Here is a 72,089-nt window from a genome sequence, read left to right as displayed (position 1 = left end):
AGGCATTGTTCCTTCAAAACACAAGAATACCGTTGATTAGTATTCTTAATAATACTAACCATGATATGGAATAAGGATAGAGAGAAATTTTCCTTGACTCGCCTTAAATTCTTTATGTCATAATGTCGGAATGTTCATATGAGTCACCGTAATATAATCCCGGAAATTATATTACCCTAATTCATATGTGCATTCGACACTAATTCATATAGTCAAGGTGGTGCGTCAATTGAATCAAGTAACGTGAGATTAAGATTGAATAAGAATTAGATATGATAGACGAGTTCGAGTATAATGCACAAGTAGTCAAATAATTCCTACTTCAAGTCTATATGCCGGTTGTAGTCTAGACTCACTAATGTACCCTATGACTCGGGGTTGACACCAATGAACTCTAAATCCCTACAACCAACGCTCTGATACCATCTGTAGCGACCCGACCAAATCATGTTTGACGGCGCCGACTACTTAGGTCCCGTTACGTGGTCATAAGTATTTAACATGACGTTTGACCAAAATATGTCGCATTCATTTCATAAGTAAAAGGATGTTTCAAGTTTACAAATGTAGTTCAAAAGACTAGTTACATTACAAAGTTTAACGTACGAATGAAACCTATGCGACACAATTTAAAGTAGTCAAAAGACGCTCCAACTATGCATGTATACTCGAAATCCAAGCAAGTATCAAAAAGAGTGCGGAAGCATGTATCAAGTAGCTTTCAAGGACCTGAGAAAACATATAGAAAACTGTCAACGAAAAATGTTGGTGAAATCATAGTTGTTTTAGTAAACGTTGCATTTGAACCACAAGATTTAATATAATACGATTATCTAAATCATTTACATTCCAAAGTTGTTATTTGTTTCGCGGGCACCCAATTATCAAACTTAACTGTTTTGCACCCTTTGCGTAGTGTTAGAACATACACTAGACCCGAAAATATATTTCATCCGCTAACGGTAGCGAACCGTCCGAATGAGGCTCGTCAAGCCCATGTGATCACATAATATAAGTTCACGTTTACACCCTGCAAGTGTAACTAATGATAATTGAATTGAGGATTTTCGTTCAAACCCGTACGTGGAATGTTCGTTTTCGTACTTGTGTTCAAAGTATAAAAGTATGATACGTATATGTTTCTCATCCCATAGTTTAAAGCATGAAAGTTGTTTGAAAGATGGGACTATGATCTCACCTTGAGTGCACGTATGAAAAGTACTTCACAAAGTAACGTGTGCGAAGGATAATACTAGTCTTGACCTAAACAAATAGGTCGTATCAATAACGGTAAACACGATAGGTCAAAGATGTTCAATTATTCCTATGGCTCGTTACGACTCGATTATGTAGCATGTGAATCAAATTGTCAAGTTTCATGCAAGATACAAGTATAGAAACAAGTTAGGAAGGTTGCATAATCATTTGGTTAAGTTTGAACAAAAGTCAAACTTTGGTCGGTCAAAGTCAACGAAAAAGTCAACACGTTCGGGTCGGGTCCCGAACTATTTTTCTGAGGTTTTTATTCATATATAAACATGTTAGAACAAGTCTCATGTGAATCGGAGGTCCATAGGGTGCCAAACATTTTTCATATAATTGACATGTAGGTCAGAACCTGAACATGGCTTAGGCCGCGCCGCGACCCAGGATTGCCGCGCCGCGACAATACACGGGAGCTGGTACCTGGTCAGTCTCAAATGTCCAAGTCTCAATTCAAAACACTTTCAAGCTTAACTCGCAAACAGCTAATACTTAGAACTCGTATCTTATATCGTTAGAAAAGTAATTTGACAAAGAACACAACTAAATACATTTCACCAACCAAAAATGTTATTTGTAACGATCGGCTTTCCAAAGTAAATGATCAATTAATGCACACATTTAATACTCAAATTTGATAAGTGCACATTTATGATTCGGGCATTTAATGCATACATACAACATGCCGTTTTGTAGGTAATCAAGCATACAATACAACTAACTACTTACTAACAATAAATCATGGCATTCAATGCATCAAATATTCATTTCAAGCTTATCAAACCCCAATCCCAAATTCACCAAAATCACTAATCAAGTTTATGGAGTTTTCTCAAGCAACCTACACATGAAATTGAAGCTAGTGATGTTAGGAACACATTTAATACATGCATTTATGGCATTTAACATCATTCAATCAACCAAATCACCAAATCAAACACACCAAAGTTTATGTTCATGCTAGTTACTTCAAATAACAAAATCGAACATATAAATCATATATTCATGTTAGACTTGAGGCATAGACACTAATTAACAACTTTATAAGTTAAAAACATCAAGAACACAAAATCTAGTGATTTTAGAAGGTTACCCAAATGTAATGAAATCGGTATGGAATCGAAGAGGAAGTTGCAAGGATTCCAAATATGTAATTTGTTTTGGTTGAAGCTTGATCGATTTGTTTTAGATGATGAATTCTTGTTTGAAGATTTGAGAGAAACTTTGAAAGTAATTAGAGAAAATGGAAAAGAAATGGAAAAGAAATGGGGAGGTGGGTTTGACTAGTCAAAAGCTAGTCACCTCTTTGGCATTTTGGCGAAACTAGTCCCTCGAGTTCGGTTGCGGGTGCGTGAATTACCTAAACGAGATATTTTTAAAACGCGTATTAACGAGGGATGTCATAATCATATAACGGAATTTAAATAGTTAAACGAAAAAGTAAACGTAAAAAGGCGGGATGTTACATTAAAGATTGAGAATTACAAACTCATGGAATTCGATGATATCTATACTCGAACTTGACCGAGAAAATGTTTTGAAAAAAAAATAAACCGATTTGTTTTCAAAGAACTTATTTTCAGTACGTTCATTACTGTTGAACGTAAAATCCTAGGATATTAGGTCACCTGAACCAAATCGGGTGTCAACCGTGAGAACGGTGGTTGCATAGCATGGTCAGAGACAGGACCTTGTGCCAGACCGTAAACTTCTAGGGTGATCTTTACTATTTATCCTACCAAGGATAGTAATTGCATCTGACACGATATTGACCATGATTTTATACAATGTCTTAAAAGACATCGCCTTAACAGTTTCTTATTCATCGCTCTCCTTTACAACCGGACGGTAGTTTGCCGTAAGGTAATATACGGAACAAGTAAACTGGATGTGTGCTTTCCAAACACAGGGATAGCAAGTGGGTACACAAAACCGAAAGTTTTTAGCTTAAAATCAAAAGAGAATACGAAACCCACAACCCACAAAAATGTTTATGAAAACTTACACCGGTGATGGGTTAATCCGGAAAACGTGTCTAGTGTAAAAACTAGCATGCATTTTCAAAACACAAAACGTTTTCATCAGGTTCCTACTTTCTCTAAGGATCCAAATATTTCTAAGTCACGTAAGACTTTAACTACGACCCTTAAGTTTCATTAACTTGGAACTTGCTCATTGTTATGAATTGAATTGACGGAATTTGTATCGTGACGTGAAAAAGAAATCATCATCATTGTATATAGTGTGAAATAGAGTGAAAAATAAAAGAATAAATTGTGTGAAGTGTGATTTCTATTACTTCGGAGTATTTCTAGTTCTGTATTGCTTGAGGGCAAGCAATGTTCAAGTGTGGGGATTTTGATATTGCTCAAAATGAACATATTATTAGTCGCAATATCAGTCCTCAATGTTATGATTTTATGTGTATTTGAGTAGTTTCGGGTTGTAATTGGATAAAATATCTAAAGCGTCGAATTAAATGTTATTATGGATTATCAATGAAGTAATGCTCAAAATGAAGACAAAATGAAGATTTCCGATGAGCAACAAAAGACCAAAACATTGCGCCTCAAAACCACAAGTTAAAAAGATCGAAATCACCAATTCTACGCGCCTGCACGAGAAAAATCATAACTAAATCATCCGGACTCGAAAAAAGGTGAATCCAAAGCCCAGACGTTCTTAACTCAGAGCACTACAACTTTGATTTAAATGTTTACCCCAAATTATCCATAAAAGTGGACGTAATCCAGCTCATACCCACGAGATGCAATGAAATTAAATATATCACAAGTTAGGTACAATGGAAGTTGAGTCACACTACATTGAATTAAAATACTATATTAAGTTTGGTCACTTTTATGCCTACATAAATCATTTCCAAGACCAACCTAATGTAGGGGAGTTCAAAACTTACAATAAAAATATAGTGCTCCGTAGTAGTTAATATTAGTAGTTGGAGATTCAGTTTACTTTTATCTTCCGTAGTAAAAAGTGTGTTATTATTTGGTATTGTACGGGTGTTGAATTTGAAGTTTTCTACCGCGTTGAATTAATGGAAGCTAAGAACTTTTGTTTAAGTGTTATTTATTTTTCTACCATGTTTAGTAGCTAATTTGTTATTATACTTATTTAACCCAAGTAGTTATGATGTTTGACTAAAAATAGGAAATGAGTTAATTTAATTTGTACAACGGTTAATATTTAGATAAAGAATGACCTTAAGGGAGATTGGGGTTTTAACTATTAATGGGTATGGTAAAATAATTAAGTGACAACTTGTTAAATTACCACTACTTATAATTTACTATATGCATAAATAATCACATACGTTGACCGGACACGGAAGACAGGTTATTTATATATATGGTAAATTATTCATTGAAACGGACACGTGAATGGATTAACAGTTAAAAGGCTAGTTAAAATTAAGGTGGGTTACATTCAGTGACAACTGGTGTAATTATTGACATACGTGACAACCGCGTCAAACCATCTAAATAGTAATTAGTTAGAATATTTAACTGTGGTTACAACTCCTGGTGGACATATTAAATATTCTACGGGTACAAAGAAAAATTAACTCAGGGTAAAAAAGTAAAAAAGTAAAAGTCAAACATCGTAACTACGGAAGTTAAATAAGCATAATACTCTTTTATTGTATTTTTATCTTGTTTAGTTAATTTGTATTTACTTTTACCGTTGTAACTTTTATTTACCTTTTTATTGTTTTCTAGTTTAAGATTGCCTTAGTTGTTAACTTAATAAGTAGAAACATAAAAAGACAAACCGGTCGTTAAACGGTAAATCTCCCCCAAAGTTACCTATAATTACTATATATTACTAAATCTAACTTAGTTACTTAATTTACCTAGATAACCTAGTAAAGCACCTAATAAAAGTGTCCATGGACCGACCTCCCGGACTTTACCTTAGCTATATTACCATACGATAGGTATACTTGCCTAGTGTGTTTTAGCTTAATTTTAGGTAATTTCCTGTAGTAAATAATATAAAACTGATAACCGTTTCGCCACCCCTAAAATAGACATCCAACTTAGTTACCTATAATTACTATATATTACTAAATCTAACTTAGTTACTTAATTTTACGAAATAGACACAAGTAATCGAAACTACATTATATGATTGAATGATCGAAGCCGAATATGCCTGATGTTAAAGCAGAGGGGTACGAAATAGTATTATTTTTATTACAAAATACGATACAATTTACACAAGTTATTTATTTATTTATAGAGTGGATATACCTAAACCTTGCTACAACACTATAGGCAGTGTACCTAATCGTAGAGTAGTGTAGTTTTTAGTAAGTCCGGTTCGTTCCACAGGGAGCTGGCTAAGTTTAACGCTATATTTTAAAAACTATATTTGTATAAAATATATATAATTATATATAGTAATATTATTATAAAAGGAGGTTTTTACCGTTTAATGACCGGTTTGTCGATTTTAAATAAAGCGTAAAGATAAATGACGATAATATAAATGACAGAATTTAAATTGCGATAAAGTAAATTACAGTACTTAAAATGACAGTAAATAAAGTTACGATGAAATATGAAATAAAAGTATTATGCTTATTTAAACTTCCGTAATCATGATGTTTGACATTTTGATTAATTGTTACCCGGGTTAATTGTCCTTTGTCCTGGTTTATTTGATACCTATCTGGTTTTTGTCCATAATAGTCCATCGGTCATAATTATAAAATGCTCGTCAAATTAACCTTATTCCCGAAGTCAAATATTCCAACTAATTAGGGATTCGAACTGTAACAAGGTTTTAATACTTTGTTTAATGATTACACCAGGTTATCGACTGCGTATAATCCAAGGTTTTATTACTTTGTTAACAATTACATCAATTATCCTTGTATGTAATTCACCCTTTTTTTTAATGAGATATGAATATTAATTTACCCACTTGATCAGAATGAATAATCAATTACCCAACCCGAATAATTAATTAAATGGTCGTAAAAGATGTCGTATAAACGTCACTAAATAGAACATACATAATCATTTTAATAATTATTAGATTAACTAATTTGAAGATAGGTTCGACAGATTCTAATGAGTTATCTCTCAATTAGACAATACCCCTTATCTATTAATAGTCATAGTCCAATGTCCACAAGTGTCGGTCTTTTGTCCAAACCTTAATTATGGTACAAAATCTAATAACCCCGTCTTAATATTTAGTCTAACATCACGATTACTTTGGCTCAAATAAGCATAATAATAACTTAGTTACGAGACATTAATTTAAAAAGGAAGAACATAGCTTACAGTGATTATTTATCGCGTAGTGTTACACAGACAGAATTTCAACTTACAAACTTACAACATTCACTAACATAACCTTATTATTATTAAACTTTAATATTAAAATTATAATATAAATATATATATTGAGAGTAAGAGATAGAAAAAGATGTGTTAAATTCGTCCGAAAAATGCTGAATTTATAGAATGTGGTCTGCTACAGTAACTCATGCGGTCGCATGAGATTTGTGCCTTCTGGCCATGCGATCGCATGGTCATCATTTCCTGGTCACATACTTTTTGGCTCCTAGCTTGTCGACATATTTATTTAATATATATAATATATATATAATTTTATATAATTATATATATATTATATTATATTCATGTGCATAGTTGATTTATAATTTTGCTCCGTTGCGTCGCGCGTTGATAGTTGGCTCAGGTCCCGGTTCCGGATTTTCGAACGTCCTTTCGTATGATTTAATATCTTGTACTTTGCGTTTTGCGTCTTGTACTCTTGTAACTTTTGAGACGTTTCTTATCAATAATTTGAACCACTTGGATTGTACTTTGTACTTTTGAGCTTTTTGGTCGTTTGCGTCTTCAAATCGTCGTTTTCTTTTTTTGTCTTCGCTCTTATTTATTTAAACGATTATTACATAAAAATAGAACAATAGTAACTAAAAGCTTTTCATATTGGAAGGATATTGTGCCTAAATATATGTTCATTTGGAGCACTATCAATGCCCCTTTTGCTTGGTAGCCTAAGAATTAGGGAACATCACTAATTTTGAGAATTAGTGCACGCCTAATTGACGCGAATCCTAAAGATAGATCTATTGGGCCTAACGAACCCCATCCAAAGTACCGGATGTTTTAGTACTTCGATGTTGTTTTATATCATGTCCGAAGGATTTCCCGAAATGATAGGGGATATTCTTATATGCATCTTGTTAATGTCGGTTGTCAGGTGTTCAATCCATATGAATGATTTTTGTCTCTATGCATGGGACGTATATTTGTGAGAACTGGAAATGAAATTCTTGTGGTCTATTATAATGATGGAAATGAATGTTTATGATAAACTAATGAACTCACCAACCTTTTGGTTGACACTTGAAAGCATGTTTATTCTCAGGTTTGAAAGAAATCTTCTGCTGTGCATTTGCTCATCTTAGAGAAATTACTTGGAGTCAAGCATGACATATTTCAAAAGACGTTGCATCCGAGTCATTGAGTTCATCAAGAATATTAGCAAGTCATTTATATTTTAGATATATTATGAAATGGTATGCATGCCTGTCAATTTTCGATGTAAAGAAAGTTTGTCTTTTAAAAACGAATGCAATGTTTGTAAAATGTATCATATAGAGGTTAAGTACCTCGCGATGTAACCAAATGTAATGTATTCGTCCAAATGGATTCGGACGGGTCCTTTCAACAACAGGGTTTGATATTGATAATCCCGAATCATTCTCTCAAACCGTGTATAGTTAATAGTTCAACCCTGTGTCAAGAATTACACTTTGTATCTAAGCAAACAGACTTCACAAAGCAGAGAGTCATGAAAACAATCTATCATTCTGTCATAAAAAAATTGAATATCGGCTCATGAAGTTTGGAATTGAAATGGTGCAACCTTCAATATCGCGGAAAACCGTTTCGGTATTTTGGCAGTAAATTCGGTTGGATGTAACCTTTCAGTATTTTGACCCATCACAATTAGCTACAACGACCAACATGTATAGTTTTTAACGACTCGCCAAACACATCTTATTAAGCTCAACCTCTATCTGACTATCATCAAAGGTATCCCTGAGTTGGTGCAACTTGTGTCAAAGTCCACACAACGCCAACGAACCTTTACAAGGAAAACGGTAACTTGTTATATAATCTATAGCACGTCACATTGATTGTAATTGGGCAAAATTGTCCAAAAAGGTAACATAAAAGCCATTTTTTCCCAATAGAGGGTATATCCGTTTTTTTTTTTTGCCCATAAAGGAGTTTGATTTCAATTTAGTATGTAAAAAGGTATCGTGATTTCAAAATCGTTGCAATTGGGGTAACGATGGACAAGTGGCATTTTTGTTTTATTTTTTTTGATGAGTTGTATATTACAAGTGTCAAACCTCCATTGCGACATCATTAATTTCATTTTTATCTAATTTTACTTTTTTCCAGTAAAATAAAATAAAATAAAATAATAATAATAATAATAATAATAATAATAATAATAATAATAATAATAATAATAAATCCTCATCTTAAATAGTTCCATCGTCATCATCATCAATAATCAATGGGTTTCTCCAGGGCTGTTAGCGAGCCCAATTCAGCTCCCGTTGTAGTGAATTTACCGGACGTCTTTAATGAGCCTGTTTTGGGCCTGGACTGGTCTCGGGTCGTGTTGGTACTATTCCAGATTGTGTAGAAGTTAATGAAGACAATATTACTTTTGCGGAAAGATTGGATAGCTTGAAGAAAAAAAAAATTTTGAAGGCGAGCCGAGAAGATGTTTTAAATGAAGATAGGCCCCAACCAATTTTGATTGGGCGTAGTGGAAAGAGTTATTGTGATTGCGAGGACCTCTCGTGTAATGGTTATTGCAAGTCGTGGTTTGTTTTAAATAAAGATGTTCCTAGGGATCAATTCGAAGAAGTGAATTTGCGATCAAGAAGGAACGTTGCTTCTACCTCGGGTTCTTTAAAACTCGTTGATCATGTCGAAGATTTGGACTACGGTGACTCCATTCATAGTTTGTTCATGGCGGGCAAGGTAGATAACAAAAATGGCATTAGGGGCCCAAAAATTCCTTTTATGTCCTATGTGGCTTTTGCGGCTTTTGATAACATGATGACTCGTATGGCCGAAAGTGAACCGGTAACGGTTAACCCTATTAATTCTAGTGAATTCCCGTGTCATCCGGTTAAGAACAAGAAACCCCAAAAGTGAAAAGTTAGAGAGGTTCAAGGTCATGAAATGATAAAATTCGGCATCTTCATTAAGGACATTTGAGTCCTTTTGTTTGGTCAATGCTACTTATTGTTGTAACTTTTTTGATTTTGTAGTTTGTTATATTCGTATGCTTATAGTTTTGGTTAGTAATGGTTAGGTAGGTGAGCCTCGGTATAGATAGTTCGTTGGTAGTTGCTTTCTACGTACGAGTCTCACCAAGGCCCTTTTTGTTCTTCTTGTTGAATTCGTTTTCTTTTTGGAAACGTGTTCCATTTTTAGAAAGTTATCGTCTTTTCGCCGAAAAAAAAATATCAAATCAAAATAATAATAATTCTATCAAATATAATAATAAATCTAATCTTAACTTTTTTTTGGGTTCAATCGTGATCACCATCATTTTAATTCATCATCATTATCTCAAAGCATCATCATCGTCATCTTAAATCAATCACCACCATCCTCATCTTAGATCATCATCATCTTCAAACTTCGCCAGACCTTCAACATCTCCGCTGGTAGGTTTTATTTTCTGCTCAGTAACCAGAATGGGTGTTAGATCTGGTGAGTTTCGTTTACAGATCTGGTGGGTGTTAGAGTTCGACTCATAAATTGCTTATTTCGTTTAGAGTAAAATTATATTTATTAAAATTTGAATGACGATGGCGGTGGTTGAATTCATGTGTGGCTAAAATTAAATAAATTGAGTGTTAGAGTTCAACTCATATCTGCTACCAAATCCACATGTGTGGTTGAATTATATATATTAAAAATTAATGACGGTAGTTGTGGTTGAATTCAAGAAATCATCGATGAAAGTTCACTAGTGGTTGGATTTAGCAAAAATGTTTGAAAATAATACAAATCTACAATTACTGAATATTACAACAAGTATAAATTTATATTTTTTTAAATAAAATATGACATGGAGATACAAAAATAAAATAAAAATGACATGGAAATATATATTACAATAAAATATAAAATAAAAATGCCACATGTCCATTTTTACCCCAATTGCAACCATTTTGAAATTAAGATACCCTTTACGCACTAAATTGAAATCAAAATTCTTTATGGGCAACAAAAAAAAAGTATATATCCTCTTGGTAAAAAGTGGCTTTTATGTATCCTTTTTGGACAATTTGCCCATTGTAATTTATTTATTTTTTGGTTTTATTTTTCATTTCAAATTTTAGAAGGAAAAATGGTAGCTTGTGTTGATCATTGATGTTGGCTATAAATAACTGTAAATTGTAAAAAAATACAATTTGCTTTTGTGGTTCATTGGTTGTTATAATTTACAAATTGTAAATGGTGAAATGTTCTTGTTTATTACTTGCTTATTGATTTTGTAATTAGAAGAGCTGATAATGTATATACATAATGTATATACAGTGTATATGTTAGAGATAACTTGGTCCAAATTAAGAGTTACAAAGACATGATGTTAGGAACCCAAAGTATATAGTGTTAATATGAAATAAGCTTAATAGAAGGTTCTATAGAAGAGGGCTGTATATAGAACTTAAGTAGTCCTAACTAAATAGCCATGGAATTTCAATTTCTTACCGAATCTGTAACTATTCATCCGAATCTCATTCTTTCTCTTGATTCTTCGATATTCAATCATGATCTGACCTATCATTTGGTAGGAAGTGATTCTCTATCACTAGATCGATCCAGATATTGAATATTTCAAGTATTGATCACATTCGGCTATAGTGAATCAGATTCGGCTATGTCAAATTTGATATTCTGACGTTCAGATTTGTGTGAAAAGCTTAGCAAAGGTTCACCATACTTGATAGAAATGAATTCGATCATCAAAGCAGCTAAACAACATCAATTATGGAGATTCAAGCATTTTATTAGAGTTCGTGGCTAAAACTTTCACATTCGGTATTTACAAGCTTAATTCTGTGTTCTATTGAAGATCAGTGGATTCAGTGTTGCTCGTGAAGTGATTACACATCTTTTTGACTGTTTAATTTCATCAATTAATCATAAGTTTAAATGTTTTTAACATGCGAATGAAACGGGAAACTTGATGACGACTCGTTCATTACACTCATACGTCTGTGATAAAGATGGAATTATTATAACTTGATAAAGATGGAATTATTATAACACCCTTTGGAAGGTTTTTTAGTAAAACGTGTGTGTTTAAAACATAACTGAATCTAAGAAATTGTGGTAATTGCGACTAGGAATCGGGTTGCGATTGGTTAGCCACACCAATCACAATATGCCGTATTGACTAGATTATTTGATTTAAACTTAACTTTGATATTCACAGGTATGACGATCGGTCTATAATCGTCATAGGTTTAAAATTGGTATATTAAATTCAGACATCTAAAAATATAAATTCTGAATCTCAAACCGAATGAATCTAAGCAAACACTATCTTTATTATTATTATTGCTATTTTTTCATTATCGTTATCAACCAAAAACCTCCCAAATCAATTTAATCTTTATATATAAAATTGAATACTTTTCGCGAAGTAATTAACCAAAAATATCTGATATACTACACCAAACTGATATTGCGATCCTTATTCGTGCTGTAGTGATTTGATATAAAGAAATTTATAAATTAAAAAATTTAAAAACAAGATCTGCACGCACACGCACGTCACATGTCTTCTTTCAATGCATGTTTGCTAGCAAAGTTTGGTTTAAGGTGTTTTCTTGGTTAAACATTACCCTGATTGCCTTTATGTTAAACAATTGAAACCGCATAAGTGTAACTTTATTATAATGCGATATGTATAGAGTACATAAACCTTAAAAGCTACACAAAAACCCTAACAGGCCCAAACCCACAATCGAAATTGGGCCTAACATAATCCGTCTAACACTCCCCCGCAGACCGAAATGCGAAATTGCGAATGTTCGGATTGAAAAAGAAACAATAAACATTAAATAAAGGCATAAAAGAAACTTTTTCTTTTCTCATATTTTGCACTGAATAGACTGATTTCATTGACATCGTTGCGTCTTGCTTGACTGTGTTTTTTTTTTCGTAACGTTTTTTACGTTGTGGCTTTCTTTGCCCAAGGATTGAGCATGACATTGGCAAACAACTTTTCGACAATACCAAGTTTCTTTAATGCTGTTATTTTTTTACCAAATTCATAAGAAAACCCTAACGGACCCAAGCCTACAATCGGACTTGGGCCATATCTAATTCGTCTAACATTTTCATTGTGGTCATAGATATTTACTTGGATCGAAAAGGTTAGGAGATCAAAGGATGACTGTTATTCGTTGTAGTGACCCGTCCTAATCCACCCGGACGAAGTCATCAACATCTGGTCCCATTGCGAGGTACTAACCTAAATATGCCATGAATGACTCCAAGTAATATCTTTAATATGAGAAAATGCACAGCGGAAGATTTCTTTCATACCTGAGAATAAACATGCTTAAAAGTGTCAACCAAAAGGTTGGTGAGTTCATAGGTTTATCATAATAATCATTTCAATATATTAATAGACCACAAGATTTCCGTTTATAAATATATGTACACTCGCAAGTGTATAAAAGTATTCTATAAATTGTAGGCACCCGGTAACAAGCCTTAACGTTCATGTTTTACCCTCTGAAGTACACCAGATCAGGTGTGTTTAAAATAACCTCGAAGTACTAAAGCATCCCATAGTCAGGATGGGGTTTGTCAGTCCCAATAGATCTATCTTTAGGATTCGCGCCTACCGTACATAGACAAGTAGTTTAATGTTACCAAGCTAAGGGTATATTTCTGGTTTAAACCCACATAGAATTAGTTTTAGTACTTGTGCCTACTTCGTAAAACATTTATAAATCAGCGCATGTATTCTCAGCCCAAAAATATATATTGAAAAAAAACAATTAAAAAGGGAGCAAATGAAACTCACCATACTGTATTTTGTAGTAAAAATACATATGACATCATTGAACAAGTGTAGGGTTGACCTTAGATTCACGAACCTATTATTAAATCATGTATATTAATACATGTAATGGTAATTGAACAATTATATATATTATTAGTGATTCTATTTGTTATTTTATATCATGGGCTTTATTAATAACTTAATTAGATATATTTATCTTTATATAGATAATTAACATTTATTACAAAAGTATTAATATGATTAGGTTTTATGTCATAAATATATATATATATTTTTTTATAAAAAAAATCTTCATTTGATATATTAATAGTAATAATAATAATGAAGATAAAAATAATACTAATTATGATAAAAATTTTGATAATTCTAATAATAATAAAAATGATAATGTTAATGATAAAGATAGTACTAATAATAAAAATTGTTGTTATTACTAATAATTATGATATAATTTGGTTAATAATAATAATAATAATAATAATAATAATAATAATAATAATAATAATAATAATAATAATAATAATAATAATAATAATAATAATAATAATAATAATAATAATAATAATAATAAGAAAAAAATGATAATAATAAAAGTAATAATTAACTACCTCAAATAAATAGGCTAAAAAAAACATGTAACCGCTGGGACTCGAACCCTCGCTACCCAATATCACCGTTAACCATTAGTCTGTTTCTGTTTTTCTGAAATTAATCTCATCACAAAACTATAAAACCCGTCATCATCATTCATTTCCAATTAAGTTTGGGCTTCGGCCTACAATAAAGATCTGAATCCCATCGGCCCAACAGCTTAAACTTTTCGGCCCAATCTCATTTTGACAAGTCATGGCCTAAAACGATTTGTGGAATTGATTTGGTAATGTGAGCAGTAGTGAAAAGAGAAAAAAATTACGCTGGTACTTTATCTCATATTATCTAGCCATCTTCCTTTTATTTAATCTAACGTTATTATCATTTGATCACCAATCATCATGTTTAAAAAAAAATTTCATTTGGTGACCCATTTTAATAATCCATATAATAATATTGAGTACTTTGGATCCCCTATCCACAAAAAAATAATTTCGGTTCTTTTAACAACTTCTCCTTGTTAACCGAATGGAAAAGGAAAAAGTTAGGCAACATCATCATCCATTATCATTATTATAATTCATTTGGTCATAGTTCACCACCTTTATTATGCATCATCATCGTGGCTTTGGTGTACAAGAATGTATGTGTTGTGTATGTTTCCTTCGCTCAGCTGGAACCTAACTCGAGTAGGAGCAACAACATAAAGAATCTCGTTGAAACAAAAAAAATATTAGAAGGAAAAGAAGCAAAAGAGAAAGGTGACGGGTGGTTGTTTGTGATGTTAAAGATGGTGGTTAATAGTGGTGGCGTGTGGATTATGGTGGTGGTTAGTTGTTTGATTTAAGAAAGGAAGCAGAAAAATGGTTCGATGGTTTGCAGTTAGCAGACACGATGAGAAACAGAAAAATACGAGTAGCAGTAGTATTTGGCGTGTATGGGTGAGGATCTAAGGTGGTGGGTTATTTGATCAAGTGTAGAGTGAAAGTGGTTTGGATGATGATTGTTCGAAATAGAAAAAGAGTATCAAGTTATGGGTTAATGAAAGTGGTCTAGTGGTTGTGATGATACAGCAAAGAAAAGAAATAAGAATAAAGGTGATGATTGTGAGTTGTTTAATTGGTGAAGTGAAGTGGTGATTGTTTTGTCACTTCTCTGCTCTAATTATCTATCTATATATGAGTGTAATATGTAAAAGTGAAACAGATAAACACAGTAGTACATAATTAAATTAGTCATAGTGGAAAACAACTAATAATCTCAATCATAAATTCATAATTTCAATCAAGTACAGTACCAAATAGTATTAAAGGTTGTTACATGGATTGTCTTGTTAGTCGAGTTGTGAAATATAATTGAGTTGGTTACTAGTGGGTATCACATTCAAGAAAAAATATCAAAGTTACACATGGAATCTTATGTCCACTAAGTTTACGGATTAAATTTCAATCAGAAGTGAAAGAAATATATATTATAATTATATAATCGTGTCATCTTCACTATTTACAGACGGGATTTGATGCTCTTTTGATAATCAGTGGCGGATAAAAAAAAATAAAAAAAATCTTCTGAAAAATCTCAAAATTTTAAATTAACTATATTTATTTATTTTGATCATTATGGTATAAAATTCGATCATTAATTTATTAAATAAAAATTACACCAACTGTCCCTCTCATTTATGAGTAAAATATAAAAAGTGTTAAAATTTAATAACTAGGTCCTAAATATAATTTTAGTAAGCCTAAAATTTATAGAATCACTTTCGTATCACCGTTTATTTTAAAATTACAATAGTTTGAAGTTAACTTGCTTAATATCTATCGAAACATCAAATGAGTATTATAATTATTTAATATTTATTTTTAATATACTTTATTTATATATAGAGATATATTTTAAATAATAATTATTATAATATTCCATTTTTATTTTATTCATTTTTAATAACAACAACATATAGTACTTCAAATTATATTTCAAATTATTATTTATATATATACATACACACATATCTATTTACAATTAATTGTTCGTGAATCGTCGGAAATAGTTGAAGGTCAATTGAATATATGAACACATTTCAAAGTTTTTGAGACTTCAATGTTACAGACTTTGCTTATTGTGTCGGAAACATATAAAGATTAAGTTTAAATTTGGTCGAAAATTTCCGGGTCGTCACAGTACCTACCCGTTAAAGAAATTTCGTCCCGAAATTTGATCGAGGTTGTCATGGCTAACAATAAAAGTGTTTTCATGACAAATATGAGTTGATAAATATAATTTTATCATCAATGAGTAATATGGATAAAACAATTCGACTACGCGAAGAGTATAAGTGAAGCTATCGCAAAAGATTGAAATAAAGAATTAGAGATTCGTCTTAACTTTTGACGTAGTCATGGTTGATTTCCGAAACTCAAGGGATTTAAAGAAAATTGTCGAAATCTAAAAGATTTGATTTTTCGGCGAGTAAGGAAATTAAGATCTCTATAATGAAATACGGTGATCTTCCTCGATTACTCGGTCTGATATTTCCACTATAAATGAACTCTTTCCGTTCTATTATTTTTACTACTCCTATACTTTCTTCCCTAATTCATACTTTTCAAGATCAGGGAAATGCTCAATCCAGTTCTAATCCTTGATATTTTCTTGATTATCGTATCAATCATTCTTCTTTTTCAACTACCGCCAGAGGAATCTATTTACTTCTACTATGCTCTAGTGATTATTGTATTTATAATCCTCCCGTGTCTTTATATTGCTATACGCACTGATATCCATGGTTTGTAATTTCGGTGTTGTTGTTGGGCTTTGTATTTTCCCTTATATATCGGAGTTTCATGCTCTTGTCTTCTTTTCCCGACTTTTAGTCAAACGAATAATGGTCCAGAATTCGTAGATATAGAGTTTTGAATGATTATAATATTCTAAGCAGGAAGGAACGTGATGGCACTATTTGATTTATCAACATCACAGAAGATAGAACCATCAAGAATACATTTTCTTGATATGTTCAGAAGTTAAGTAGAATGAAAGAGTTATGTAACATGGCACATGATGACGTTATGATCTGTGAATCATCATGTTCCAATAGAACTTCCAGCATGACTTACTGTAATATAATCACGTTGGCCAAGTGTCATTATATTATACTAACCCATGATTCAATTCCCAACACTTCTCCACAATTCATTCATAATTTATACTTAGATTTTATAGAAATTTTCAATATAATGGAATACAGAAAACACGAAGAGGTAGATAATTTTGGACAAGAATATTTATGAAAATATCCTCAGAAATATTGAAGATATTTATGATGATATTTTGGAATTTATAAGTTCGAAAGTTGATAAGGAAAAATTTTCCGCAAGATTTTAACATGACTTCGGAGCAAGATATTCTCTAAAGATTTCGGCGGATCCAGAATTACCTGGATTCTTTGAATATAGGGTTTGGTCCTTGTCTTTGTCCTTGGTCTTCTTCACGGTTAGCTTAATCTATTTAAAAGTACTAAATTTTCAATCGAGCATTCCCAACATTCCATTCTTATTATCAAACTTTTGGCCATTTAGACCATCTATGATTTTGCTGTTTTCTATGCATTTAATGCTACCCTATATGAATCATCGGTTATCAATCCGAGGTGGTTTCAAGAGAGTTGTGTTTTTAGATGATTAAATGCTGATGATAATATGGTGGAATATAAAAGGTTCTCTGGTAACAATAAATGAGCACGCATATATATCAAGGTTATAATAAGGTTGTTTTGAGTGAAAAGTCGAAGCTGTCTTGCTGGAGCTGTGAAAAAAATTGGCTATTTTGAAAAAGAACTGCAAAGTTATTTTGGGTAATAATAACACTAAAGGAATTAGCACAGCTATATGTTAAACGTTTACTCAGTTTCTGAGAGTTTTTCAGGTGCATAACTATATGTATAAATCTTTCCTTCCGTAGATGAAATGCGGTTGGTTCATCTTCTCGATTGAGGTATTTTCAAGAATCATGAAAGGTTTGAACGTAGATTGTAATCGTCAAGATTCAAATGAGATTTAATGATGAAATCAAGTGGCAACTTGAAGAATTGTTTAGTTTCATATGTTATAATTAATATTTTAATTCATTTTTTAATTGTCCAATGTTGATAGTTCCAATCGATAGTCCACAGTTAACAGTCCAATAATTCATATATAATTTAATTTATAAAATTCGAATTAATTAATACGTATCGTGACCCGTGTACATGTCTCAGACTCGATCACAACTCAAATTATATATATTATTTGAGAATCAACCTCAACCCTGTATAGCTAACTCCCGCATTACTGCATATAGAGTGTCTATGGTTATTCCAAATAATATATATAGATGCGTCGATATGATATGTCAAAACCTTGTATACGTGTCCCGATATTTAAAGTGTGTAAAATAAATAACAGAAATTAAATGACGATAAATTAAATACGTAAAGTAAATAACAGAAATTAAATGACGATAAATAAAATTGCGATAATTAAATTGCGATAAATAAAATGTAATCAGTTAGCTAGGAACAGTTAGCTGGAACAGTTAGCGTGGATTCTTAACAAAATTTCAATTAGTTAATTCGTTTGTTTCTATCAAATTTTATTTTGTCCAATGTTTTCTTCATTATGCCACTTGTTGGATTCCGATAAGTAAAAATCCAAATATGAAATTGAATTTGAATGAAAATAGTTGTTCTTTGGTGAACGGATACGTATATGTGCGGACTTGAGCAGTATTGTTAATGACTGCTGAATCAGATTCGAAGAATGTACAGTGTAACTTATTAATGTGAAATTTAAATATTTCTAGGGTATTACCTACCCGTTAAAATATTTTCACCATTAACAGTTTGTACGAAAGAATTTTTTAACTACAATCTTTATGAAAATATACTTACATATATATTCTCTTCAGATGTAATCATGGATTTAATGAGTTAATATAATATTAATCTCATTTGATTTTCGGTTCGGATAAGCGGATAAATATGATCTAGAATTGTGGATAGAATATAATTGTGTCGAAATACTCTAGAAATGAGACTGAAAATGGTGTTTCGAATAGATTCGCTGGTAGGTGCTTCAGGTTCTTCGCCAAGAGGTGAATTCGGTTAGTGAAAAGGATCGCCTTCTGTGCGTCTCCATTGATTAAGTCAACTACGAACCCATCAGATGAATTGGGGATGGCTGATTGGTTGGTTCATTCTGGTGACTCTGCTTTCGGAGCTTAGGTGAAACTCCATATTAGAATAGCTGTCGGAATCTGAGGAATTCAAACTGGTTGAGGGATTCATCTCGTACGATCAGATGAAGGATTTTCGATAATAAATAGATTATAGGATGTAGATTAGTACCCTGCAATACATAATTTACATATGCATATATAATACAAAAAAAATCCCATAAGTTACGGAGGAATCTACGGAAGCTATCAGGCAAAGGTAACAATAACAGATACGCTAAGATATGAATTTATCTATACACTGTCTATACAATAGAGGCAGTAAGACGTGTTTAGACTTTAAGGATGATAAGCAAATAATTTTCGACACAAAATGATAAGAAAAACTTTTGACATGCAGACACGGTCGAAGTCCAGACTCACTAATGTATCTAAACAACTACTAGTTAGACACACTAATGCAAGACCTGGTTCGCTACGACCACCGCTCTGATACCACCTGTAGTGACCCGTCCTAATCCACCCGGACGAAGTCATCAACATCTGGTCCCATTGCGAGGTACTAACCTAAATATGCCATGAATGACTCCAAGTAATATCTTTAATATGAGAAAATGCACAGCGGAAGATTTCTTTCATACCTGAGAATAAACATGCTTAAAAGTGTCAACCAAAAGGTTGGTGAGTTCATAGGTTTATCATAATAATCATTTCAATATATTAATAGACCACAAGACTTCCGTTTATAAATATATGTACACTCGCAAGTGTATAAAAGTATTCTATAAATTGTAGGCACCCGGTAACAAGCCTTAACGTTCATGTTTTACCCTCTGAAGTACACCAGATCAGGTGTGTTTAAAATAACCTCGAAGTACTAAAGCATCCCATAGTCAGGATGGGGTTTGTCAGTCCCAATAGATCTATCTTTAGGATTCGCGCCTACCGTACATAGACAAGTAGTTTAATGTTACCAAGCTAAGGGTATATTTCTGGTTTAAACCCACATAGAATTAGTTTTAGTACTTGTGCCTACTTCGTAAAACATTTATAAATCAGCGCATGTATTCTCAGCCCAAAAATATATATTGAAAAAAAACAATTAAAAAGGGAGCAAATGAAACTCACCATACTGTATTTTGTAGTAAAAATACATATGACATCATTGAACAAGTGTAGGGTTGACCTTAGATTCACGAACCTATTATTAAATCATGTATATTAATACATGTAATGGTAATTGAACAATTATATATATTATTAGTGATTTTATTTGTTATTTTATATCATGGGCTTTATTAATAACTTAATTAGATATATTTATCTTTATATAGATAATTAACATTTATTACAAAAGTATTAATATGATTAGGTTTTATGTCATAAATATATATATATATATATTTTTATAAAAAAAATCTTCATTTGATATATTAATAGTAATAATAATAATGAAGATAAAAATAATACTAATTATGATAAAATTTTGATAATTCTAATAATAATAAAAATGATAATGTTAATGATAAAGATAGTACTAATAATAAAAATTGTTGTTATTACTAATAATTATGATATAATTTGGTTAATAATAATAATAATAATAATAATAATAATAATAATAAGAAAAAAATGATAATAATAAAAGTAATAATTAACTACCTCAAATAAATAGGCTAAAAAAAACATGTAACCGCTGGGACTCGAACCCTCGCTACCCAATATCACCGTTAACCATTAGTCTGTTTCTGTTTTTCTGAAATTAATCTCATCACAAAACTATAAAACCCGTCATCATCATTCATTTCCAATTAAGTTTGGGCTTCGGCCTACAATAAAGATCTGAATCCCATCGGCCCAACAGCTTAAACTTTTCGGCCCAATCTCATTTTGACAAGTCATGGCCTAAAACGATTTGTGGAATTGATTTTATTAATGTGAGCGGTAGTGAAAAGAGAAAAAAATTACGCTGGTACTTTATCTCATATTATCTAGCCATCTTCCTTTTATTTAATCTAACGTTATTATCATTTGATCACCAATCATCATGTTTAAAAAAAATTTCATTTGGTGACCCATTTTAATAATCCATATAATAATATTGAGTACTTTGGATCCCCTAGTCCACAAAAAAATAATTTCGGTTCTTTTAACAACTTCTCCTTGTTAACCGAATGGAAAAGGAAAAAGTTAGGCAACATCATCATCCATTATCATTATTATAATTCATTTGGTCATAGTTCACCACCTTTATTATGCATCATCATCGTGGCTTTGGTGTACAAGAATGTATGTGTTGTGTATGTTTCCTTCGCTCAGCTGGAACCTAACTCGAGTAGGAGCAACAACATAAAGAATCTCGTTGAAACAAAAAAAATATTAGAAGGAAAAGAAGCAAAAGAGAAAGGTGACGGGTGGTTGTTTGTGATGTTAAAGATGGTGGTTAATAGTGGTGGCGTGTGGATTATGGTGGTGGTTAGTTGTTTGATTTAAGAAAGGAAGCAGAAAAATGGTTCGATGGTTTGCAGTTAGCAGACACGATGAGAAACAGAAAAATACGAGTAGCAGTAGTATTTGGCGTGTATGGGTGAGGATCTAAGGTGGTGGGTTATTTGATCAAGTGTAGAGTGAAAGTGGTTTGGATGATGATTGTTCGAAATAGAAAAAGAGTATCAAGTTATGGGTTAATGAAAGTGGTCTAGTGGTTGTGATGATACAGCAAAGAAAAGAAATAAGAATAAAGGTGATGATTGTGAGTTGTTTAATTGGTGAAGTGAAGTGGTGATTGTTTTGTCACTTCTCTGCTCTAATTATCTATCTATATATGAGTGTAATATGTAAAAGTGAAACAGATAAACACAGTAGTACATAATTAAATTAGTCATAGTGGAAAACAACTAATAATCTCAATCATAAATTCATAATTTCAATCACGTACAGTACCAAATAGTATTAAAGGTTGTTACATGGATTGTCTTGTTAGTCGAGTTGTGAAATATAATTGAGTTGGTTACTAGTGGGTATCACATTCAAGAAAAAATATCAAAGTTACACATGGAATCTTATGTCCACTAAGTTTACGGATTAAATTTCAATCAGAAGTGAAAGAAATATATATTATAATTATATAATCGTGTCATCTTCACTATTTACAGACGGGATTTGATGCTCTTTTGATAATCAGTGGCGGATAAAAAAAAATAAAAAAAATCTTCTGAAAAATCTCAAAATTTTAAATTAACTATATTTATTTATTTTGATCATTATGGTATAAAATTCGATCATTAATTTATTAAATAAAAATTACACCAACTGTCCCTCTCATTTATGAGTAAAATATAAAAAGTGTTAAAATTTAATAACTAGGTCCTAAATATAATTTTAGTAAGCCTAAAATTTATAGAATCACTTTCGTATCACCGTTTATTTTAAAATTACAATAGTTTGAAGTTAACTTGCTTAATATCTATCGAAACATCAAATGAGTATTATAATTATTTAATATTTATTTTTAATATACTTTATTTATATATAGAGATATATTTTAAATAATAATTATTATAATATTCCATTTTTATTTTATTCATTTTTAATAACAACAACATATAGTACTTCAAATTATATTTCAAATTATTATTTATATATATACATACACACATATCTATTTACAATTAATTGTTCGTGAATCGTCGGAAATAGTTGAAGGTCAATTGAATATATGAACACATTTCAAAGTTTTTGAGACTTCAATGTTACAGACTTTGCTTATCGTGTCGGAAACATATAAAGATTAAGTTTAAATTTGGTCGAAAATTTCCGGGTCGTCACATTCGTTTACTTTCGATTGTTATGGCGGCTATTTGGTTAATTTAGCGTTTTCAGAATTGCAACTTTTTAGTGATAAGTCATTAAAAAAGTGTAAATCTATTTTTTTTTTTTTGAACGGCAAGCTTGCATCAGTCCGGACCGAAGCCTAGTCATCATTTGCACACACACACGTGTTCGGGCAGGAAACCCGAACCACACTCAGGGGATCCGACCCTTAAACCATCCCATACGGGGCAGGCGGGCCGGACCTTAATCCCGGAGCGGGTCGGTAAAACCTTCCCTTTGGGCCACCCTCAAGGAATTTCTTTCAAATAATATCCTTTGTAGGTGACGAGGCTCGAACCTGAGACCTCTAGCCCGGCGGGGGCGCTAGGCACCACCACATGTCCACTGAGCCAAAATTTGATAGTATTATATCTTACTATTTAGTTTGACTTAGAGCTTGGTGTTTGTTTAATAAAAAGCCGTTAAAAAAAGAAGAAGAGTTAATTACACTGATGGTCCTTGTGGTCTTGGTTATATTACGTCGCTAGTCCCTAACTTTTAAAAATTATATGCTTCGTCCATGTGGTTTTAAGTCCAAACGGCGGTGGTCCGTGTGGTCTTGGTTATATTGCGTTACTAGTCCCTAACTCTTGAAAATTATATGCTTTGTCCCTGTGGTTTTAAGTCCAAACGGCGGTGGTCCCTGTGGTCTTGGTTAGGTTTCATCGCTAGTCCTTAACTTTTAAAAATTAAATGCTTCGTCGCTGTGGTTTTAAATTCAAACGGCGGAATTTATACTTTTTCTTTTTAAGTTATCCATACTGTTTATTTATCTTTTTTACTTTGTATCTTATATATAATTAAATAAGTATAAGTATATTATATTATATATTAAGGGTATTTAAATGGGAGATGATTCTCACACACCACATTTTGAACCATGTACACCATAATTTACTATCATACCTTTAATTATACTTAAAATAATAATATATGTCAACCTTTTAGGGCTATAACTGTAAAGTTATGAGAAAAAAGTGTAGATGGATCAAAAAGTGGTGTGTGAGAATCACCTTCCTATTTAAATAAGTATAAATATATTATATTATATAATCAGGAATATCCAATACGAGTCTTAAATGTCATCTCATTTCACATGTTCAGAGGTTCAAGTGCTCAACGGCATTTTTAAATTAATTTTATTTTCATCGTAATATTTATTCTTCGGAAATGTCAATGTTTAAAAACAATGTTTACTAATTCGATTTACATATATTAACCATTAGTTATTTTTTAAAGGTAAAACTATCACCGCTGTTTGAACTTAAAACCACAGAGACGAAACATATAATTTTTACGAGTTAGGGACTAGCAACGTAATTTAACTAAGACCACAGGGACCACCTCCGTTTGGAATTTAAACCACAGGGACGAAGCATATAATTTTTAAAAATTAGGGACTAGAAACGTAATTTAACCAAGATCACATGAACCATCGGTATAATTAACTCAAAAAAGAATCTTGAAGTAATTCTAGTTGAAGTGAAAGGACACTCCTATCTCAATTGATCAATGATCACCACCTCATTTTAGAATTAAGTCACATGTAAACGTGTAATAGTTGGTGAACGGTGATAAGTCCATTCAACTCAGCCCAATAGGTTATGAAGCAGGCCCTTTGTTCATATATTTAAAGTGTGTTTTTTCAAAAGAAAAAAGAAAAAATTAAACCCCAATTTTGTGAACTACGTCGACAATTCGCTAAATCCCTATTTTTGTTTCTCTAAACATAATTCATATTCACCGATTCCCGCAGTTAGGCTTGGTGACCACTTCTCATTCATCGAATCAGGTATCACGAATTCATTATTTCGTTTTTCTTTTTTGTGTAATTATGTAATTACTAAAAAAAAAAAAAAAAAAAAAAAACAGTGCTTTTGAGGGAAGCATGGAAATAGCAGTGTTTTTGTTTATAGTTTTCATCAATGAATATGAATAAACATTCATCACATAAAATTGTTGACCTAATATTAATCGTATTATATGATATCTGTCATATCGAGCATATTTACAGATGAATATTACATGCAAACCGTGTTACAGACTTACAGATGATTAACTAATAACTAATGGCATGTTATATGTGGTAACAGGTACAACAATTCTGTTTTTAATATGACAACCTTTGCAAACCTAGAGAAAGTGCTGAAGAGAATAGAAGGTAAATTATATAATTTTCTACCAACTTTTTGCGCATCTAATCGAACCTTTTTTGATTTTCGAACCATATCAATTCAAGATAAATCAGAGTGCAAAAAGATGTTGAGATTGTTGTTATGTTTTAAGGACTGATTACCATTTTGATATTATTATCCAAAATGCATAATCATCACGTCTCGTTCATAACGATCCATATGATCACTCAAACAACACTCATGCGAGTGTAATTATGACATTCATACCTTCAATGTACAATGCCTATCCCTTATGAGAGAATCCAACACCTAATGAGGTTACTACACTCCTTTTTATAGTGTTTTAACTTAATACATAGCGCATTATATGCATGCACTTATTCTAAGTTTTATATGCGCGCCTTTATTGCGCGTGTTTCTCATGCGTACATACATATTCACAACCGCACATATGATCAAGTACTCCAGTTCGATATGTTAAACCAATAACTTTGGCATGTCGAACTTAAAAAAGGAAATGACTTAATTATTAAATAACCACTGCAACTTCCAAGCATGTGCACTTGTATAATTGTATAACAATAATTATAAAATTATGATTGAACTTCTTGAAGGTTGATTGACTAGGCATGTCCCATCAGTCATCGCTAATGCATTACGCGCACTAACGTTTGGGTTGCTACCCCAATATTACCGTTAGATTAGTCCACGTGTTTGACTTGGATTAAATGTCCCATTTGGTTATAAAAACCCAAAAATGAAATTTGAATTTTGTATGCTCATAATTCCAAATTCTGTGTTTTTGCTCTCGCCTTTTACTTGAATATTCATCTTCTTCGTTCACTTTTTAGAATTCGTCAATTGGCATAAGGTCAGTATGCCTTTGTTGTTTCTTCTTTTTTGTAACCGATTGTTATTATATTTCCATGGCATTTACTAGCAAATATCCTAAACTTAAAGACTTATGTTCATGAAGAAATTAGTTTAAACGATTCAAAAGTTGAAAATGTGAAATCAACAATCACCGAAATAGTGAAATTTAATTAAAACAACTAATTGCACAGTATCCCCCGTTGTGTGATTATAAACCTATCCTTCATACTTTTGAGCAAAGAGCACATCGTCCTCCAAAGGCTAAAGTTGCAACTTACGAAAGCACTGTTTACTATGGCAACTCTAGGGTTCCTCTGATGTGAATGGAAATGGTATTTTATTGAACATAAATATAACGTGTGTAGATATTTTTATAATTTACAGATATGAAGCTTGAAGACTATGCCAAAGCCAATGACATTTCAAGCATCACTTGCAAACGCGTTCCTGTGGTTGGCGCATCTAGCGTTCAGTCCGCTACTGACGCAGTTGACAAACTCGTGAAGCGCACCAAAAGGAAAGCGATTGCTACAAGCCCCGAAGTAGCTAAGAAGAAGCTAAGAATAATGCAAATCGATACAGATAATTCCACTTTTGTTAATATGGATAAAAAGGATGATGATCATTCTATCAATGGTTTTATCCGCTTGTCTTCTTTTGATCATTTTTACGCTTTTGTTTTGTTTCCTTATACACGCATCCTAATTATATTTTTTCATATCTTGCATCATTATTTTATGCGTTTTCATCTTATGCGTAGTGACACATATCTTTGAGAGCTTGAATCTGGAAGACTTACTAAAAAGAGGAAGAGGTGAACTATATACTTTTCTACTTAACTTTTGAGCATCAGTACATTATTTTAGTCTTTTATAATGCTGACTTGTTATTGTTATTTTTATGTATTTATTGATTTAATTTTGGTCTGTAGTGCTTCTTAAAACAGTCAAAAAGATGTTGATTAAACAGCCTTGTGTCGACTTGGGGACGAAAGAGAAGGCTGAGTCGAGACCAAAGTTGGGTGAAATTGAAGAAAAGCAGACGCAGAGGCAAAGACAACGGGAGCTAGAACAACGAGCTACACATAGACTTAGAAAAGAAGCTATTTTAAGGGTGAATCCAACTTGTGATAAACGGCGATCTTCTTTTGGTTCGTCATCCAGATTTTCACGTAATTGGCGGTAGAATTTTGCTTTCTGAATTTTTCCTCGAGTTAAATTTTTACCTGGATCAGAGTTTATTTGAATATTTTGAGAGCGGATGCTGCTTTTTACTGAATTATGCAAATGAAAATGTTGAATTATTAAGACAATTTGTTGTTCATGCACATCGTTATCAAGGAATCTCATTAACCTTGAGTTTATGAGTTAGAGTCCAGTCGTGGACAAAAAAATTACCACTTGTACGCCTTGCTCAGTGATACCTTGAGGTTGCGTAACTTCTTATGTTCGAACCTTATGAAGGTTTTCCCAGTTAGTCGCTTTACCTTCTGGGTGCGGGTCCTGTGGTTTCCTCACGACATGTGGCACATATATGATTGGGTGAGTGGTTTTACTTCTGGAGGGGCCCGTCCCGTCAGTGACTACATAACTGATGTTCAAAAAAAAAAAAAAATGTTCATATTTTTTTTTATCTTCGACACCTAAAAAGTTCAATTACATCGAAAGGGGGCCATAGCCCATAAGACTCCATTGGTTATCTATACTGCATGTTGAAGAGAGTAGCTCAAGCGCTCCTGGATCAAAGGGTCAATCGGGTAGCAATTACCCCTTCGACTCACCTTGTTATGTTGCTTAATAAAAATGATGACATACAATCAGCATGCTTATGTTTTTCAATCAAGTACACAATTAATATATAATAACGACGTAAGAATCATTTTCTCAGTATCAATCAAATCTGTACATCAATGAATTCATTTCAATATCCTCTATGAACAAAACAGAAACTATAAACCATCCCATTCTGTGTATACATACATACATATCTGTATATACATATTCGTAACTCACTTTTTGCTACTAATATGATATGACGAGCTATACGCCATAAAGTTCCTCATTGACAGTAACTGCTTCCATCATACAATATATATAAAACTTACTTTCCAACTTTTTTTGCAGGTGTCTTTCCAGTAGCAGTCTTTGTAGTTGCCGAACTAGCGGCAGCAGGTTTTTTGGAAGCTGCTGCTGCTGGGCTAGCCCTGTTATTGTCAAATGTTGTGATTAGTTGTATTTATCCTCCACATTAATAAAAGGGTCTTATTTAACTTTTATAAAAAAAAAATAAAAAATGTAAACGGATAAAATTTCTATCAATATGATTATAAAGTTTATATGATTAGAAGAGTAAAAGTGAGAAATTATTAATGATAAATTATCAATTTATATGATTAACTTACTCCCTTTTATTCCAAGATGGCAATTTTGACTCATAGACTTATGAACAGGTTAACTTGGTTAATACAAAATTTCAAACAGGTAAAGTTAACAAATTTAACTAACATTTGAATGGTTCAATCTGGCTGGAAAGTCATCCAAAGTGTGTTTTAATGTATACAACCTACTTTAATATTTTTATCTAAATTACTAGTTTTTTTTTTTTTTTTTTTTTTTTTTTTTTTTTTTGTTAAACCGGGTATCCGACACGTTTTGCAAACCTACTAATCTCAGGGCAACCACCCGCTTAAAAGAAACTACCTGATGTCAAACCAATTCTTTTTAATGAACCATCATATTCTTGTAGTTTTATATCAAACTGTTCAGATTTTAAATTGATTATTCCATTAGACCTCACATGTAGGAAATAAACATGATTATATGATACCTGCTTTGTGGGCTCTTTCCTGGTGCTGAAGTAGGCTTCTTGAGCTTGGACGCGGGACCATTAGCCGATTTTTGCGGTTGTGAGTCAGCCTCGGAGCACTCACTCGCGTCGTCATCTTCATCATCCCCACCATCGCATGCATGTTGACCATCTCCTCCTTCTTTGGCCAATGCCGCCTTAAGAAAAGCAACTTGTTCTTTCAGCTGCCTTAGATCTGTGTCATCTTTGGTGGATTTAGCAGCCCCAAGTTCAACGGTTGACACCCTTTCGGCAAATTTTAGCGTACTGATTGTCTCTCCGACTGTAGTCGGATCAGGACTTACATGAATAAACATCAGTGTCTTGGCTTGCCCTCCTATAATAAACTCATAAAGTCATGAGCTTAGTAATCACATAAATTAAATGCAGATATAAAACGGGTAAACAGGTAAGGTTTTCTCTCATGTTACCGTGGGAAGTAGATTTTTTTTTTTACTCATATATACACGGTCTAACCGGGTTATCTCATGACTATTTCCGAAACCACCCAAGATACCCGAAAAATAGACCCAAATCCCAATACCCAACCCGTTTTAAAATTCAATAATATATAGCATACATATATTATTTTATAATTTTTTGTATATTTGTTGATAATATACCCGTGAGTATACCCGTTTATCCGCTATTTAGTATGTAAATGGGGACCCAAATACTCGTGGGATACCCAGTTACCTGCTAGTTAGTAACTAAATGGGGGATCTGTCGGGTATGGGCTGGGTTTGGGATGGGGTTTCTTAATCAGGTTCAGCGGACCTGTTGTGAGGATATCAAGACCCTATACACTAGACTGTCTTGGAATTTTTACATTTATAGATATAGATAGATAGATAGATAGATAGATAGATAGATAGATAGATAGATAGATAAAATATAAAGTTAACCTGAAAAAAAAAAAGAAAAAAAATAAAAAGATGATTTACCAAGAGCATCTTGGAGCAAGAGAGTTAGTTTACTGTTCCTGTAAGGAACATGTCCATTTTTTTGAGCGAGAGAGGCGATAACGTCTCCTAAAGCCGAAAGCGATTTATTTATGTGTGTTGCCTCTTTTAATCTATCACCTGTAGCTCCTGTATTATCAGCTCGTTCACTCCCAGCAAGATCAACCAGATGCATACTAGCTCTAACCGTTGAACCAGTAGTCAAGTCTTTTCCACTTACGTGAACCGTAAGGCAGCTACAAAAATAAAAATATATGTTCTTTCACATATAATACAAGTAGTATTTTATAGTAAACTAACTTATTACTTTTGAATGGGTCATTTTGGTTAAATGACCCATATCATATACTCCCACCATACCATATTGGATGTTCCAAATTAATTGTTCACTTCCATAATACATAGATAAAATAAAGAGGTAAAGTTCGTTAATACCCCTAATGTATGTATGTAAAACAAAAGGATAGGTAAAAAGTAAAGGATAAAACTGTAAAGTAAAAAAAAGTACAATGTAACGATGATATTATTCTAAAACTGTGTGTTTTTTACTGGAATAATTAATATGTGATGGAGGGAGTAGTTAAAGTAAACAGGTCAAAAGGTTCAAAAGTGTCCCAAAGCCACGTCTAATGATAAGGGTGTACCTGTGAGATCTACTACTGCGACTGTTCATTGCAGTAGAACCGACAGCACGGTTATTATGTCCCATGTTCATTAAACGTATAACATCTTCGGTTGTTGAAACAGGTACAAGAGCTGCCTCTGGTACATTGATCCCGTCTGCCGTGCCCAGTCGAATTTCTAACGTGCTCAATAATAGTTAAGATACCAAAGTAACACAAGATAACAAAAAAGATTAATGTGACTATCAAAAAGCTACTACGTCATTAATTAAAGGATATTTCTTAGATCCATCTGTCGAAAGCAGATCTCTGACCATTTCGTTGTATATTTCAAGCATCTGGACACGAACTTCATAAGCAATCATGTTCTTCCTTTGTTGTTGAATATCAAACAAGTCATTTAACGCCCTGTAGTTTACTCCCATCGTTTCTGGTGTAAGGTCATCAGGTCCAGTCTGCAAAAAAAAATAATAATAATAAAAAAAGCGCGGTTAAAACATCAGAGTGTATTCTCGTCTCTAATGGCTATACCTGGAGAACAGGCAGGTTGGGTTGGTTTGGGTAACGGGTCAAAATGGTTTTGGGTTGAAATGGGTCATGGGTCAAACGGGTCAGATTTTTTTAACCAGGTCCAAATGGGTAAGGTTGGGTAACGGTTCAAAACGGTTCATGTGTCAAATGGGTCAAAAATTATTTTAGTTATTAATATTTATTACTTATAGTTATTTATTTATTATATATTTAATTGATATACATAATAAATGATATAATCATGAATGCTTTTTTAAATGTTTGATTGATGAAACTTATTATGATATTTATGCTCAACCCGTTTGACCCATTCACAAGATCCATTAGACCTTACCCATTAATCCCGTTTCTTTATATTTTGTATAGGACCTAACAGGTCGGAGGGAAACCCATTGGATCTCTTTGTTAAGGTTTGGGGTTTACATTGCCAGACATTTTTACAAGACCCAATTGACCCAAATTTGAGAGTATGAGTTTCAATTGTCGGGTATATTTCTAAAGAAAGAAACTGTTACCATTGTGAAGGTTTTCCCCGATCCAGTCTGACCATATGCAAATATGCAAATATTATATCCATCAAGAACAGAACGGATCAACGGTTGGGTGTCTGTGTATACCAACGCTGCAACAACAAAACATGAAAACATGTAAGGTAGAGAAAGAGAAAAATATTTAGGCTAAGGAATTAACGATTTTGGAAGACGTTGTTACGGACATTGAGTTGCAGACGGATTAAAAACTCTATTAAAAGTGAAAGATTTCTTTTGCTCCTTTCCGGTTTTATCAGGTACGGTAACTATCATTGTTCCATCATCGGGGCATTCAACACAGCTCGGTTTTTTACCTTGTGTTCCGGGTAAAAACGGTCTAACTCTGCAGTAAACCCTGATACTTCCTTTTAAATCCTGCACTTGATTATATAGTTTTCGGTTTTCATCTACAACTTTTCGGTACCCTGCTGCAGCTTCAGCCAAACTACCCAAGTGTTTCCCTGAAAAGACAACGCAGGGGTGTTGGGTAACCAAGATTTCAACTGAGGCAACTCGAGGTGCCAAAATGGGCGGGTCAGGCAGTTTGGGTAACGGTTCAATCTGGGTACTGATTGTTTTCATTACAAGTCAAATTATGTAACTTTGGGTGACATTTGAACCATTTGAACCATTCCAGTGTTAGCTGAATTATTCAACTCCATGGGTCAAAATCACCACCTTTACCCGTCAAGATCGTATTTTTCACATTTATTTCTATCTGGGTAATTAGGAATTCAACAAAGGCAACTCCATGGGTCAGGCAGGTTGGGTAACGGGTCAATGTGGGTAGTGGTTGCTTTCATTACAAGTCAAAACATAATAAATTTACACATATCATGTAACTTTGGGTGATTTTAAACACGTTTGACCCGTTTTAACCTTTCCAAACTTAGCTATATTGTTTAATGTGAAACTACACGGGTCAAAGTTGCCACCTTTATCTGTTATGACTGTAAAAAACAGAGGATTGTACCTAAATTATTGACCTCCTCTTGATAATTTGTTCGTAACAACTCCATATCTGCTTTTGCAGTAGAAAATGTATTTTTCAATGCCTGTATGATATAAATTATGCATCAAACACACTAACAAATTACATTAGGCTACTAATTAAGTTAAGATTAGAGAAATATACTTGTAACTTTTTATTTTGGTGTTCAACCAGATTATGCTGCTTCGAACGAGTCGATTTTAATCGCTCGCATTCTCGATTTACCCAATTATAATATTCCTCTTCTTTTTTATCTTCAGCTGCTTGTTTTTCCATTTCTTTCCTTTTTTCCATTTCTTTCTTTTTTTGCAACTCTTTCTTTTTTTCGATTTCCATCGCTTTCTTCTCCATTTCTTTATCTATGTCATTAGTCGAATTATCAGCATCATCTGTTTCTTCATTTATGTCCATGTCATCTTCGTTCACATCATCATCATCATCTTCATTATCATCATCATTATCATCATCATCATCATCATCTATTATTTCATTCTCTTCCACCTCATCATTTACATCACTCGCTTCATTCTCCTCCTCCGTTTCAATATTTACATCATTTTCGATATCTGTATGTACATGACTAATAGTTGACTTTTTGATATCTTCATTTGCGCTCTTTTGAACTTCGTTATTTGTATCAGTAGCGGACGTAGTTGACTTTTTGATATCTTCTTTTGTGCTCTTTTGAACTTCGTTATTTGTATCACTAACGGACGTTTTAGTAAACGTCGTTGTTTTCTTTTGTGTTTCGTTAGTTATATCAGCAGAAGGTTTCTTAGCATCTTCGTTCGTTTTCTTTCTCATCTCGCTGATTATACTACTAAACGACGACTGTCACTCAATTATACAAAATTTATCGGTTACTAGTAAGTAATATAAAAGCAAAAATAAAAATCAATCGAATTTATCAAACAACCATACCTTTTTCTCTTCCCTTTTCTTATTCTCCAAGTTTGCATTTTCTTCTTTCTCTTTATTCTGTCATGTAGGTAAATATGTTTCTTCAATCAATCAATAGTATGAATAAAAATGTGATAACTTTGATTGAATTAGAAGCTTAATCATATCCATACCTTTAATTGTTCTGCTTTCATGAATATTTCTCTCGCTTTAAATCCCGTCTCGCTATTTGTATCCTTAGGAGCTTGCTGCCATGTGATGACGAATTAACGATTTCGTTAAATCAGAAACTGTGAACCTGATTCTATTCACAAACATACCTTTATGCTATCCATACGAACTCTTGGAAACGAACGTTTCACTTGCGATTCATTCTTACCAGTCTGCCAAAACAATACAAAGTTTTTTTATAATTGAACAAATTATTAAAGAGTTTTAAAAATTTGTCAAAAAGTGTACTTTTTCGTTATGGGCGGTCCATCTACGTTCAAGCTCCTCTGTTAATTTGCTCAACACAATATCAACAGCCTGTGTACAATAGGCATACAATTAACATCACTTTATTAAGTTCGTTAAATATTAAACCAAAAATATATAATAAAAAAACTATCTTTTTGTTAGTACTCACCACAGGAATATCTTCTGGCTTTTGATCCGAAAGAAGTTCACGAACACGCGCGTGAAGAGGCTTACAAATACACAAAATACGTAAATTGTCAGGATTTTTTTGTTACATAAATTGATAGGAAAAAAAAAAAAAAAACTAAAACTAAAACATGCTAACCTTATCGTCGAAGCCTTTCCAAAGTTCATCACATTTATCCATATCCAGTGCCTTACAAACCATTTCTTTCCTTTTTGTTGAAGGTTTTGGGTTCCCTTTATACTTAAATGTCCCAAATCCACCCGCCTTTTTCCATTCACTGTACGATATTAACGCTAGTATACAATTCACAACTCTTGATAACTTCCCACCCTGTATTGTACATTATACAGTATTGTAAATTATACAATACAATCAAAACATATGAAAAAAATAAAAATAAAAGATAACATTTTTACAAGATACTGGTTTATTTAGAGACAATCAAAACATAAGAAAGTAAAAAAGATAACAAAATTACATGATACTGGTTTATTTGGAGACAATCAAAACATATGAAATGTAAAAAAGATAACATTTTTACAAGATACTAGTTTATTTAGAGACGAGCAAAACATATGAAAAGAGAAAAAGATAACATTTTTACATGATCCTGGTTATGTAGAGACAATCAAAACATAAGAAGGTAAAAAAGATAACATTATTACATAATACTGGTTTATTTAGAGACAATTAAAACATTTGAAAAAATTAAAAAGATTACATATATACATGATTACTGGTTTATTTAGAGACAAGAATCACCTGTTCCAAATCAGAAGCTTCAAAAGTTGGAAGACGCCTTTCCTCTATCGCCAAAAGGAAATTTCGGATATTTTCAAAGTATGGACATGAAGATAAAGGTGCTCCGTCGGGTATGATAACCGAATCAAAAGGTGCTCCGACCACCTGAACAAAATGCATAATCAAAGCCTCATTATGTTGAAAATAAAAATGTAAAAAAAAAAAAAATGGATAAATAAAAAATGTTACTTTTGGTATAGCACCAGGTTCAATTTTGTTAAGAACGTTACAAAGAATAATCCCACTTCGTAGTCCCATTCGAAAATTTTGTTCTGAAGGTTCGGCTGGTAAATCTTTTGCAGCCACCACACCTACCATTTTTCTTAACCATCGTGTTGCTTCATATCTTTTTGTTGCTGTAACATTTGCAAACAATTTCATCCCAAATTAATACACAACATATCGATACAATATTATAAATAACGTAAAGAAAGAATAAACAAACCTATTTTTGCATCAGTTTTCTTTGAAGTATTAACATCACATAATTGTTCTCCATGTTCTAAAAGAACATCTTCAATCATTGATGCAACAGTATACTTGGATTCATCATCATTCTTAGCCATTTTTCAAAACAAAAACTCACCCAGAAATTCAACACCTTCACAAAATCTACTTCTGGGTTGTAATGAATGTGATATCTTATTTTTGTAAGTCTCTATCCTCTTTTGTTCATCTTTTTTATTTTTTGATTAATCAATTTGTGAATAGTATTAAATGTTTTTGATGGATTGGGGTGCTAAAAATGGTTTGTTAATTTTGTTAGAAAAGGAGGGAAATAAAATAACCGAATCTTGTTCCGTGTTTGTCGCCATGGGAGGAAAGTCCTAACGGTTTCCAATTTTACAAACGTGTGGGCCAACTAAATTACTCTTTTTACCAAATGATCTTAAACAGCCAATTAGAGGTGCTTTTGTTAGAAAATGAGAAAATGGCGTTATGGTTTGTACAATTGTTATATACTCACCGGTATTAAAAAAATAAAAAAAATAAATAAATAGATAAATTTAAAAAAAAAATTAAAAACAACGACAAATCTAGTGAGTTGTTAACCACGAGGGTGGTGGTGGAGTGGTCAGGTTCCATCCTTCTAAATTATAGATCATGGTTCGAATTTAAAAAAGAAAAACTCTAAAAATAAATACCCCTTGTGGAGTACGTAGGTCGTAGGGTCACCCGCGATAACTTCAGATTGCCCGCTTACCCGCAAAACGTGTAGTCGCCCTGAGATTCTCAAAGTGAGACGTTAACCCATGTGTTCCGAAAAATCTACTGACCGTGAATAAGACATTCTATAAAAAATGTCAAAACCTTTTAATATACACTGAATGTTTGCGGCTTCACTAACCGTGTTAGCTTCAACCATTGTATTGGTATATGGCACATTTACAGGCAGACCACAATCAAAAACAAGGGGGACTAGAAATGTTCACTACGACACTTGTTATCATGTGCTTCATAATGTTCGTTTAAGGAAACATAGATCATAATTGGAATATAAATTATAAATATAGATAAAAAAAAAATATTAAAGTTTCAATAGGTAGCACAAAAAGGGGGCACACTAAAAACTGTCTTCAATAACAAGAATCTTGACATTCAGCACAACTAGCAAATGAAATAACCAGTTTTATTGGATCATACATATACCATCCAAAAAAAAATCAAAAAACATTTCGAAGGAACTGAAAATTCCCAACAGTAGACAAAGTAGAAATGCAAGGGAACAAAAAGCAGAAGATATATAAATCCCAGTTTAAAGTAGCAAAGGCGCCTTCCGTAACATATCACTTTACATTATCCGACAAAACTTAATCCATCAACACTTCATAACTATTGAACCAAGCAGGACCCCAGATGAAAAATTGGAGACATGCCTGACTTGTAGCCAAACACTATTCCATCAACCATACATGGCCATAAGTAACAACCTGAATATGTAAATCCATATCATAAATGATCGATTGGGACTATATTAAACACCCACACAGCTATTTTAACCAGAACCTGGTATAACTAATTATCAGTAACACAAAACTTTTTTCAGATAGTTTTTAAATTATTATATCAATCAATATTTAATAGAAAGTAAGATAAGATATGCATATATATACCTTCTATGGGTTAAAGTTGAATCCGCCTGAGGGAATGGGAACATCACCTCCAAAATGGAAACCAGACTGAGGCTGGGTTGTGTCGCCGGGTGGCATTACGTCATCCTCTTCCTCCAACCAATATGTCTCGAGAAGCTTCACTGCTTTTTCATATATCTCATTGTTATCGTGACTTTGTAGGTTCTCGATTTTCTCTAAACCCTCAGCATCATCAATCATTTGTGCATAAAGATTAACATCTCCTGATCGTCCTAAATTCTTCTCGGCTTCCCCAACCTTAAGTATGTTCTCGAGACCCTCGAGACAAACCGTCACGATTCTTGGGTCTGGACAAACGAGTAGATCACATAGAGGTTTGACACATCCTTGACCAACAAGATACCTGCAATAATTGTACAAAAAAAGATCATTTATATGTATAACTGTAAAATAAGGAGACCTAGTTACATAGCCGAAACAATCCAACGAGCGGTGTTCATCGGTTCGGTTTCCTCGGTTTGTTCGTTTTGAAAATTTATGAGGCGAGACCGAAACCGAATTTGCAAAACCAAACCTAAAAATGAATTTGATTTGGTTCGGGCTCGGTTAAAACCAGACAAACTAAAAAAAATCATGATAAAACCAAAATAATAATAACAAAATGATTTTAAATTCAACTTGATCTTAAAGTCGGTTTTTCTTCTATATGTATTACTATTTTTAGTTGAATTCAGTTTTGAGACCGGTTTTCGGTTGAGCCGAATTCAAAAAAGTAAAACCGAAAGCCGAATTCAAATTTCAAAAGCAAACCGAAAACCAAATTAAAATTTCAAAACCAAACCGAAAACAGAATTCAAATTTCAAAGCCGAAGGAAAACCAAAATCAAATTCGGTTTGTTTTTTTGGTTTCCATTCGGCTTGGTTTTCGGGTTAATCGGTTTGAAACCAAACATTGAAGACCGCTAAATCCAACTTACTTAATTTGGTCATGGCTTCCACCAGAAGTAGCATTAGAGATTGCCCAAGCAGCCTCTTTTTTGATGTCGAATTCAGCATTTTGAAGCAACTGAACAAGAGGGCCTATGATATTTGCTTCAATCACCGTCTGTAAAATAAAATAATCACCGAATATACATAGTAGTCAACAATTCAGGTTAATACTTAAATCTGGTCATTTGAAATGGAGAAGAACACCAACCTGAATCTGGTCCTTGTTGCCAGCAGTGATGTTTGATATAGTCCAACAAGCTTCCTTCTTAATGCTTTTCTTGAAATTATTGCTCAGCAGGTTCAATAGGCAAGGTAAGGCTTGTTGATCGATGATATACTACACGCAAACAAACACAAGTAAGAATTGGTCAAACAATATAAAGTCTTGTAGTCTTAAGAATTGAATAATATTGTTTACTACTTCTTTTTGAAAAGCTGAAATATTATTGAAAGAAAGCCTTATATTGTATACTACTATACAACTGTCCCAATCTCAAGGTGAGGAAAACATATTGTAACTAGAAATAGATAATAATAACACAAGAAAATACCAAGTTTGAGAACCGGGTCTGATAGATTTACAAAGCCATATCATACACATCGCAAAGCTTCATGATACTTCTACTAGCCCAAAATAACAAATTTTTAGAGTTGTATAGAGTTAGAAGCAATACATCCAATTTTACCAAAGTATCATTATCAAATTAACATTGTAAAAATCATAAACATTGGATAATATTGACTAAATTGCTTTCAATATACACAACTCTCTTGTCATTTAAAATTTATGTCAAATATTCAATAAACAGTGAGAACACTGCTAAAAATAGCTTTTATTTAGGGATAAGCAAAAGTACACTTGTATAGTAAAAATTGTGACGGGTGCTACACTACAACAAAAACATTACACATTGTTTAAAAATTTCATCCACCCAAAAATACTTTAAGTGTAAGGTGTAAAACATGTAATCTCCAATCAAATATAAAATTTTAAACGTGATAGTGCACAAGGCCAACAGCATATGTGTAACGCTAGCTAAATTATCAACTAAAAACCTAAATATATATCCAAAACCATTAAAGATCCTGCCATAGAGCACTAAATTTTACATTCGTAGCATGGTAATCTGAAAAAAGTAAAGTCCAAACAGTACCTGTGTTTGCATATCATCTCCAGTAACAATGTTTCCAACTGTACGGAGCGCGGGAATAAGCACCGATGGAGAAAAATGGCTGAAACATCCAGTTTAGGAACTAAATATATGCTTGATAAAATAATTATCAAACCAAAAATAATTACAATTACAATACTCACTTCAGTAACTCAACCAGTCTAGGACATACGTTAGCCTCAATAACAGCTTGGATTTTATCGTTTGTACCATCTGAAAGATATGAAAGCGCCCAACATGCATCTGTCAAAACTTCTTCATCATTTGAATGAATAAGTTGCTGAAGAGCTGGAAGGGCAGGCCTTGTCTGTCAAATCAAATAACAAATATCATTCATATTTATAAATAAAAAATGACATGTTTATCAAGTGTATTATGGAGTATCTTTTTGACTGTTAAATAGATACTTTGCATAGAAAATAAAATATCTGCAACAATAAATTAAAGTTTAAATGGCACACCTGATCAAAAGAAGGTTGTGGCTTGCCTCTGCAGAAATTGGAAAGTGTCCATGTTGCGTTTCGCAACATGGATAGCTTCGCATGCTCATTTAACTGAGCCAGTAAAGGGACCAAAGCACCTTGTCCAAGTACAAGGTCACGGCATTTTGGTGAATCACCAGCAACATTACCAAGCGCCCATATAGCCTATATGTACACAAATCAAAATGTATATTATTAAAATAAGCTAAAGTAGACTACATAGAATAAACTAAACCAACCATCCTATACAAGAACATACCTGTTCTCTAACATCATCATTAGGTGAAGAAAGAAGTTTCACAAATATTGCAACAGCACCATGGTCGATCACCACCTTCGTGTGTTCCGATGTCCCGGAAGCAATATTAGTCAATGCCCAAGCAGCCTCAAACTACAACAGAGAGGAAACAAATATAAGTATACAACATAAATCAAATATCTGTCTATATTCTGGCTCATATTCTCATAATTACTAAGTGGGTGTTTCTTTGAGCTTATTATCAAATGTTTTGGCTTAAACTCATTAGCCTATGTCCATATTCAATAAACTCCAAAATCTTAAATTAACCTTATGGGTTTATCTGTGCCCTAAAACACAATAAGCTCAATGTAAGCAACCAAAAACTTCTAATAGGTTTATCAGCTTATTAACATTGAGTTGTAGCTCGGCTGGTAATGGCCTGCCTCTCGAGAGGTCAGGAGTTCGACTCCGCTGGGCTGCAGCATTGCACTCAATGTTATCCCCGACCTGAAGTATCCACCCAGGTCGCCTTTCGCTTAGTGCGGGGCTGCGGGGCAGGGGGGTTTTACCGGCCATGCCCTTGGATTGGTCCGGGTTTCCTCCGGGACAGTAGTTAGGGGCAGGTTATGCAACTACAGGAGATGAACGCGTTGATGGTTAAGTCCCCGTGAGTGATCCCAAACTTATGTCCAAAAAACCACAAATAAAATCCCAATATTCTATTTTACCTGTAATTGAGGGAAATCCTCCCACACAAGGAACTCCACAAACCGAGGCACGACACCAGATTGTATAACTTCCTGAATCGGAGGACTACGTTCTATTGAAAATAAAAATGTAATAATATTAGTCATGTGACATGAACAATATAATAATGAGATAAATGTAGGTATATAACCATTAACAATAGCATTACCTATTGATAACAGTTTTCGAAAATGAGTAGTGGCCTCAAGTTGCAAATTATTATCGCTAGACCAAACGCCCGCAACCATTGCAGGTAAGTTCTCTAACTGCAATCAGCAGAATCACAATACAACTATATCAGAATATAAATATACGAAGCTTACAACTGTTTTTACAGCTTAAACTCTAGAATTAAATACAATACGACTGAGCAACAAAGTTACAACACGAACCTGGCAAATTTGCATAAAATATGCTTATATTAAATATATATTATAAATTATAAATTATAATTATACCTTCTTATCTGTAGCAGAAGTAGATTGAAGAGGAGCAGGAAACTGAGTACCAGCGACTGCTTCACGTCTTTTTTTCTGTAAATTTTCTTCTCGTTTATTCTTACGGATCTCAACCATAACATCTTCTCGGCGGCGGCGGCCTTCATCGGCGTCGACGGCGACCTTGTACCGGTTCCGGCGAACCTCCGTCCTAGCGTTAGGTCTTAGCGACATCGTTGATTCGTTGATGTAATTGGTAGTAAACCCTAAAAATGATATCAGGAATGATAGGGAGTAGAGAATTGAGTGTTTTTGATTGTATGTATTTATATTTTATATTTTATTTTATATTTATATTTATATATTTATATTAATATATTAATATTAAATTAAAGTAAATTTAATATTATATTTATATTTGTGCAAGTACAGTAAATTAAAATTTCGGAGTAATAATTAATTAAAGGGTGTGTTTGAATGACACAATATAAGAGCTTAGAGCGCTCGTAACGGTGCATGTCGTTGGTCAAGCCCTTCAAGGGCGTCGATACCAGCAAAAAAAAATGAGACGTCCACTCCATCGACCGCCCTTGTATTTGCTTGCCGAAGACAATTGCAATCACGGGAATATATTAATTTTAACGGCTATATTATTATGCAACGGCTACAACAAATATTTTAAATTTTCTTTTCCAACTACAATCTCATTTAAATACCCACAACATCTATCTCTTTTACACCAACATTCAACTATCATTTTCATCTACTTCTCACAACATCTTTCTCTTTTAAACAACATGTCTTCCAACAAAAAAAATCAAAAAAAAAAAAAAAAACAAAACAACAACAACAACTTAATCTCATTGATGAAGACATCTGGAATTCGGTCCTCCAAAACACCATTCATCAATCTCCACAACTTAATCCCATGGGCTCGTCTTCTAACGTTTCTAACATGCAATATCCCTAATATCATCAACTAAATAATTGGGTCGTGAATCCATTTTACATACCTCATTACCTCACTAATCCTCACTATAAAACACCTCAATATAACCAACCACAAACACCTCAATATGACCAACCACAAACACCTCAACACAGCCAACCTCAAAGCCCTTATATACCTACGTTTGACACATCACTCGAAGAAGACGAACCCGATGCAGTGCAAGAAACACAACCCCATGTTGAGGAGGTCGAAGAAACACAAGAAACTGTCGCCTCCAAAAAAGGAAAAAAGGCCAAAAGTTATGTGGTTGGACGATGAAAGTAGGATTTTTGGCCGAGTGTTGAATGTGCGCTACTCTAAATCCCGAGATTGGAAACTCCCAAATACATAATTCATTTTGGGGGACCATCCGACAATATTACAACTCTAAAGTAAGGAAACAAAGGCGTATGGATCAAATATCTGGCAAGTGGACCAAGATGGCCAAAGATATCAAGCTATTTGTCGCACTTTATGAAAAACTTGTGAAGCACTGGCCTAGTGGAGCCAACGACAACGATATTTTAGTGTCAGTAAAGAAGGTGTTTTGTGAGCAACATAATAAAGTCTTCGCGTACGAAGATGCGTGGAGGGTTGTTAAAGAATGTCCCCAATTTAAAGTCTATGAAACCGTTGTGACCGCCAAACGTCGTGCAACCGAGCCTGACCCTGTCAATTTGGGAGATGCCGATGAGACTCCGAATCCGACTTCGACTGATACCCCGTCAATCAATTTGGAGAATTTATTTCTCCATCACTCCGTCGTCCACCGGGTCGTGCAAAGAGTCGAAAGAGTTCTTGTTCGTCGGATGCGGCATCTCGTTGTTCTTCGGAGGATGCTAGAGCCGCGGTTTATGAAACTGCAAATGCTACACGTGAAACGATGAGGGCGATCAAGGAGGAAGCTGAAAAACGAACGAGAAAGTTGGAGGAGCAAGTCGACACTCATGTGATGTTGGAGAGTTTGAAGCTTCTAGCTACACCGGTGTCTTCCGACATTCCACCCGACCAATACGACTTGTTGATGCGAGCTAGGAGTGACATAACGAAGAAGTATTCGAGCAAGTTTCCGAATCAAAATTAGTGTTTATTGTTTGTAATGTTTTTTTTTTATTTTTAGGAATTTGTAATGGTTTTCTTTTTAGGAATTTGTAATGTTTTTTTTATATTTTTAGGAATTTGTAATGTTTTTTTTTTAGGAATTTGTAATGTTTTTTTTTTCGGAATTTGTAATGGCTTTTTTTATTAATAAAATTTTAATTTTTTAGGATTCTAAATGTTATATATAAGTTAATAATATATAAGTTTAATATAAAAAAATAGAGGTGGGACCAAGTGATGGGTACGTCATGGATGTTAGCAGTTAGTGGTTGGTTAGTGATGGGAAGAAGGTGCTGATGTGGCATTGATGTGGCAGTCAGTGATCCTATGACGGACCGTCGTGGTTAAGAGTGGTCTTATGAGAGCTTAAAAAAATAGGGTTTTTGATTTTAAGGAGGTTATAATTATTAAGCTTTGTTTGTTTTGTTTGGTAACTAAAAAAAATAGAGCTTATTAAATTGTAGAGCTTCAAAAAGAAACTCCTTACAAGTAATTTAAAACATAAGCTCTTAAAAAAGTAGAGCTTATAATATGTGTTATTACTAAAAAGCCCTCCATTATTATTTTATATATTATTATTAATGTCCTTTTTAGTCAATTTATAAAAATAAGCTACAGCTTCAGCTCCAACTCCAACTACTTTACCAAACACTTATGAAAAATAATAAACTCCAACTTCCAGCTTCAAAAATAAGCTCCAGCTCAAGCTACAGTTATAAGCTCCAGCGAATGAATTTCACAAACAAGAAATGGAATCGAAATCGCAAATCGAAATTGTATTAAAACTAAGATTGTCAGAATTACAATGAGGTGGGAAATGAAATGAGAGGGAGATGTATAAAACACACATTATTACAAATCACAAGCTAACGTCTTATTTATACTTGGGTGTAAAAAGGGTTTAAGCTTCGCATGTGCCTCGTACATGTCGTCGTAAATGATCTATAATAATCCTCTCTCCTTCAAAATATGATTGTCCTCTAGCATGTAGAGCATTAATGTCCATAGCAAGACGCGAACAGAAGCATAAGTACTGTCAGCGTCTTTCCCCAGTCAAAACAAAAGTACTGTTAATAAATGTCGGAAGCTGCCCCCGGTCAAAAACAAATGCAGCATTAACCATGATCATGTCCGATTAACCTCCGCATTGGTAACACAGTATTTAAAATCTCCGCGTTGGTAGTAAATTTATGCCACAAATACACCCAAGTTATAGATGAATTGACTCCTACCATCTTTCAACCCACCACCCGTGTTAAGAAAAATGAAATTTTTATATAAGATGTTGAATAACCTCACACATCATCTTATCCGTCACAAGGCTTTGCGAAGGTAAATAAGATTTGAGAGAGGTATGAACTAACACTTCGATTCCATACATAGAGGAAAGGATGAGAATCCAAGTTAAAGTTAACCGCATGAGTTAGTCACTACAGTGAAGAACTTACTCCTAAGACTACTCTTAACCATGACGTAATGTCATGGTATCACGGACTGCCACATCAGCGCCACATCAGCACCTTCTTCCGATCACTAACCAACCACTAACTGCTAACATCCATGACGTACTCATCACACACTTCCTAACACCCACTAAATTAATTAATTATTTACGGGTACAAGTAAAAAAGCATTATGTACAACAAATACATTGCATGGCTTCCGTGATTGTAATTATCATCCAGCGACATTTTGGAGCACTAGTGATCAAGGGCTAAGTAAGGGCTAAATGCTAGTATTGGGGTGCTTGGAAGACGGATCCAAGGGCGGAGCACAAGGGCTAACCGTTACTAGTGGTCTAAAAGCTAGATTAAAGGTTGAGGGGAGACCCAAGTTATAATACCAACTGGATTTACCCGGTCACTGATGTGGGATCATAAATTCAATTAATATGTGGATCATTACAATACCCCATCTTTAAAGTGCCAACGTCCTCGTTAAACACCAGATGGGTTGCTCTGACATCACATGTATTTATGGGATGAATCGTAAAAACTAGATATGGGAATGAATTTCATAAACAAGAAATGAAATCGAAATCTCAAATCGAAAATGTATTAAGAACTTGTCACTTACAACAGGACAGGAAATGGAAGGAAAATGTGTAAACACACACCATTATTACAAATCACAAACTAATAACAATTGAACACTAAGGCCTCGTTTGGCTCGCAGAATCCCAAAGGAATTTGATGGAATTGGAATAGAATTCCTTAGACCGCTTCGTTTGGTTGACATATTTTGGAAGGAATTAAATTCCTTGGAATCTTGAGATTCCTTCATCTATGGAATGTTCATTCCTTCAAGATGTTGATGAATTTGAATTCCTTCCAACATTGAATTTTTAGGGTCGCGACTCCCGAGCGCCTTTTTGGCGCTCACTTTCGGGGAGCGTTTCGGTGCGCGTTATCGGGGCGCGGTTTTGGGGGGCGTTTTCAGGGAGCGTTTTCGACGCGCGTTTTTGGGTCGCGTTTTCGGTCCGCGTTTTCGGGTCACGTTTTCATGCCGCTTTTCAGGGCGCGTTATCGTGGCGTGTTTCGAGATGTTTTTTCGCGGATCGTTTTTGGCGCGTTTTTCGGGCGCATTTTTAGGGGGCGTTTTCAACGCGTGTTTTCGGGGCGCGTTTCCGGGGAGCAATTTCAGGGCGCTTATCCAGCGAGCGTTTTCAAAACGCATTTTCTAGGCGCGTTTTTCGGGGGCGTTTTCGGGGGCGTTTTCGGGTCACTTTTTCGGTGTGCGTTTTCGGGGCGCATTTTCGTATTGCTTTTTCGGCGCGTGTTTTCGTGTTGCGTTATCCGGGGCGCGTTTTCGGCGCCCTTTTTTGGAGCCCATTTTCAGGTCACGTATTCGGTTCCCGTATTTTTTGTCGCGTTTTCGGGGCGCATTTTTTGTGCCCGTATTCAGGACGCGTTCTCATGGTGCGTATTCGGCGAGCATTTCGGAGCGCTTTTTCAGGGTACATTTTTGGCGCAAGTTTTTGGCGACACGAAAACGCGAACCTAAAATGTGACACGTAAACATGAACCGAAAAACGAGCCCCGAAAAAGCGCGCTTAAAAAGATCATCAAAAACGCGCACCGACAAAGGACGACGCTAATGCGCGACAAAAACGCATCCCAAAACGCAACCCGAAAAAAGAAATCTGAAAACACGACCCGAATATGGGCGCCAAAAATGCGATTCGAATACGCGCCCCGAAAACCGTAAACTTGCCCTGAAATCGCAAGTCGAAAACGCGCGTTGAAAACTCGAGTCAAAAACAAACGTCGAAAAAGCGCCCCAAAAACGCGCCTCGAAAAAACGCCTTAAAACGCGACACGAAAACGCGCGCCGAAAACGTAACCAAAATATGGGGGTCGAATACGTGGCTCGAAAACGGGCGTCGAAAACGCGCTCCGAAATTGCGAAACGAAAACGCAGGCCGAAAACGCGACCCTAAAACGCTCGTCGAAAATGCGCTCTGAAAATGCGAAACGAGAACGCAGGCCGGAAACGGGTGTGACAACCCAGAAATTTTCGGCCAAATTTAAACTTTAATCTTTATATGTTTCCGACACGATAAGCAAAGTCTGTAATGTTAAATCTCAAGAATTTAAAACTATGTTCATACATTCATTTAGCCTCGACCAAATTCCAACGATTCACAAACCATTATATAATTGGATATGAATATGTATATATATGTATATATATATTATAACTTGAGAATATTAACAAAGTATTAAACGTATAATGCTTTATATGAACGTATTTGTTTCAATATGATTATCGACGAAATTAAAAGATAAGATCAAATAATTGAATTATCAGAAACATTGAATTATGATTACGAGTCTCTGTTGAGATGTCCACATTGATTTGAGAAATCTTTCATTTTTAACGGTATTCGGAATATTTGGTAAAGTAATTTACATGTAAGAACAAATGTGTCAATTGACGAACGTTGGACAAAGGTTAGTGGAAAATAGGATTTCATAATATTCGACTGATTTATTTCAAACGTAAGAAAACGATTTCAAAAACTGAGTTATTATAAATCTGTTATTTTGATTATATAGAATTAACAGAATTTAAGCTTTATATTATAAAGGTATATATACAGTGTTTCTTAAACGAAAACGTTTATTGATATAATAGACTTTTATTATTAAGGACGTATTATGACATAAAATGATTTTGAATATAAAATGATTTGATTATTAAAATGTCTTTATGAACGTTTGTAATTATATCAATTTTAAACTTTAAAATCAAATGTTACGAAATAATATTTCTTAAACGATTTCGAAATATATAAGTTTTGAATATCATTAGTTTTGAAAAACTATATATTTTATAAATATTTCAAATTTATATTTCGAAATGAATATATATATATATATATTCATTTCGAAATGAATATATATATATATATATATTAACTTAGTCATAAAACGTTTCAATAATATGTATATACAACGAGACGATGATTTATGGAAGCAAATGACCAAAACACTCAAATGCATAAGCTACACTTCGTGTAATGTAGTTTACTAATCCTCTAAGTCTATATTTTGTTAAGGGTACGAGTTACTAAACGTAAAATGATAGTTTTCTAAGCGTACGAAACTTCGTTTGAAAAACCGGAACCGGAACATTAGTTGAGTGACAACGTCCAAGACAATGGAATTAATTTTACAAGTTAACTATACACGTAAATATAATATAATATATAATTAATTATATAGATTAAATTTTAATTTATATATAATAATATTTAAGAAAGTGTCGGCAAGCTTGTAAAAAACGGGTTGGACTCCAAAGTATGGTTCATGCGATCGCATGAGGCCACCCTCACATTCTCATGCGATCGCATGAGAGGTTAGGTGTGGCTCACTTCCTTTAAAAGCTCGAACGTAATCGTTTTCATTTTCACTCAACTCTCGATTTCTCTCTCAATATATATATTTATATATTATTATTATTATTATTATTATTATTATTATTATTATTATTATTATTATTATTATTATTATTATTATTATTATTATTAAGATTAATATTATTATTAATCTTATAGTTAGGAGTATTATTATTAAGTATTACACATAAAATATTACGACGAGGTCATGAGCGAGCTATTCCAAAACGGGTTTTATGAGCGGGATAGAGCTAAGGAAAATATGGGTTATAGCTATGGAGGTTATGGGTAATGTTCGAGGGTATGCTCGTGAGACCAATATAGTGTTTATCATCTCCGTTGCGTCTACGTAATTTTCTGCAATATTGAATCTCAATATTGATACGTGAGCACTCATAACTTAACTTTTATATATTATTAGTGTATCCCTGACTAGTGCTCGAGTATTTAGGATTATGCATGCTTGTACGTTTAATATTGTCGTTAGATAATTTATGTTGAATCCTGAATTAGATACATATGCTACTGAGATATGGTATATGATATGCATGTCATTGGAAAGCTAGCGAAAAATTAAGAACTTTTCATTTAGATATCGAGTGATTTCGATGAATCGATTAGAAGTTATAGTCAATTAGATTATCTATGATTTTATGTATTATTGTTAAGATGATGATTATTATTACTATCGCCGTTATTATCGTCGTGATTATTATTAACTAATAATAATAATTATTATTAATATTATAAATGTTATCATTAAAAATTGTCATTTTTATTACTATCGTTATTATTAACATTATCATTATTATTATTATTATTATTATTATTATTATTATTATTATTATTGTTATTATTATTATTATCATTATTATTTTCATCATTAAGGTAGTTATTAGTAATATCATCATAGTAATTATTATTATTAACATTTAATTATTATGACTAATATTGTTATCATTATGAATGTGATTTAAAAGAAGACTAAAAACGATTTAACGAAACGATTAGGAAATAATGAGTAAAAGTATCATGATGAAATAAAAATATTGTAAGTTATTGATTTAGATAAAAATATCATTTTCATTATTTTTATCACTATTATTATTATTAAAAGTATTATTAATATTAAAACTATTATTTTTACTAAAATTATTATTTTTAATAGAAATATCATTGTTATTATAAAATATCATTATTACTATCATTTTAGTATTTTTATTATCATTTTATCATAATAACATTTTTTAGTAAATATAAATATTGTTATTTTTATTAGTAGAATAATAATAATTATTACAAAATAATACAACTTTTACTTATTATTGTTATTATCGATATTATTTTATCAAATAAATATGTGATACAAAGATATTTTACTACATGTAATATAATTGCATTAATAATACTTATCATTATATTTTTATGACATTAAATGAATTTTATAAATTTTATTACTTAAAGATATATAAAAGTATATTTTTATTATATAAACTTTAATATAAAATTTTATTTATTAATAAATATTATTTACTCTAATAAAATCTGTTAAAAATAGTTAATTATATACAAAGACTATATTTAGGTTACATAATAATCATGTATAGATTTTGGAAGTCATTTTGGTCAAGTTGACTTTTGTTGACTTTTGCATATTAGTCTCGAGCACTAGGATTGTGGTACACTATGACTTAACCTAAGTTGTTAAACAGATATTGACCAACATACAAATATATATACTTAATTTAGGTTCGTGAATCCGAGGTCAACCTTGCACTTATTCGATGCCATCATATGCTTAATTACTACGAAATACAATATTGTGAGTTTCATTTGCTCCCTTTTTAAATGCTTTTGCAATATATATTTTTGGGACTGAGAATACATGTGCTGTTTTATAAATGTTTTACGAAATAGACACAACTAATCAAAACTACATTCTATGGTTGGATTATTAAACCGAATATCACCCCTTTTAGCTTGGTAACCTAAGAATTAGGCAGACGAGAGGTTCTGTTCCTAATTGAAGCGAATCTTAAAGATAGATCTATTGGGCCTAACAACCCCCATTCAGGTTATGGATGGCTTTAGTACTTCGAGTTTATACTATACAGATGAGAGGTTCTGTTTGGGGATATTCTATGCATTAAAGTTAATGTCGGTTACCAGGTGTTCAATTCATATGAATGATTTTATCTTTATGCAGACGAGAGGTTCTGTTTATAAATACGAAAATCTTGTGGTCTATTAAAATTATGGAAATGATCGATTATGATAAACTAATGAACTTACCAGCCTTTTGGTTGACACTTTAAAGCATGTTTATTCTCAGGATTGAAAGAAATCTCCCGCTGTGCATTTGCTCAATTTAAAGATATTACTTGGAGTCATTCATGACATATTTCAAAAGACGTTGCATTCGAGTAGTTGAGTTCAGTAAAGATTATGATTAAGTAAATGACAGATTAGATCATTTATAGTTGGATATTAGGAAATGGTATGCATGCCTGTCAACTTTCGATGTAATGAAAGTTTGTCTTTTAAAACGAATGCAATGTTTGCAAAATGTATCATATAGAGGTCAAATACCTCGCAATGTAATCATATGTTATTGTATTCGTTCTTATGGATTAGGACGGGTCTTTACATGTGGTATCAGAGCGGTGGTCTTAGCGAACCAGGTCTTGCATTAGTGTGTCTATCTGGTAGTTGTTAGGATGCATTAATGAGTCTGGACTTCGACCGTGTCTGCATGTCAAAAGTTTTGCTTATCATTTCTTGTCGAAAATTACCTGCTTATCATTCTTAAGTCTAGACACATCTTATTGCATTGATTGCATGAATAGTGTATAGACAAAATTCATATCTTAGCGTATCTGCTAATTCATATCTTAGCGTATATGTTACTGTAAACTTTGCCTGACATATTCCGTAAATTCCTCCATAATCTACGAAATCTTTTATTCTATATATATAGATATTCCATGTAAGTAGAATACCATCCGATAGCCAGGAATCATTTCAAATCGAAAAATCTTTTATTCAATCGTACGAAATGGAACTCTCCACTAGTTCAAGTCCCTCGAATTCTGATATGGAGTTTCACTCAAGCTCCGAAAGCAGTGTGACCGGAATGGACCAACCAATCAGCCATCATCTATTTTGGATGAATTGGGGATGGGTTCGTAGCCTCCTTAAATATTGGAGATAAGAAGAAGGCGATCTTTTCCATCCACCACATTGCCCTCTTGGCGAAGAACCTGAAGCACTTACCGGCAAACCTGTTCGAGACACCATTTTCTCTCTCATTTCCAGAGTATCCCGTCATGATTATATACTATCCCAGATTCTAGATTTTATTCATCCGCCCGTCCGAACCGCCAATCATCCCGGTATAGTAGAAGAAACCAACGAGCTTTGCGCTCGAGTAGTGGCTTTGGAGAATATGGTGCAAAGGTTACAAGCACCAGCAGCAACACCGGCAACAACAGTACCACCATGATCAACGTTAACAGAACCATTACCACCATCAACAACATCCACATTCCATGCTTCGACATCATAAACTGTCCCACGAACATCGGCAACATACGCCTTGTAGATACTAAGGAATACCAACAACAATAAACGATGAGGTATTGATTTATAACTTCATTGAAGAAAGATTTTGCGGTGATTATGTAATCTCCAAAATCTTAGAGATTATTCTGATTCTGATTACAAATCAGATGAGTGAACAGAGATAGTAGAGTAGAAACCCTGACCGGAATGGTGCACGATTTACAAGCTAGACTCGTTTTACGAACATCATCAACTGTATCGTCAACATCACCAGCACCGTCAGTACCAACAACACCTATAATATCACAAGCTTCGCCAGTTCAAGAATCACCGTGGACATCATTACAAATCAACAACGAAGTATATTGTGTCAATGAGTTATTAAGTATTAACTCATTCCCTCTGAAGAAATTATATGTATATTTTATTTATATACATATGAATTTTGAGATCAAAATAAATCTTTTCGTACTAAGCTATTATGTATGAATTAAATAAGGGTAGATATTACTCGGTTAAATTCATATTACTAATATGCTATGATGTACATACTTCCTTAACAACCTAACCATCGTTAACTAAGATATATGTTTCAATTCAATGAATTCCATTTCATAATAAATCAAGTGTATTATTCAAATATAGATTTGATTTTACACTTTCATCATCGATGTACTCGAAACTTTTCAGATAACATCATTCATACTTTGCGAAGTTCACAAGAGATCCACGAACACCAACATCATGCATCAACAAATAACGAAGTATTGATTCATAATTTCAATTTCATTGAAGAAATACTTTGTAAAAGTTATGTAATTTCTAAAGTTTCAGGGATTATTCAATTCTAATTTCAACCGTAAATCAAATGAGTTTAATTTAATATTAACTCATTAAATCTATGTTACATCTGAAGAAAATATACACCTATATATTTTCATAAAGACTGTAATAAAATTTTTGTACAAAATATTAACTGTGATTTTTTTTAACGGGTAGGTAATACCCGAGAGATATATATAGAAATTCACAATTAATATATTACATTCTTCGAATCTGATTCAGTAATCACCAACTATACTCACTACTTTCACAACAATATACATTCTTTTATAAAAATCAAAACAACCATTCTCATCAAAAATTGATTATATATTCTGATTTTGACGAATCAAAATCCAAGTCAAGATTTAACAGAAGACATCACTCTTAGATTCTTACATCTTTCAAAGCTATACTTTGACTTTAAAACTGTGCTAAAACATCATTTCTATTCATAGATCCCAGAAAATATTTGTATCATTCAAAATCCTAGAACATTATATGTATATTAACGATTACAATCTGTGTTCAAACCCTTCGAAATTCCTGAAGACACTTCAAATAATGAACAATTGAGATGATGATCCAACCACATGTTACCCACAGTTATGTACCTGAAAACTCTTGAAACCAAAGTAAAAGTTTAAACACGTATCTGCGTCAGATTCTTTGGCATTTATTAGCAAAAATAACTTTGCGATTCCTTTTCAAAGCAGCCAGTTTTGTCACAGCTCCAGCAAGTCAACTTCGACTTTTCAGTTGAAACATCTTATTATAACCTCGATATATACATTGCCCTTTCGCCATCATTATCGGGGAACCATTTATGTTCCACCACATTAGCAATAAACTTACCAACAACTCCACTGATCTTTGATTTTTCCGAAAAATCATTATATTTATCAAAACCCCATCATTTATTCATCTGCATCTTGTAACGAGAATTGTCATACAAATCATCGGGAATTAGCAATCAATATTTTGAAATCTCGCAGCATGTCTACTGTAACACCCTCGAAGCAGGCCTAGCTGTTAGATTATTATTTTGCCCTCTGGTTGTGTGATGTTATTATATGCTTTTATTTTAATTTTATAATTATTATTATTTAATGTTGCGGATTGGACCAGTTTGTGGTAAGGGTCACAGAACAGGTTTGTTTATTTAATTTGGACTTCGTTTGGGTCATCAAATGACATACAAAAGAATTCAGATAACTGATAAATACCCGTGTATTAAGGGGTATGGGTTTATAACCCACTTAAGTATGTATTATCTGGATGTTTCCATCCATTTCTTCAAAATTCCCAAACAAAGCCCGTACCTAACTCCTTCATCCTCTCAAACCCTAAAGATCAAAGCTTGTTAGTTTGTTGAATTCGAGCTAGTAATCTGTTACTTGTGTGTTGGTGATCATCACAAGGTAAGTGCTTCGTCGATTAATGCTTTGATTCTTGTTGAAATTGGATTTTTGGTGTTCTTAAATAAAAGTGTGAAATTGGGCTTGAATCTTGATGATTATGTGTTTGTATGTGTTAATTGTTGTTAGTAATAGCTTATATATAGTTTATATGATGTTTTGGAAGTGGTTATGTTGTTAGATCTTGCAAAAATCATGATTTTGGGTCAAAAAACGCGAAAACAGCGAGCTGGAATGTTCTAATAGCTCCCACACTTCTGATAGGTCACTCGTACGAGTGACCACGCATTTAAGGCTCAACCACGTGGTTGAGGACTCACTCGCACGAGTGAGGTCTCGTCCGCGCGAGTGAGCACTGGTCAGTTTTTGGTAAAATTGAAAAGGCTGTAACTTTCAAACCGTAACTCCGTTTTCGATGAATAAACTATCGTTGGACTTGTCTTGAAGTTTAATTTACCATGATAAGGTTTTAAAAAGCAAGATAAAATTTTGTTTTGGTTATAAGAAGGGATTTTATGGTGTATGTCTTGTTTTGTACTCGTTTAGTGTCGTTATTGATTGAGTTTATGATGTAGGCTTATCATATAGTAAATATATGATGATATGTGTTAACCTACTGTATGAATTGATGTTTATGTTGTAAATTTTGAGTAAAAACCCGTATAAACAACTGTTGTTACTGTTCTTATCACTCGCACGAGTGAGCCTTCACTCGTACGGTTGGGGGGTCAACCGTGTTTTGATCCGTGCGAGTGAGTGGTTATGGAGAACTATTATTTTAGTTAAGGTAATACATACTATTGAGATGTGACTCGTACGAGTCACTTGTCACTCATGTGGTGAACCGTACGGATCATTGGATTCATTAATGGGCGTTCAATCATAGACCAAACGTACGAGTAAGTTGTCAACCGCACGGTAGAGTGTTCTCAAACGTGCGAGTGAGAGTGTTACTCGTACGATTGACAGATTTATTGTTAAGTGCTTAAGTGTTAGTTTATATATACTGTGATTGTGATATAGTTAGTATTGGAATACGATTACTAACTTATTCAGTATTTGTTCTCAGGTGATATGGACGAGGAGAAGACTCGGTGATATTAGACTACCAAGTGTTGCCGGTATCGGTGAGTGGGACTAACTGGAGAATATAGTATAGGGTAGCATGTTATATTATGATTGCCATGCTTGTTAGCTATACTTACTGATACAGTTAGTTAGTACGTTGTGATGACTGCATGTTGGTTGATGCTTGTCTGCTAGAGCCCAGTGCGTCCCTATTGTGTGGTGGCCTCGGTAGGAGAGATCAACCTGCGGGGTTGGGTTCCTCATGTGGTGGCCTAGACAATCGTGGTGTATATATATGTGAATGACGCGTCCGTCGCGTGTGGATTATATATATACAACACGGTGGTGGAGGAACTTCTGGTAAGCCCCAGTCCGATCAACTGGTGGTTAATGGTTTGGCCGAGCCGCCAGAGTCTCTGTAGACGGCACTTGGGTGATGTTTATGTGTTAGACTATGTGACATGATTAGTATGACTGTTCCTGTATACTAGTGCATGTAGGTAGTTGCACTCACTTAGCTTCTTGCTAATCCCCCACATCTTCCCTGCAGGTTATGGATTTGTTGTATGCTAGTTATCAGGGCGAAGATGGGATGTTAGAAGATATGTTTGACAAAGCCGGAAACTCTGATGTCGCGTCTTTTCTATTAAAGCTGTATTTACGTTTTAATATAACACCCGTTCGTTTATTTATTAACGTATTTATCATTAAGTGGATTATATATATATATATATACATGTTTAACTTATGTATTAGTTAAATTGGTCTTCCGCTGTATTAAAAAAAATCTGGGGTGTTATAAGTTGGTATCAGAGCGTAGGTTTGGCAGCATGTGCACGGAAGTGACATGTTCCCAAACCGTGTGTCGAGTCAAACATATCTTGGGGTGGGTTAAGTGAGTGAAGTAGGTATTGACGAGTTAGTTGGCGAAAACTAACAGATTATCTACTAAGCTTTTGTGTGTGAGATGTTGTGTTAAGACAAGTATGAAGATCGATTCCACCCTGTTGGTGCCCTGTTGACCCTCAGTACCGATAGAACTTCGGTGGATGCGTTTGATGCTGATTTGGATGAAGGACTTGACGCGTATTAGTTGACATGGCTCCAATGATGAGGATTCAGTTGCAGAGTTGATGAGGGTTAAGGGTGCGGGTGCAATCGAGGTGTTGATAGATACAGAAGATGTCTTCTTATTCATAAAGGTACATTCTTGTTACATTGCTGTAATTGTTATTATTGTACTTGTAGATTGTGTTCCTGTCTTTGTCGAAATTGGTGTTTGTTGTAATGATAATTTGTGACGATTAGTGTTTCAAGTTGCGATTGATTAATTGTACTTGTAAGATAAAAGTAGATGACAGTTGACTGACACAGTTACGACGATTGTGTCTGGAGCTACCCTGCCACTATCGGGATTTTATTCCCTTAGACTGACTGCTATATTATATGAGACTTTATAGATATGACGTTTGTGATATGGTGTCATGCTATTGTGAATTATTTGTTATATGGCCTGTTGTACTATATGTGAGATTACTGTTGGCCTAGACTGGAAGAATTGAAGTGAATGATTTGTAGTATTAACAAAAGACGAATATGAAGTCATTTCTTGACCATTGACTGATGGGACACACGTAGTGACCCATAAAGAATGATTAGGGTAGTGACCCCTTGATGAGTAGTGGAAGTCTCGAACCCTATTGTGTAACTATGTGAAGTGTAGTCTTCATGCTTGGCGACCGTGACTGAACCAGCAGATGACGGACCCTATGATATTATAGTATGATGGGACTTGTTGTGTTGAACTTAGGTGAAATGTAATTCCTTCCCATGGATCGACGGGACACACGTAGTGGCCCGTAAGGATTGAAATAGAGTAGTAGTTTCCTTGTCTTCTCATAAGAGGATCCGGACCCTGTTTGTTGTTGTCATATGTGGGTGGTCTACGTGTCACGTATGATTGTTGACTTTTGGTTTAGATGATTATGGCCGTAGTAAGACTTTGAAGAATCGTTTTCCTACCATAGACAAATGTGAGTTAGTGGTGACCTTTAGGAAGTAAGTTTGAATGGAGTTTTCCATGTAGTCTTGACTGAAAATAGGAAAACTGTGTTTTGTCATTATGTAAGGAGTATTATTAGCCTGGATGTACTGTTGCAGGATTTGACTAGCAAAGTAGGACCTGTAGAGTTGTCCTGAGAAGTTGTTGATTTTTTTTGTGAATTTATATGACTCATTAGATGTTAGTATGTGAGACGTTCGTTTAGTGACTTTCTTGGAAGTAGAGAAGACCTTAACGGGAATAGAAATTCAGTTCAAGCTGAATTATGATGAATCTTGACTAGGTCGGGAGACGTGATTAAAACATTGATCATATTACTGTTAAGATAGAATCATTGATCTGGTAGTTCGATAGTGACCGTTGTGAACATTTTATCTTTTGAAGATTTGAATGTAAGGTTGAGGACGGACAATAATAGCATTTGTAAATAAGACGAAGTAAGTAGGTATAGTTTATTAGATGTTGGATTAGAGTTACTAATGTGGTTACTAAAGAGGACTTAGTAGAATTAAGATCGTACTAGAACCGAGTTAGGTGTTTTCTTTCAAGACTTTTGCGGTTTTGATAGCCTTAGATTGTAAAATCTATTAGTTTGGGATATAGTGGAGATTTATAACTACCTGTGACTTGAGAAGATAGATCGTATTGTTTTGATGAACTCGATTAAGATCTTGTTCCGAAATACTCGAAATGAAAGTGTGATTTAGAATGATGTACTACGTCTGGCCAACGGAAATACATTATAGTAAATCATACAGTAGTTTTGTGACGACCCGGGAATTTCCGACCAAATTTAAACTTAATCTTTATATGGTTTCGATGCGATAAGCAATGTATGTAATGTTGAGTCTTAAAAATTTTGAACTATTTCATATATGCAATTACCCTCCGACTATTACCGACGATTCATGAACAATTGTTTGTAAATAAATATGTAAATATATTTATATAAAAATAAATATAAGTGTGTATATATAATACTTTGCATAAATAAAAATATACTTTAATTAATTAAAAAAATGTAAAATTTATAAACAGAATAATTATGAACAATTAAAATGAATATATATAAACAGGTATACGAGATTATTATGAAATTATATGTATATAAATATGAATTCCTATTAATTGGTATTATATTATAATGTATATAAAATATATGAATATTCAAAATCTAACAAATGTTGTCATAGGATAAATAATATAATTAGTAATTATTACATAGTTAATAAGATATAAACTCTACATAGCAAATCTATCTACAAGTTAAAATATAAAAGATATACTAATACCCTAACTTTCATTATAAATGTTAATAGTAATATTTGTATTATTATTTATAAAAGAGATAGATAAAAATTTGAGACGTACAAGTATTATTAATGATATTATTATTATTAATATATTTATCATTATAAATATTAGTATTAGTATTATTTTATAATTAGTATAATAATTTTTTTTTAAAAAACATAAGGGATATCAATATTATGATTAATATGATTAGTATTGTTATTATTAAAAGTTGTATCATCATTATTATTAGTTATTATCATTGTTACTATTAATATTAGCATATTATTATATTTAATATATTTAATAATTTATAATAATGAATATAAAATATATAGACATATGGAACCAAGATTTGAACGCGTATTAATTTAGTTCAGATCTTATCTGATTTATTTTTTATATTTTTTTTGTTGTTTCTCTTCTATGCCCGTGATATTACTGTCTTCCTCAACCTCACTATAAGACACAAACAAAAATCCATTTTTATCGCCAGCTATTTTCAATAAAATTCCTGTTTGTGATTTGCAAATTGTCGATTAAGGGATTGATACAAGACATCAATTAATTATTCCACCACAGATATCAGTTATCAAATAAAATAAAATAAAATAAAAGAAAAACCGTAACCTATGTATTTGTTTTTTTTTCTTTTCTTCAAAACTTTGAATTCAAATCAATTTTTAAAAACTCGAATTGCAATCTTGTTAGGAATCCTTCATTAAAAATTTCTGTAAAATCTCAGTTCCAAATTCCACATATCGAATTCAAATTTATGAGTCAAACTCTAATTTCAAAAAAGTCAAAATATTTGTTCTTCGCAAAATTCGTTTTTGTTTTAATGATTCCGTTGAAATTGATACTTGGGAAAGTTTATAGGATAGATTTGAAATATATTGTGTGTTATACATTTTTGCTATAACGCAATACAAATCAAAAATCAATTTTTTCTTTTTATATATATGCTCGACGAAACACAGTAGCTGTTCTATTTTTTTTTTTATTTTTTTAAAATTTTTTTTATCCAAGACAAACAAACCTACTCGATTCTTTTCCAGTATTATTGTTGTAATTAAAAATCATAATTATTGATGTTAAAAGTTTGGGTCACAGTTGGGTTGAATGAAGAAGATGAAATAGGATAGTTATTGGATACGTATTATATTTAAAAGGAGGAGTTTAATTTTAGAAAGAATGAAACGGATGAGTGGTATGAGCTGTTAGAGGGTATGCGAGTGGTCTCGGGTTCGATTCTTGGCATGGGCAGTTTTTTTTTAAAGCTTAATTAATGAGGTAGCCTATTTTCTTTCATTTATTATTATTATTATTATTATTATTATTATTATTATTATTATTATTATTATTATTATTATTATTATTATTATTATTATTGTTATTATTGTTATTGTTATTGTTATTGTTATGAGTTATTAATGTTATTATTAGTAAGTATTACTATTATTATTATTAGTATTAGTATTGTTATCATTAGTTATTATTATTATTAGTATTATAATCATTAATATTGTTATTATTATTACAAATACAAGTATTAATTATCATTATTATATCATTGTAATTATAATTACAAATTTGAATATTATTATTAGTAATGTTAAGTTAAATATTATGATTACTAACATACTAAAATCTATTAAATATTAGTAATATCGTTATAATTACAATTGTTAGTATTATTATTATCATTATAGTAAGTATTGTTATATTACCACTATTATTATTAAGATAATTATTATAATTAGTATCATTATTATTATCATTATTATTATTATTATCATCTCTAAAAGTGTATTAATATCAAGTTATAATTATTATTGTTATTATTATCATTATTAGTAATATTACAAATAAATACTTTTACATAAAAATACATTGCAAAAATATTAATATTACATATAACTATATATTAACATTAGCTAGATAAATCATTACATGTAACAAACTATTGATTCTCAAACATAATAATAAATATATATAAATACATACATATACATATGGATATAGATATTAATATGACTAAATGAATAAATGAATAAATATTAATCATTTGTATATAGATATATATATACAAAATAAATATATATAAAATATAATTTAAGATATAAATAAGTATATGTTTTTAAATGAAATTTAATATAAATCCTAATAACTACAAATATATATAAAAAGGTTATAACTAATAAATTTATATATATATATGTGTGTGTGTGTGTGTGTGTGTGTGTGTGTGTGTGTTCGATTACAATTATGTATATATTAATAAATATACAAATGATATAGGTTCGTGAATTCGAGGCCAACCCTGCATTGTTCAGTTGTTGAATATAGTCATATGTATTTTTACTACAAAATACAGTATGGTGAGTTTCATTTGCCTTTTTTTTTACTCATTACATTTTTGGGCTGAGAATACATGCAAATGCTTTATTAACTGTTTTACAATATTTATATGCGTGAGTTTCATTTGCCTTTTTACCCTTTATATTTTTGGGCTGAGAATACATGCGCAACTTTTATAACTGTTTTACGAAATAGACACAAGTAATTGAAACTACATTCTATGGTTGAATTATCGAAATCGAATATGCCCCTTTTTATGAAGTCTGGTAATCTAAGAATTTGGAAACCGATCTCCAAATTGACGTGAATCCTAAAGATAGATCTATTGGGCCCAACAAGCCCCATCCAAAGTACCGGATGCTTTAGTACTTCAAAATTTATATCTTGTCCGAAGGAGGATCCTGGAATGATGGGGATATTCTTATATGCATATTGTTAATGTCGATTACCAGGTGTTCAATCCATAGAAATGATTTTTGTCTCTATGCATGGGACGTATGTTTATGAGAAATGGAAATATGAAATCTTGTGGTCTATTAAAATTATGAAATGATTATTTATGTTAAACTAATGAACTCACCAACCTTTTGGTTGACACTTGAAAGCATGTTTATTCTCAGGTATGAAAGAAATCTTCCGCTGTGCATTTGCTCATATTAGAGATATTACTTGGAATCATTCATGACATACTTCAAAAAAACGTTGCATTCGAGTCATCGAGTTCATCAAGATTATTATTAAGTCAATTATAGTTGAATATATTATGAAATAGTATGCATGTTGGCAACTTTTGATGTAATGAAAGATTGTCTTTTCAAAAACGAATGCAATGTTTGTAAAATATATCATATAGAGGTCAAGTACCTCGCGATGTAATCAATTGTAACGTATTTGTAATGACCCGGAATTTTCCGACCAAATTATACTTATGAGATTAATATTTACATAAATTAAACCATACCAACATGATAAGCAATCCAAATTGTTGAGACTTGTGTTTTTGAAAAGAGTTTTACACAACGTTTGACCGTCCAATATGACCGATGATATCACGAACTATATATAATACGATAATTATACGTTTGTGTATATATATGTATTTATATATATTTAACATGATTTAAGGATGGTTTAACATCTCATTGTGTACTAATAACAATGAGTTATAAGTATATTTTGAAACTACTAACTTAAGTTTTCAAAACGATAACTATACGTAACATTCTTTGATATATATACTTATAATCTATAATGCTTATACATGTATCGTATATATAATGTATTTAATCACTTTTTAAGGACTTAAATACATAAAACAATATAAGTATATTCACAAAAGATAGCTATATTTGAATTCTCGTTCCGTTTCCTCAAGATTTCTATACGTATATCTAGGGTATATGTACCTGTATCATACCCAGCTTCTATACGTATTTACTATTGGTATATACACATCAAATCAACATCCTAATCAACATTATTACTGCCCTAGATATGAGGTAACTATAATTTGTCAAGTAGTATGAATTATTAGTAAGAAAACAAAATTAGGAATCCTTTTCTTTCTTTATAAACTAAAAACGTTTTTATAAATGAACACCATTTCTTCACTCCATTTTCTCATACCTACACTCTCATTTCTCTCTCAAAATACTCCTAACTTCATACTTGATCATCTCCAAGCATTTTCCCCATCATTTAGCTTCAATTACAAGCCTTAAACACCATAAGAAAACTCCTTCAAGAACATATCAAAATAACCACCCATTTGAAGAAGTTTACTTCCAACCTTTTGATCTAACTCCGCCACTCTTTGATTCCAAGATTATTTCTTATATTTTGCAGTAACTTTGTCCAAGTAACTTGAGGTAGTAACCTTGTTCATAATCTTATTCAATTCATATTCATATAGCTATCTTATTTTGTGGTATAAAATTTTAACAAGAACATAGTTTGAATGATTTCAAACTTGTTCGCAAACTAAATAGATCCTTCTAACTTGACTTTTAAAACACTTCAAGACCTGTAATATATCATAATGATATGCTAACCTAACAAGATATAACTTGGTTTTACAAAGAACATCTTAAAAACTGAATCTACGTCGTCGGAGTGCAACCGGGGGCTGTTTTGGGTTGGATAATTAAAAACCATCTTGAACTTTGAATTGGAAGTTCATGTTCTGGAAAAATGATATTTCTTATGAATATATTAACACATAAAAATTTCATGGTTTAACTCAAAGTGTAAGTATTTTTAGAAAAATGATCATTAAATGTTGTTTTTATGATGGAAAATGATCACTTTCATAAGTTTCACCAAAGTTTGACCTATAACCTATGATTTCGAATACAAACTAAGGTATTTTCAGTTCATATTCTTAAAATTCAACTTGATCCAAGGAAGTGGCAAGTTGAACCAACAAAAACGGAGTTGTAATGAAGAAACTACGACTAAAACAAAATTGGGTATCCGAAGCTAGTTTAGTTACGAAAATATTTGGAGAAAAAGTAAATTAATCATATCTTTTCTAATTAATATGATATTTTATATATAATTACTTATGATTTGATTTTATATATTTCAAGACCACCCGTAAACAACACGAGAAGATTAATCATAAGACCTCATGATTGTACGCAACACGTCATTTGACAACACGGTACTTTATGTACGCAACACGTCATTTGACAACATGGTACCATGGGTCGAGATTAATTCTGATCAATACGAATACGATGGGGTCTTTATTTATTTTATTTAAGCAACTAATTATGGACCACTAACATCGGACTGCTAACTACAGACTAAGAAAATATTAAAAGTATTAAAAGTATATATATATGTAACGATTACTTAAAAAGAAAATATGTTGATATATTATATATATGGTTAGGTTCGTGATATCTATCGGAGACCAAGTCGAATTAAATACCTTCAAGGCAAAAGTAAGTTTCATTTGCTCCCTTTTTAATTGCTTTTGCAATATATATTTTTGGGCTGAGAATACATGCGCTGCTTTTATAAATGTTTACAAAATAGACACAAGTACTTAAAAATATATTCTACATTGAGTTGTACCACTGGCATATTTTCCTGTAGTTTGGTAACTACTATTTACATGGGTATTGTAAATGCGAATCCTGCTGATAGATCTATCGGGCCTGACAACCCCAACCGGACTGGACGACCAGTATTCAACGGTTGCACAGTACTTCGTTTTGGTGACTACACTTGGTACGGTGTAGTGAGATTTCATAATAAAGGGAATATGCGACGTTGATTAAATGTTAAGTATGGTTACCAAGTGCTCAACCACTTAGAATGCTTTACATACACTTGCGAGTGTATTATGTTTATGATTATGAAATCTTGTGGTCTATTAACATATTGAAATGATTGTCATGATAAACCTATGAACTCACCAACCTTTTGGTTGACACTTTAAAGCATGTTTATTCTCATGTACGAATTAAGTCTTCCGCTGTGCATTTGCTCAATATAAGGGCATTACTTGGAGCCGATCATCGCAATGGGACCAAATGTTGATGACTTCGTCCAGGTGGATTAGGACGGGTCCTTTCAGTTGGTATCAGAGCGGTGGTCGTAGCGAACCAGGTCTTGCATTAGTGTGTCTAACTAGTAGTTGTTAGGATGCATTAATGAGTCTGGACTTCGACCGTGTCTACATGTCAAAAGTTTTGCTTATCATTTCTAGTCGAAAATCATCTGCTTATCATCCTTAGGAAATTACCTGCTTATCATTCATAAGTCTAGACACGTTTTACTGCATTTACTGCATTGATAGTGTATAGACGAATTCTTATCTTAGCATATCTGTTATTGCGAACTTTGACTGATATCTTTTCAAAGATTCTCCGTAATTTACGGGATTTTGGTATTATATATACATATGTAAATTTTGTATTGAAGAGTACCAAATCTAACTCCTATAATCTATTCCATACCAAAAATTCATTTTCCCCATTATACAAGATGGATTCCGCATCTAGTTCGAATTCTTCAGATTTCGACAGTTATGCCGATATGGATTTCCATTCGGGCTCCGAAAGCAGTGTCACTGGAATGGATCAACCAATTTCCCATCATCTATTCTGGATGAATTGGGGATGGGTTCGTAATATACTAAATCACTGGAGACAAGAAGAAGGTGATCCATTCCATCCACCAAATTGCCCTCTTGGCGATGAACCTAAAGCACTTACTGGCGAACCTATTCGAAACACCATTTTCTCTCTCATTTCTAGAGTATCTCGTCACGATTATATATTATCCCATATTACAAATCTTGTTCATTCGCTCGCTCCAACCGCCAATCATCCTGGTGTACTAGCAGAAGTTAACGAACTTCGCGCTCGCGTGACGACTTTGGAGAACATGGTGTGAAGGTTGCAAACACCACCAGCAGCACCAGCAGCATAATCAGCACCACCATCAATAACATCAACAATACCATTATCACCACTAACAAACAACATCCGCATCACACGTCACGACATCACAATCTGTCCCACAAACATCAACATCATACGCACCATAGATACCAAGGAGTACCAACAATAATGAACGATGAAGTATTGATCCATAACTTCATTGATATTCTGCGAAGAATATGTGGTTTCAAAAAGTTTTAGAGATTTCTTATTCTAGCTCAAACCGAAAAGCAAATGAGATTAATATCATATTAACTCATTAAATTCATGATTTCATCTGAAGAAAATATATATGTATATACGTTTTCATAAAGATTGTAATTAAAAGTTCTTTTGTACAAAATATTAATAGTGAAATTTTTTTTAACGGGTAGGTAATACCCGAGGAATAATTATATTTCATCTTAAAAAGTTACATTGTACATTCGTCGAAGCTGATTTAACAGTCATTTACTATCCTACTTACAACCACCGATATACGTATCCGTTCACCGCAGAATAACCATTTTCATTCAATTTCATATTTGGATTTTGACTTCCCAGAATCCAACAAGTGGCATATGAAGAAAACACATGACAAAATAAAATCTGTTAGAAACAAACAAATTAACTATGAAAATTTTTGTTAAGAATCCATGCTAACTGTTCCAGCTAACTGTTCCTAGCTAACATATTACATTTTATTTATCGCAGTTTATTTATCGCAATTTAATTATCGCACTTTTATTTATCGTCATTTAATTTCTGTAATTATTTTACGCACTTTAAATATCGGGACACGTATACAATGTTTTGACATATCATATCGACGCATCTATATATATTATTTGGAATCACCATAGACACTCTATATGCAGTAATGATCGAGTTCTCTATACAGGGTTGAGGTTGATTCTACAATAATATATATAGTTTGAGTTGTGATCGAGTCTGAGACGTATACGGGTCACGACACGTATTAATTAATTCGTATATTATATATTAAATATATATATGAATTATTGGACTGTTACTGTGGACTATCGACTGTGGACTAATGACATTGGACAATTAAAATGAATTAAAATATTGATTATAACATATGAAACTAAACATTTCTTCAAGATTGCCACTTGATTTCATCTTAAACCTCATTGTATCTCGACGATTACAATCAGCGTTCAAATCTATCATGATTCTTAAAAACACCTCAATCGAGAGGATAAACCAACCGCACTTCATCTACGGAAGAAAAGATTGATGCATATAGTTATGCACCTGAAAAACCCTCAGAAACTGAGTAAACGTTTGACACGTATCTGTTCTAGTTCCTTTGACATTGTTATTACCGAAGATCGTTTTGCAATCCCTTTCCAAAGTAGCTAATTTTGTCACAGCTCCAGCAAGTCAACTCTGACTTTTCATCCGAAACAACTTTATTATAACCGCGATATATATGCGTACTCTTTATTGTTACTGGGGAACCTTTTATATTCTACAATATTACCATCAGCGATTAATCATTCTAAAAACACAATTCTCCTGAAACTACCTCGGTTTGATAACCGATGACCCAGATCAGTTAACTTTGAAAATGCTGATGAAGCAGCATGTTGTAGATGATCTTAATGGCCAAAAGTTTGATGATAAAGAAAGGAGTGTTAGGAACGCTCGATAGAAAATTTAGTACCGAAAAGTGGATTATGCGAAACTATGAAGAAAGCCATGGACAAATCACAAAGAATAAGTTTGCCTTCAAAGAATCCAAATGATTCTGTACCTGCTGAAATCGTTAGCAAACATCTTATTTCTCATTCTAAACCTTCACAGACAAATCTTCTTCATCATCCATTGATATTAGAAATTCTAAGATATTCTCGTATGTTCTATTATAAATATCCTCCATATTTCTGGCGATATTTTCATAACTATTCTTATCTTAGATCATTTATCTCTCCGTAATATCTGCAACATAAAAGAAACTGTGTTAGTTTCTAAATTCTGAAACCTTCGAGTTTAAAATATGAATGTTTTGAAGTAGTGTTGGGAACTGAAGCATGGATTAGTATAATATAATGACACTTGATCAACGTCATTATATTACAGTAAGTCATGCTGAGTTTCTAATGAAGCATGATGATTCACAGTACCGTCATCATGTGCCATTTACACGACTCTTACATTCTATCTAATCTCTAAACATATCAAGAGAATATTTTTCTGGATGACTCGGTCTTCTCCAGGGTATTTTGATAATTTAACAAAACAAAATCGTTCTATTACCATTTTCTTCTTAGAGCATTAGCTATGTTCATTCTGAATTTCATATCTACGAATTCCGGACCATTACTCGATTGACTCGAAGTCGGGAAGAGAAAACGAAAGCATGAAGCTCCGAAAAATAATGAAGAATATAAACTCCGATAATAACCCCGAAATTACAAACCATATATATCGATGCAGATAGCAATATAGAGACACGGGATAATTAGAAACACTATAAACACAAGAGTGTAGTACAGTAAATAGATTCTTCTGGTGGTAGATGAAAAAGAAGAATGACATATATAAAAGTTAGGAGTATATCAAGAATCAGGACTGGATGGAGCATATTGATGAATGCTTTAAAGTAAGAATCAAAGGAGAAAGAATAGAAGGTGTGAGTCGTGAAAAATAAGGAAACGAAGGGGTGAATTTATAGTGAAATATCCGACAGAGCAATCGAAACAGATTATTGCATATAATCAAAGAAGGTCCTGATTTCCTTAATCACTAAAGAACCAAATCTTATTACGTAAGATTCTCTTTAAATCCCTTAAATCCCGAAAACGTAAGATTCTCTTGATCTTCGGGTGCTATTGGAATTTGAAAATATCCGGAAAATCCATCTAGAAAACAATAGTAACTATTTCCGGCTAATCTTTCCAACATTTGATCTATGAAAGGTAAGGGAAAGTGATCTTTTCTGGTGGCGTCATTTAATTTTCTATAATCAATACATACACGCCATCCTGTTACAGTCCTAGTAGGAATAAGCTCATTTTTCTCATTTGTAATGACAGTCATGCCACCCTTCTTAGGCACGCATTGAACTGGGCTTACCCATGGACTATCAGAGATTGGATAAATTAAACCTGCATCTAGCAGTTTAATAATTTCCTTTTTAACAACATCTTGCATATTAGGATTTAGTCTTCGTTGGCGTTGCACATACGTTTTATGACCTTCTTCCATAAGGATTTTATGTGTGCAATACGAAGGACTTATTCCTTTAATATCATGAATCTTCCATGCAATGGCTGGTTTATGAGCTTTCAACACAGAAATGAGTTGTGATTTCTCATTTTCAGTAAGAGAAGACGATATTATTATAGGTAATTCAGATTCACCATGTAAATAAGCGTATTTCAAATGGTTTGGAAGTGGCTTTAACTCTAATTTCGGAGGTTCTTCTATCGATGATTTATATCGATATCTGTCTTCTTCTTTTAGCATTTGAATTTCTTCTGTTGTTGGTTCATATCCATTAGCTATAAGTGTAGCTAACATTTCAGCTTCATCAATTGGTTCATTACCTTCTCTTAAAGAACATTCTCCTGTTCCTTGTAATTCTGGAAATTCTTTTAATAATTCTGCATGTGCATCTATAGTTTGAATATAATAACATGTATCATCTGTAGATTGTGGTTGTTGCATTGCTCTATCAACTGAAAAGGTAACACTCTCATCCTCTATACTTAGGGTCAGTTTCTTACCGAACACGTCTATCATTGCTTTAGCCGTGTTTAAGAATGGTCTTCCTAATATGAGAGGAACTTGAGAATCTTCTTCCATGTCCAAAACAACAAAATCTACTGGAAATACTAAAGTACCAACTTTAACTAGCATGTTCTCCATTATCCCTCTAGGATATTTTATTGATCTATCGGCTAGTTGTATGCTTATTCTGGTTGGTTTCAATTCTCCAAGGTCTAGTTTAGCGTATAGTGAATACGGCATTAGATTTATACTAGCACCTAAGTCTGCCAATGCTTCTATTGAACTAAGACTACCCAGAAAACATGGAATTGTGAAACTTCCTGGATCAGATAGTTTTTCTGGTATCTTATTCAACAGCACTGCTGAACAATTAGCATTCATAGTAACAGCCGAGAGTTCTTCCATTTTCTTTCTATTTGAGATTAGATCTTTCAAGAATTTAGCATATCTTGGCATTCCTGAAATCACATCAATGAAAGGAAGATTTACATTTATCTGTTTAAACATATCCAAGAATTTGGATTGCTCGGCTTCAAGTTTTTCTTTCTTCATTTTACTCGGGTAAGGAAGTGGTGGTTGGTATGGTTTAACATAAGGTTTATTCTTAACTGTGTTATCTTCATTAACCTTTTCAACTACCGGTTCTTTTTCCTTATCTTGATCAGGTTGTGGTTCTTGTGGAGTAGGAATGGTTTCATCAGAAGTTACAGGTATTTCCGGTGGTTTAAGTGTTGTACCACTTCTTGTGGTAATGGCTTTAGCTGTTTCATTCCGGGGGTTAGCGTTTGTATCACTAGGTAGACTTCCCGGTTTTCTTTCACCTATTAACCTTGCTAGGTTACTTACTTCTTGTTCCAGATTTTGAATAGAAGCTTGTTGATTTCTAAATGCTTGAGCATTTTGTTCATTGGTTTGTTTCTGAGATGTGAAAAACTGCGTTTGAGTTTCAACTAGCTTCGTCATCATATCTTCTAAATTCGGCTTTTTATCATCGGTTTGTTGTGGTGGTTTGTTTTGAAAATTTGGTCTTTGCTGATTATAAGTATTATTGGATACTTGTTGATTACTAGGACCTTGTTGGTTGTTGTATGGAATATTTCGGTTATAATTCTGGTTTTGATTGTAAATCGGTCTTGGCGGTTGATAATTATTCTGATAATTATTTCCAGGCCTTTGGTTTATGTATGAAATATTCTCTCTTTGTTCCATTGTTAATTCAATACTGAGACAATCTTTTGTCAAATGTGGTCCTCCACACTGCTCACAACTAATTCGTATTGAGTGAATATCCTTAGTCATCTTTTCCATTCGTCTCTCCACAGCATCTATCTTTGCGGAAATGGAATCTAAGTCATGGCTAGAATCGGCTCTAGCTGCTTTAGATGATCTAATGATATCTTTTTCTTGGTGCCACTCATGTGAGTGGGAAGCAGTGTTATCAATAATTTTGTAAGCATCAGTTTCGGTTTTCTTCATAATAGAACCACCAGCTGCTATATCTATATCTTTCCTTGTAGTGATGTCGCATCCTTGGTAGAATATTTGTACTATTTGACAGGTGTCTAAACCATGTTGCGGACATCCTCTTAACAACTTTCCATATCTTGTCCACGCCTCATATAGAGTTTCATTTGGCTTTTGTGTGAACGTAACAATTTCTGCTTGAAGTCTTACGGCTTTAGATGCAGGAAAGAATTGCTTAAGAAATTTGTCAATTAAAACGTCCCATGTATCAATCGCCCCTTCAGGTAACGATTCCAACCAATCTTTGGCTTCTCCTTTTAAAGTCCAGGGAAATAACATGAGATATATCTGTTCATCCTCCACTTCTCGGATTTTAAATAGTGTGCAGATCCTATTAAAGGTACGTAGATGTTCATTTGGATCTTCCTTCGGTGCACCACTAAATTGGCATTGATTAGTCACCATGTGTAGAATTTGTCCTTTGATTTCATAATCTGGCGCATTAATGTCTGGATGAGTAATTGCGTGACCTTGGCCAGTGCGTTTAGCTCTCATTCGGTCTTCCATACTTAAAGGTTCCAGATTCTCCATAATTGAATTTGTTGAATCGGTATCACTGGATGATTCTGATTTAATAGTTCGTTCCTCAACAATCTCTGTTTGAATGATTGGTGGTTCCGGAGGAAAGTTTAATGGTTCAGGATCTACGAACCGTTCCTGAATATTCTCTGGATTCTCAATTGTGATGTTGGGTTCAAAAAATGAATTATCGGAAATTTGAACTGAAGTACTTGGTTGACTGGATGACGATTCTAAAGAAAAATCAACGACGGTTATATTTGCTAAATGTCTTGATCTAGTTACAGGTGGTGAACGTACAAAAGGTGATGAACGTCTTGCTCGGTGCATTCACTGAATATCCTATTAGTTTTAAAAAGGAAAGAAAAATTATAATAAGTTATCCAATTAATAGACTTTTCTGATTTTGCCCACGTTTCGAATAGCCAAAAGATGCAGCAGAGGGGCAGGATTCGTTTGGTCTCAATATAATTGAGGACTGTTTGGCTCCAATAACCCGGTCCACGTACAAATCCAACTATTACTACGAACCAGAAAATTTTGATGTCTATTAATTTAACCACTTAAAATAAATTTTCGTAATTTTAAGAAATTTAGATAAGAAGTAGAAAAAATTCTAAGTCCTAAAAACTAGAATGGCGAGAAATAAGAGAGAAAAAGAGTTCGTCGCAAAAGGTCGAAAAAGAAAAATGGTTGAAAAATAAAAGGTGACGGAAAAATAAAAGAAACTTATAAAAACTTAAAAATACTTAACTAATTTAACCTTATTACTACAACTAACTTAAAATTATAATCGCAAATTGATATTACTAATTGAAATGATAATTGATACATAGTAAAAGGTCTAAAAATATTAAAGCTTACAGGAAAAACTAAATCCCAAATGGAAATAACTTAAAAAGAAACTAAAACTTAAAAAGGCGTCGCAAAATTCTAAAGTACCTAAATCTTAGTCTAAAGAAAAAGCACTTAAGGAATTCTACGGCAAAGCCTAAAAATCTAGGAGTAAAAATAACTATAGCAAAAACTAAGTTTAAAATTAAATATGAGCTAAAAATACAAATATTACGCTACAACGATTAAAAAGGGACAAAATATAAAAATATACAAAAAGTTGTAAAAAGTACAATTTTTATAAAAATATTATTTTTATATTATTTATTTTATTAAACTATTAATTTTACAATT

The 72,089-nt window shown here is 32.9% G+C and overlaps 2 protein-coding genes and 1 long non-coding RNA gene across 3 annotated transcripts; 1 reads left to right on the top strand and 2 right to left on the bottom strand.

Annotated features, from left to right (window-relative positions):
- The first annotated feature begins 26,038 nt into the window (after window positions 1-26,038).
- On the top strand, window positions 26,039-27,395 carry LOC139871691 (uncharacterized). The gene is made up of 3 exons (XR_011766739.1): window positions 26,039-26,097; window positions 26,860-26,913; window positions 27,031-27,395. It is a non-coding gene; the product is annotated as an uncharacterized lncRNA (long non-coding RNA).
- A 549-nt stretch (window positions 27,396-27,944) lies between these two features.
- Window positions 27,945-35,493, bottom strand: LOC139872918 (kinesin-like protein KIN-14I). The gene is made up of 18 exons (XM_071860853.1): window positions 35,373-35,493; window positions 35,117-35,283; window positions 34,889-35,032; window positions 34,265-34,456; window positions 34,109-34,168; window positions 33,940-34,008; window positions 33,801-33,863; window positions 33,654-33,728; window positions 33,502-33,558; window positions 32,819-33,411; window positions 32,563-32,651; window positions 31,775-32,050; window positions 31,575-31,681; window positions 30,808-30,983; window positions 30,550-30,711; window positions 29,888-30,141; window positions 28,926-29,280; window positions 27,945-28,302 (listed from the first exon to the last, which is right to left on the bottom strand). Exons 1-18 carry the CDS (start codon window positions 35,491-35,493, stop codon window positions 28,200-28,202), a joined length of 3,063 nt encoding a protein of 1,020 aa, XP_071716954.1. The 3' UTR covers window positions 27,945-28,199.
- A 1,313-nt stretch (window positions 35,494-36,806) lies between these two features.
- On the bottom strand, window positions 36,807-41,400 carry LOC139872099 (importin subunit alpha-1a-like). The gene is made up of 11 exons (XM_071859908.1): window positions 41,111-41,400; window positions 40,822-40,918; window positions 40,634-40,725; window positions 39,924-40,055; window positions 39,644-39,829; window positions 39,326-39,489; window positions 39,165-39,243; window positions 38,219-38,347; window positions 37,998-38,125; window positions 37,042-37,423; window positions 36,807-36,858 (listed from the first exon to the last, which is right to left on the bottom strand). The coding sequence occupies exons 1-10, from the start codon at window positions 41,321-41,323 to the stop codon at window positions 37,045-37,047; spliced, it is 1,599 nt and encodes a 532-aa protein (XP_071716009.1). The 5' UTR covers window positions 41,324-41,400; the 3' UTR covers window positions 36,807-36,858; window positions 37,042-37,044.
- Window positions 41,401-72,089: the final 30,689 nt, after the last annotated feature.

Source organism: Rutidosis leptorrhynchoides, chromosome 10, assembly GCF_046630445.1.
Source record: "Rutidosis leptorrhynchoides isolate AG116_Rl617_1_P2 chromosome 10, CSIRO_AGI_Rlap_v1, whole genome shotgun sequence".
NCBI lineage: Eukaryota > Viridiplantae > Streptophyta > Magnoliopsida > Asterales > Asteraceae > Rutidosis > Rutidosis leptorrhynchoides.
This window is presented reverse-complemented; position numbering and strand designations above follow the sequence as displayed.

What these genes read in the sequence shown, in the direction of transcription:
- LOC139872918 (XM_071860853.1), bottom strand. Translation starts at nt 35,493, where the DNA reads ATGGCTAAGAATGATGATGAATCCAAGTATACTGTTGCATCAATGATT. An exon ending in AACCTGGTGCTATACCAAAA is followed by an intron (nt 35,033 to 35,116) that starts GTAACATTTTTT and finishes CATTTTGTTCAG; the next exon opens with GTGGTCGGAGCACCTTTTGA. An exon ending in TTCGTATGGATAGCATAAAG is followed by an intron (nt 33,729 to 33,800) that starts GTATGTTTGTGA and finishes ATCACATGGCAG; the next exon opens with CAAGCTCCTAAGGATACAAA.
- LOC139872099 (XM_071859908.1), bottom strand. Translation starts at nt 41,323, where the DNA reads ATGTCGCTAAGACCTAACGCTAGGACGGAGGTTCGCCGGAACCGGTAC. An exon ending in AGACTGGTTGAGTTACTGAA is followed by an intron (nt 39,244 to 39,325) that starts GTGAGTATTGTA and finishes TGGATGTTTCAG; the next exon opens with CCATTTTTCTCCATCGGTGC. An exon ending in GGAAGCCATGACCAAATTAA is followed by an intron (nt 37,424 to 37,997) that starts GTAAGTTGGATT and finishes CAATTATTGCAG; the next exon opens with GTATCTTGTTGGTCAAGGAT.